Source organism: Chiroxiphia lanceolata, chromosome 15 (assembly GCF_009829145.1).
Source record: "Chiroxiphia lanceolata isolate bChiLan1 chromosome 15, bChiLan1.pri, whole genome shotgun sequence".
In the NCBI taxonomy this organism is placed as follows: Eukaryota; Metazoa; Chordata; class Aves; order Passeriformes; family Pipridae; genus Chiroxiphia; species Chiroxiphia lanceolata.
The window spans coordinates 2910273-2978183 of record NC_045651.1 but is presented as its reverse complement, the minus strand read 5'-3'; the positions used below and the strand labels follow the sequence as shown (position 1 = coordinate 2978183).

Below are 67911 nucleotides of genomic sequence, written 5' to 3'. Positions count from 1 at the left end.
TTTAGATAACATACAATTTATGCATTTTTAGACAGAAGATGGAAATTTAAGTTTTGGTGGAAGTGGTGTATTATGCCTCTATGGTTAGTTGACCAAAAGATATTAGGAGTGGGCTGATACATGTAATTTAATGAGGCTGAGTAAATTAGAATGTGGTCTACACTTTATCTTTTAATTTTGTGTATTAGATTTCAAAGTCAGCTCTTTCCTTTTGCAAGCTTTTCATGCTGTATATACTCTAATCATTAACTTTCTAATTTAACAGCGTGCAGTACAGTGTCAAATCGTTTTTATGTCCACAGTTTCCCTCTGTGATATGTTACCACTGTGAAAAATTCTGTCAGATTTGATAGGAATAATCTCCCATGTGTGAATCCCACTGAGTAAAACTTTCCTTAATTAAATCATAACAGTCCAGCTGGCCTGCTCCATCTCAGCTTAACGGTGTCCTCTGTTACCCTTCCTGCATTTTTTTTCATTCTTGTATTTTCCTTAGTACAAAAGGCAGGTGTTACACACGAAGCTTTCTAAACATCTCCTTGCTCCCAGAAGTGTGCTGAATACATATGCTAATATTGGCCCATTTTTTGGTACTTGCCTCAGGATACTGCAAGGGAGGTTTTCTCACTTTGCACAGTTGCTTAATCTTCAAGTGCTCTAATTTTTTTTCTTTTATTACCTTCCCCCTCCCCTCTTTCTTTTTAAGTACCAGATCTGGCAAGATTCCAGTTTTCTTCAGCAGGTTTTGTTTTCTAAAATAACAACAGCTGTTCCTGGGGAAAGTGGCTTGCTTTAGTGATTTAATTTATTTAGTAATTCCCACGGGCATTCTTGTTCCTCACGTGGCTGAAATACTGTTGTCAATTATGCTGATATTATGGTGACTTCTGAACAGTCACAGGCCATGTGCCATTTGTCAAAAACATGCAGTCTGGTCCAAAAGAAACTTGTTCAAAAGTATTATGTCCTTGCTGGTGATAAAAACAAGGTGGTCACACAAATTTATTTTGCATTATGATGATCATTTCACAGGTGATACATCTAATACATATAATAAAAGGTGCAACTATAAGGCAGAGACAAAACTTCATGATTTTTACTCATACCTTTCACTGTCTTTGTACAGCTGGATAAATTTAAACCCAGAAATTTGGTATTAGGTAAGCTAATTTGTTTTAGTAACTACAGCACTTCCTCTTATGTTTTAGGTGCTTCCCTGTAAACTTAATATTTCTCTAACATAATTTGTAGCTGGAAGAAAGGTATTAGAAGGAAAATGATCAACTAGGTCAAGAAGATTGTTCTCTTTCATGGTATCTGTTTCACTCCAGAATATTCTCCCCCCCAAAAAAAAAATCTGCTATAATCAATTTTAGAATGTGCTTTTATATGGAGATTATGTTTGGACTTGCAGGGATCTATATGGAAATAAACCCCAGCAGTTCCTTAGCATTCAGTTTACATCTTCCTCTAAGTCATTTTGGGCACATGCTGAGTTTTGTGCCCCTGTGCCTCTGCTGCTTCTTGCTTCAGTGTTGGCACACTTTTGATTTTTTTGTAGACTTATATCTCACTTTCTCATCTCTTTCCCCCTAAGCTATACATTTTTAACTTTCTTGCCTCGCATTTAATTTCCTTCAAGCCTTTCATCAGCTGATAATATTTCTTTGGACTGGCTAAGTTTATGAACATGTTGCATTTGAGCTCTCCTGTGTGATGTGGCCATCCGGATATTATAGAAACAGAGAGGATACAAATCAGTCAGAATAACACACAGGCCTGGGAACTCTAGTTAATTAAAAACATAACAAAAGCTTCATAACTCTGTTTAGAAAATAGAAAGCTTACTGGGAAATCATTGCACCAAACAGAGCGCAGAGATACAGGAGTGTACTTGAACTTTTTGTCTTTTTAATTTAGAGTGGATAGCTTAAAGAAATACATGAATAAAACAGCAAGCAGTGATGTCAAAAAAAAATTGCCAAAATACACAAGTGACTTGCAGGGTATGTTGTCTTTGACCTTAGATGACACCAGGTAAAACCAAGGTAACAGCCCAGGTGAGATGCTGCTTTTCAGGATATTTCAGAAGTGCTTCACAAAATCAATATTTACAGATCTGGCATGTAAAATAGTTGGGCTGCCTAAACTAGAAATAATAACTGTATTAGTTTTATATTACACTGAAAAATGTTTTATTAATTTGTATTTCCTTTGAACTGGACAAACCAGTAATTATTAGCAGAAGTAGTTATGTTGTGGCAGAAGAATTTACCCAAAAATCCTTCTCTGGAGCTAATGCCATGTAGACCTTGGTAGGTACAAACCCCAGATACGACCGTTTTGTCAAACAGCTGAAATTCCAAGTAGTAACTAAGAACATTTGAAGTTTTTCTGTCTTTGGTGATATATTTCCCCCATTTCTGTGTTACCACATCTCAGAGTGCCTTTTAGCTCAATAAATGTGATTTCAAAAGCATTATGCAAGGCAGTGTCTCCCAAGGGATTCTGGTTTTACCTTGAATCCTCCCTGTGAACCACTCTGGATTTCCCAACCAGGGTTTCTGCCTGAGATATTCTCTTTTCTAGCTTCGTGTCCAAAGGCCTCCTACCTTCCTTGTCTGCTCTTTCACTCCTTCTGGAACATTTTATCTTCAAATACAGTTAATTTCTGTTATTAGATTCTATCAGGCCATTCTGGGACAGTGAAACATTCATTGTGTTGTACTCCTGACTTTTCAAATACAGAAGAATTCCCACAGCCTAGGTTTTGGAAGATGGATGTTTCCAGGGTGTAAATGCAGGATTTAAGAATCTCATGTTTACAGTCTGACTGAATACAGATCAAATATGTCCCTAATAAAAGCAAGAAATACATTTTCTCTTGCCAGGAAACATCATTTTTGTTTAAAATGAGACCATGTGCACTGTCTGGTGGGTAGGTGCCACAGGAATAATGGATAACACATTCCATTGATTTCTGTCTTCTTAAAGATCATAATTTCAGAATGTGCAGTGGCAGACAGGCAGGGAGCTGGGTACAGCCAGTGCTAAGGCCAACATCTGGCACTGCAGATGCATCTTCATTAACACTTCAGTTCATATCTGTGATACTGAACAGGCAGAGCAGAGCTGGCCCTACACATCTCAAAGGAGAAAGAAAAAAATAGCAGTACCAATAGCTAGAGAATCAGCTGCATTTATACCTACTTTTCAGAAGACAATTGCTGTTGAAAAGTGGTATTTCCAAAATAAAAAGAAACCACAACAACTTATTCAACTTGCTAGAGGTGTGTGCAGTCCCTGAGGGACAGCACAGACTTTAGTCTGGCATTTGAAAGAACCCTGTGGGGAAGGGACTCCCAGGAAGTAACATCTGATGCTCACATATGTCCTGGCCAGAAGGAAAGGGACTTGTGTGTGTTTCCAAAGGTATGAAATCTGAGCTTTGTGTCATCTTTGCTGTTTCAGTAAGTTCTGAGAAAAAATCTCTAGTTCTCTATCTCTGTTAAGCAGAGTAGAAGCTGAATTTTATTCATTCTATTGCTTAAAAACATATTTCCTGGGGAATCTGAACATTAATTAATAAATTGGATGGTTTTGAAAGCTAATAGTTATGTGGTGCTTGGGAATCAAATGTGAAGAGACTAAATACAGAAGACATATGTGACCTGGAGCATGTTAGGCACCAATGAATATATTTCATATATGCAAAATTAATGTTGTGATCATCCAGTCTGCTCTGTCTATGTTTGTATGCACTTCTCCCTGAAACAAGATCACTGACTTGTGACATGAAGTCACATAACATGTCCATTACTGTCACACACATGTCAGTTATGAACCATCCTTAGAAATACTCCACTTACTGACTTGAAGGTATCAACTGAGAGGTAGCACAGTATGTGTCTTGACCACGTTCTCCTGGTGTTATAAATTGTGCTTTATTCCCTGTTATCATTTCTTAAAATGTCTGGATCATAACAGGGATGTGTCACATGTCCTTGCTGGGCAAAAAAAGCCATCTAAGAGATTTCTGATTTCATCAGATTCCCGTCAAACCACCTGTAAGTTCCCAGTGGTGAGACTGGAATTCTTTCACTTATTGCTCTCACTGTTCCTGTGTGAACCAGCACTGGTTTTGAAGAGCACACATGGAGGCTGAGTCACAACAGTTACAAAGAAATGCTGGTTTTCTATTCAATGTTCCTCTGTAATCATGTTTTTTGTCAGCCTTCCCAGTGGTGCTCAAGAGATTGCCTACAGAAATTTTCAGTGTGTCCAGAGCCTCTGGTCTCTGGAGCTCTGTCCAGAGACAGGTCTCTGCATATGATTCTTTGTTCCTGCAGGAAAAACATTGGGATTTATTGTATTAAAACCTGCCTTGCTGAGCCATGCCAAGCATTTCACAGCTCTGTGATCTGCTCATTGGCTTTCTTGCTTATCACATCTCAATGTTTATAAGTTGATTCCTTGCTACATTTATATAATCTGAAAATTTTCCAGGAACAAATGCACGTTTACACTATCATTGTCTCTATATCATTGCAGAAGAAGATTACATGTATATAACAGATCAGTATTTATAGGATATTATGAATCTAATTGCAGTTATTGGATGCATCCACATTAATTGCAGTGAGACCATCAACTTGACAAATTCAGTTTGATTCAGTTTGTGCCATTCTGATTTTTCATGGTGCTCTTGTTTTGGGGTTCTTTTTTATCTGAATGTTAGAGGCTTAAAGCCAGAAGTCTAACAAAAGTCTGATTACATTATATCAGCAATACAGTCTCCATTATCATCCCTATTTGTAATCTTGTCAGAGAAAGATATCAAATCTGTTTGACATAATCTGCTTTCCATTAAGTTGCACTCTCCTCATTAGGCTTGTGATGAGTTTAAGCTGTTGCCTCACAGTGAGAGGAATGTCTAAACCAAGTAGCAAATAAGAATACAATAGGAATTTAGGGGTTGACTTGTTTGCTTCTGCTTCCTGATGGCTGGAAGCACTTCCTTCCCCTTGCTTGTGGTGTTTGCTACGTGTTTACCCTTGTGTCCAAGTCCAATAACTGTATTTTGGAAATCATAGAATCCCAGAATTGAGTTGGAAGGGACCTTAAATCTCATCTAGTTCCAACCCTGCTGCCCTGGGCAAGGACACCTTCCTCTAGATCAGGTTGCTCAAAACTCCATTCAATTGGCCTTGAACACTTCCAGGGATGGGGCATCCAGGTAATAATTAAACAGATAAATAACACAGCTCATATACCTTCACCTGCTGGTTGGCAGCCAGCACCACACACAACAGTAACTGGAGCATCCCCAGAAAACTGGAAGATTTGGCAGAGGCTCTGTTAGAGACCCATGTCCTTCAGGCAGTGAGGATAATGAGGGAGATATATCCCATATATATCTCCCCCATGCTGTGTGCACATGCCCTGGGTACATCATGCTGGATTTCACCTTGAGTAGCACCAGGCACCTCTGTTTAAGCACTGAGTGTTACTCAATGTACTCTGTGCTGTAGTTGTGCCCCTGTAGTACCTTTATGATCCAGGTGCTGGCAGCCCTAAGTAGGCACGTTGGAGGTGCCAGTCCATTGGCAACTGAATGCCACAGCTTCCACCAAGCAGTCCCTGCCCTTCTGATGACCTGGCAGCATCCACCAACATTCCACTTACAAGGAACCCTCTAGGAATTGGGGTAAGGACACGCCAGCTGAGCCTTCTGCCTTGCTTTCTGTGCAGCATCTCCTCTAGAAATCTGGTTCTGATGGTGCAATCCCACAGTCTGTGCAACAGAGGAACTCTCAGAACCCGCAGAAAGGCAGGAGCAGAGTAATGGCAAATTCGTTGCTGGATCTCTGAGTAGGGGTTATGGAGATCCATGACAAGAGCCAGGAGATCTCTAAGGCACTGGCAGGACAAGAGCAAGGTCTGGGTGGTCCTCAGCACTGACACAGCCACCTCCTGAATAATTAAAAATTGTAGATAAATATTCCATGGAGCAGGAAGGGAAGGAACCCACAGTATGGGGTGCTTTTGCTGTGAAATGGGCAACCTTTGCTAGCATGGCTATCTTATCACTTTCATCTGTATTTTTCCAAAGAATGATGATCATTTTGGGCCCAACCACCAAAATATAATTTTTAAATTGACATACTTCCACAACAGGTTTTAAAATAATTGATCACTCCCTTAAGCTTTCCACTCATTTGGATAGCAAAAGTAACAAGAAAAAAAGAAAGAAAAAGTAGATAAACTGAGTCCTAAGAATCTAAAAGTCCTAATAAATTCCTAAATTATTACCTCAACCAAAAAAAAAAAAAAGCCATTTCCAGTTTCTCTGAATATATACAAAAAAACCCCCAAACTTACACATGTATTTTCTGCTCTGATTACGGTAATGTAGGTCAATACAATGTTAATTTAAAAAGCTTCAGAGTAGTCTTAGGATTTTGTTTCTATAGGCCAAAAAACCAGTACCTGCAGCCCTCTGAATGTCCTCAGTGTCTTTTACTGTTTCATTAACTGACAGAAGAATCACATCCCAAGCTTGATATTAACTGTGTATAATCTCACACATTTTTATTTCAGAGACAAGTGCAAATGTCTGTCCAACAGGAAGGATTTCTTCTCATCTCCCCCTTCCCCCTAATTTGAGGTGAAACTTCAAATGATGCATGAAGAGCTTTTGTTAGAACAGTGCTTTGCCTTTTTAAAGAAATACATTTGACCATTCATATTAAGTCTATTTAATTAGAGTGTTCAAGTGGATTGGTAGCTATACCAGCCTGAGGATTTCTTTTGTTTGGTGCTTTTTTTGGGGGGGGTGGGAGGAGGGGGAAAGGTTTTCTGATTTCACCATTTGCTGTCAGCTCAGAACAGTTCATTCCCAGAGGAAGCTTCAGGATTTTGATTGTCAGAACTGTGTTATCACAGGGGAATCCATCTCTTCCTATTTCTCTTGAGGCCCCATTGCTTGTTATCTGCCTGGCATTTATAAGTGTCCTCTCTCTGCTGGACAACACTTCATTATACCTCTTAATTATCATCTTAGCACAGAACAAAGCTCTCTGTAAAGCTTTAGAAGCTTTACAAATATCCTGCAACACGTGCAGGGAGCTGCATTACGTGATGCATCTCCCATTCAGGGATTCTTTAGGTAGACTCTACTTGCTGGTGCTGACCTCTGTGATGGGGTCACAGCAGCTCATGTGTCCCTGATGAAAATTTGTGTCCAGCACCCTCCTAACTGCTCCCATGTGCTGCACACAGCATGTGCATCGGGGTATTGTTACAGTCAGATTTAAAATTACTGAGTTGACAACAGTTGGATGGCTTCTGTGGAAGAGCAGAAAGCAGTAGCCTGTTTCAGAACCTGGTGTCTTTTTCCTAAAATAATTGTCTGTTCTCAAAGACAGTGTAAGCCACAAGCTGTTGAACAGAGACTGCCAGTGTTAATGGATTTTTTGTGATTATGTTTTTGTACCTCAGGATTTCTTGCTTCTCCCCTCAGCTACAAACAAGATGACTTTTTTTGTTGTTTTGAAAGTTAATGACAAGTTCCCCATCCTTATCACATAACTGTTGCTCTAATCCAACTTTTATTGTTGGTACCAAGCCTCACTGCTTTTCTCCTTTGCCACATGTTAGAAAACATTGGACATTTTCTTGTGTGAGCTGTGTCTTCAGCCAGCTGGGTCTCACTGTGCCAAAGTTTATGAGCATTTTGAGCCATCAGTGAGGCAAGGAGGAGAGTGAGCAAATTAAAAATCTCAGCTCCTCAGAGGCAACACCAGTCAGCTTGTCTGAATGCTGTGGAAATTGCAATAGTATTACCAGCGTGGATTTTTTTTCTGTGGTTCACCTTTGGGCAACATTGCCTTGAAGACAATTTTTACTGTATCTTAGTGATGCTGGAAATCAGTTGTCTGTGCAGTTCAGCAGCTTTCCTGATTTTTCTTATGTTTTGCTCATAAGGCAAGTGCATAAATAGTTTATGTACAAGGCAAGAATCACTGCACAGGTTTATTCTGTTCTTAAAGCTTAAAGATTTTGCCAAATAGTTTCTCTGATGTCTTTTTATGTGCATTTAGTGGAAGTGTCAATAAACAAAGAGACTGCAGAGCTGGGAGTCTCTTGGTTTAACATTTTTATGTAAATAACATATTCCATCTACTGAACAACATTGTAATGAATATTTATTTATTCCTGTCACTGTATCCAATACCCCAGTTTTACTCTCAGAATGGTAGATTTTTGTGTATTGGGCACAAAGCTGTTTTTCCCCCTATGTTCAAAAGGATACACATTTGGGTTTGTGATTAAAAAGTTCACTTTAAGGGACGTGTTTATTCACCCAGGCAGCCTGTAGCAATTTTTAACCTCTGGGTTTGGGGTTTTTTTTTGAGCACTTCTTTCTTTAGATACCTTGATTAAAATATCAAGAAATAGAATGAGGCAGACGAAAGAAAAATATGAGGAAGCAAAGAGGTACTGATTTAGCTCTTAACTACCACCTGCTAATGAGTATAATGTATATATGGAGAGGAAGGCTAAGAACCACTCCAGTTCCATTCTGAAGTTCCTATCATCTGATATCCAGAGTGAGTTTGAACCCTTTTTAGGTCAAGTGTAACTCTGAAGTATTAAACATAGGATGGTTTTAGGAAAAAGAAAAAAAAAAAAAAGAGATTCAACGATATTTTTCTCCATTTTAGAGTTTTAAAAGAAAATACTGTATTTTGCATAGGCTCTGCACAAAGTCTGTCCTTTATATGCCAAGTGAACCAAATTCCTTCTGGAAGACAGACATGGGATCACAAACTTCTGGAGCCCATCTGGGCATTTAAAATCAAATTTCTTGGTAGAGTCAGGACACATCTACATCTGCAGAAGCAGAATTTTGTGGACTTACAGAACTCAACAGTCAAAGAGCTAAAACTCTTCAGCATCTCTCCAAACTCAGGGGATACAGAGCAGGACTATCAGTATTACACTTAGAGAAGTTTGTCCTTAATTTCCATTTAAGGTGTATTTTAAGTAGTTTCTCATCCTCTGGGCCTTCAGGGCTGGTCCTAACTCTGTACATGATGATTGGTGAGGCTGGGAAAGACACACATTTTCTGTACATGTAATTTCCTTCAACAGTGTAAATGTTATGCACCTGCCTAATTTGATTTATACAAATTCATTTTCCTCTAACACAACACAGGACACACTGCCCATTTACATTTTAAATATCTCTGCCTAGAGGACTGCCAGGGAACTGAAACTGTACAGTACAGTGCTAAAACAGAACTAAAACTGTACAGTAAAATGAAAAAATAATCTGATCTTTAACAGAAATTAAACAATACTGTGAAGTGCAGGCACAAAAACGTTTTGCAAAAAAAAATAAATTAAAAGAAAAAAAAAAAAGAGGAGACAATCTATTTTGCTTTTACCTTAAAGAAACTAAATGGGAGATTTATGGGAGTGCATTATATTTTTGCTTCTTGAAAGGTATTTCAAATTAATAAATCAGTCATTAAATCAGTATTATCATATTTGCTTTTTTTTTTTTTTTTTTTTTTTTTTTTTTTTTTGCTGTTGATATTGTAGTTGACTTTTAGGCAACACTGCCTTGAAGGAAATTTTTGATTGAACCCATGAATTTCACTTTGAGATGTGTGATGAGGAATATTATATATATGTATTCCTGACAACTGGCTCTTTAAAGAGGTGTCTGTATCCCCCCTCTCTGTCTTCTGCAAAGATTAAAACAGAAGGCAAGCATGCAGTAATGGATGTGGACACAATTCTTTAAGCATGTTTCAAATAGCATAAATATTTTCTGCATTAGAGCCAGTCTGGCTTGACAGGGAAGCAAGTTAGAAGATTAGTCAGCCCCTGGTGTCTCCCACAACAATCCCAGATTCCCAGGGTTTAAGCTGGCTGCTGTCCTCACTTGCCCTGCAGTCCCAGTGCTGGGGGAAACCAGCACACTGCTCAATAATTTCATTTCTGTTCAGCGGCAAAGGCAGAAAGCCAGGCAGGGACCCCAAGGGATAAAACGAGCCCCGGAGTTGCTCCATGACCTACATCCTCCCCCCCCCGCTCAATCCAGGGTGCTGGATCCCCCCTTAACACTCTCATCACTTCTCTACTGACCTCTTTTCTCCCCTTTCTCTCCAGCCTCCAGCTTTGAGTCCCAAACTGCCTCGATCTGAGCCGGTTTTTTCCCTGGATCTGAGCGTGGGCTCCTCCCCGCGGTGAATCGAGCAGCGCGCAGAACCCAGACATGTGGCCCAGGATGCTCACGGATGCAGGGATGGATAACAGATGAATGGATGGGTAGGTAGGTAAAAAAATGGATGGATGCACTGAGAAATAGATGGATAAATGAATAGGGACAGATGGATGGATAGATAGATAGATAGATAGATAGACAGATAGATAGATAGATAGATAGATAGATAGATAGATAGATAGATAGATAGATAGATGATAGATAGATAGATAGATAGATAATAAGGAGACCTGCCTCTCTCCGGGGGCTGTCCCTTCCCTAGCCGAGCCCGGGTGTTCCTGATCCATCCCCGCCTCTCCTTCCGTGACTTGCATATTCGCCGCTCGGTTTTTCCTTTGTGGCGGCTGCTCCCTGGTGCCAAAAAGTGGGAATTGCAGAAGGGATCCGACCCGGCCGCCTCTGCTGCTCCCAGGACGCAGCCAGGGCAGAGGCCGAGTTGCTGCTGGACAAAAAACTTCATTTAAGTGATCCCAAGGTGTATCCAAGTCTCATTTGCTCAAGCCCAACCAAAAAACTGATAATAGTTTTGTATGTGACAGAGTTCAGGGGCTACAGGCTGTTTTCTATTAGCCCTCCCCATCATTAATAGAATTCAGGATTTTCCATATAAAAATACTTAATTTTTTCCTCCCAGATTTAGGAACCAAGCAGTAGAAGTATCTTTACATCAGAGTTGTGCTGCATCTACCCAGGTATAAACTCTTTGTAAAGTAAATTAGCTGTCATGCATTTTCAGCAGTGCCTGCTAAATGTATTTGTTTCGTAACTATTTCCTTTATTATTTTTCACTAGGAACTGTGTGTCTGCATCTATCTTGAAATTGCTTTTAAATTTGTCACTGCAAGTGTGTCCACTCCTTCAGAAAATGTGATACTGATGTAAGCACATGCCTGTTGCCTAAACAGTGAATAAACTCCGGATTTCTCCCCACAGAATGGACGTTTTCTTTTCTGGAAGTCTCTTTTCTTTCAGAGTATCTATATGTTGTTGGTCAGAAGCGCTGAGCATGTCAAAACATCATCCAACAGAAAGATGGCTTTTCACAGCTCAGCTCTGTCAAGATACAAAAGTATTTAAAAATCAAATACAAGGCAAGACACAAGGGTATGTAGGATGCTGAGAGTCTAAACCTCACTGCCCTGTGACAATGAACAGGTAGTTCACTGGTCACCCTGTATTTCCAAGAACAGTTTAGTTGTGTCAGAGACAAAAGAGTCATCCTATGACTCCAAAGGGTGTCTGGGTTGCAGTTGCTGCTGGAATCATGTGAGAGAAAGTAACCTGCAGCTGAGGACAAAGGAAACTAAAAAGAGGGCCCAAAATCCCTTTTCTTTCCCAAGTATTTTCCCAAAACAGGACAACTCTGCTGTTGCAGTAAAGCATAGGCCAGATTTCTCTTATCCTGGGATCACACAGCCCATTTTGCTGGATTTGGTTTAGAAACAGTGCTGGACACTTATTTAACTGCTGGACTGATCACTGTGTCTTCAGAAGCACTAGACATGGAGTGGGGAGTGATGTTGGAGCATCTCTCTGTTCAGCTGTGATGAGTAAACACAACAATCCCCTAGATCTCTCTGTCTCCTTTGAAAACCTCTGTTCAGAACCTCTGTTTTCCCTCCAGGTAGTGACCATGCTGTGCATGAAATTGTGCTTGAATCCACTGACCTTCCCTTTAGGTAGCACTGGGCCAAGTGTTTCCAGAGCTGCTCTCAGTATGTTCATACCATCCAAGGGTTACAGGATTGGGAACTCAACTTGCAGATGGGCCAAGGCTGGTATTCGGAGACAGAAAATTAGGCAGTGATGCTTTCTCTGGGCACTTTATCCTGTTACACTGGCTGAGATAACGGGGTTCCCTTTGGTGTGCTGCTACCTTCTATAATTTAAAGGCATTCTGAGGAAGAAAGATGGAAAAGAGGAAATCTAGGTCTTAAGCCAGATAGTGAGAATGGGAGAACAGGAACAAACCTCAAGGATCATATCTACACTTCCTTCCTCCTGCCTAACTGGTTTGTTTCTTCCTTCTTTACATCCGTTTTGGCTTCTTTCTGATCCATGTGTCTGCTTTGACTTCAAACTCCATCTATGGCCCTTCCTGCTTCTCTTCAGAATTCCCATATCCCTTCTGCTCTGGCTGGTGGGACCCCACTTTCCCTTTACTAATGTCCATTGTTATTCTTTTCTTACAGGTGCTACATCAACTAAGTTGCCTTCAGGATGGTCCCTACATGTATTTCTTTGCCCTTGCCCTTGGTCAGCTTTGTCAATCAAACAGGTTCATGCTTGTCCTCCTTTGGTCCCTCTGGCATAACATCTTTCCCTCTTCCAACCATTGTTATCCCTCTTGCTCTCACCTTCCCTCCTTCACTGTCAAATCTGCTTCTCAGCTGAATCTCTATTTTCCTCCTCAGATGACCAGCTAGATTTTCAAAATTAGCCTGTCCAAGGCCAACCTCTCCCCATATCCTTTCCTTCCTGGCCTTCCATTTAAGGCAAAATGTGCTATTTCTCTGCCCAGAACAGCACACAGTCTACCTAGTTCTCACTTTCTTATTATAATGTTGGATTGTTTACCTTCAAACACTTCTAATCACTAACTTCAGGTGATAGTGTAGCCAGTTGTAGAAATATTTCTTCACAAGCCTGAAGATTCATGAAAAGCCTGCTGCACTTCTGTCCCTGAAGTCTCTTTTTCAAGGCTTTAGAAATGTCACTGAGAATATCATCTTTTTTTCTGTTTCTTCATGAAAAGCACATGGAAAACCAAGATTATTCACCCAGTGGACTTGAGTTGCCTGACAACCTTGTGCTGCTTGACTGTTCATCATGTGACTTTTCTTTTGGATCAGTCTCCTCTGAGTCAACTGAAACAGCCACCGCAGGAAACTGTGTAAGGAGTCATACAGAAAACGGACACAAGAAAACAATTTTAAAAAAAAATCTCAGCAGATGATGTTTTCCTCCCTCAAAACACATCAAGATATAAGATATCTAGAAATAAAAATATTATTTGTGGGCCATTTGATACATAAGCCCCCACAAAGTTCTAGGGATTTGTGAAGAAAATTTCTGCAGAGTGAGGCTGAGGATGGAAAAATTGGATCCCACTAAGAACAAAGTTCATGAAGATGAGAATAATTACTTGGCTTCAAAAGACATTCATAGCAGCAAAGTGTTAGAACTGAGAGGATTTATTTCCAAACAAGAAGTACTGTGGTTGTCATGGCTGGAGAGAAGAGAGAAAGAATTTGCTGCATTCAAAAGATGCAGGATGAAAAAAGTATGGGTAGAGAATGCCTTGGGTTGGAAGAAACCTTAAAGCCCATTTCACTTCAACCCCTTGCCAAGGGCAGAGACATCTTCCACTAGCCCAGGTTGCTCCAAGCCCTGTCCAACCTGGCCTTGGACACTTCCAGGGATGGGGCAGCCACAGCTTCTCAGAGAAACCTCTTCCAGTGACTCACTACCCTCACACGGAAAATTTTTCCCTGATATTTAATCTAAACCTGCTTTCTTTCAGTCTGGGATGTACCTTCTCTCCAGCACTATCTTTGGAGACTGGAGAGTGCAGAATGTCTCTGAGAAGATGTATGAACCCAGACTTTTGAACAGAGAATTTTCCTTTATTCTTCGAAGCTGGAATGTGTACAGGGAGATCCTAGAGCAGAAGGCCTCGTGAACTGATTTTATTAGAAAGGAAGTACCACTGCCTGGGAAGAAATGTGTTCTCCATTGTGTCTGAGGAGAAGTAGCACTTCTGCCTCACCCAAAACTCCCGAGTCCTGACTGTAAAGGAGTCACTGACTGTAAAGGAGTCACTGGACTGAGAGAAGGTCTGTCCACAGAATGATACCTGCACGATCATTTTGATATATTCTTTGTCAATCTGTCGCAGCTCAAGGCTCAGAGGAGGTCTGTGCTGATATTAATCCTGAATTAGTTCTTAACTGCAGAATGCTTTAGAAGACATCAAACAGTTGGAGATCTCCTTGTGAAGGAGAGAGTATTCAAAATTCAGCCTCCCACAAACAGCCTGTGCTTGAGAACGCCTTTATCGCCTGACTTCTGGAAAACGCAGTGCACAACACGTGAGCAATGGATCGCTACGTTTGCCCGTAGCTCGATCCCTTGCTAAGCACATTCGACAGAAGGCTTGGGGAAGGCGTCTTATGCTTGCCTGGATTATTAATCTCAAACCAAATGCCTCGCTAAGCACTGAGAAAGCTCGTTTGTTCGCCAAAGACTTCAGGTGGGAGAGGTACTTCATAATTTGTCCTTGCGACAGCCCGAAGCCGAGGGAGGAGCTCCGAGCTGGGGCTCGGGCAGACGCCCCGGTGCAGTTCCTGCGCTGGTCGCCCAGTGGCGATGTTGGCCAGCGCTGGGCGGGTGTCGCTGCTGCTGGGCGGGACCGGGGGGAGCCCGGTGAGCAGCAGTGAGACGCTGCTGGGAGCGCAGCCGAAAGGCCCCCGCTGCGCTGGAATACGGCCCGGTTTAAAGCCTTTCCAAAGGATTTAAACCGGGAATCGTCGCATCGAGACGCGCCTGGAAACGCTGCGAGCACAAGGCAAAGCAGGGATTGTGAAGGAGAGAGGCGGTCTCCCAGGTCCAGCCCTGAGGGGTTTGGGAGGATTTCACCGCAGGTCAGGGGGTGACTCAGACAGAACCGGTCGGTTGGTAAGCACCGAGTTAATACCGGGAGAAAGAAATGTTTACTTTTAACAGAGCGATGGGGAAAGCCTTAACCGAACTGAATGCAGGCAGAGAGAGGAGGCGGGTTTATCTCTCCGAAAATGAACCAAAACCAGGGCAGCTACCAGTGGTATTTACAATATAACCGTGGCTGGGAATGACTCTCGCGGTTTTCCTGACGTTTGCGTCCTGCTGAGATTTCCAGGCAGCAGTTTCGCGGGAGAGCTGGGAATTCGGGTGCTGCCTGATCATTATAGAGACGAAAGAAGTCCTGGGAGATGGCTGGGAAGGAGAGGACAGGAACGTTGGTCCCTCTTTGCATCAGGCATGGAAACTACAGCGACTCGGGGAAGCATCTGTGCTTTCGTTCTCCAGGCAACGCCTCCTCCCAAGCCATTCTATCCTCAGGGGCTCCAGGGATGGGGAAGAAACCTTTGTCAGGGGTTAAAGGCGTGGGGCCTCTCAGATTTCATCCGGCAGATTTTGGAAACTGAAATTGCTCAGGCTGGGGAAGTGCGGGCAGAGTTTTCTTTTAGGAACACTGTGCTCTGAAATACGGGGACACAGCAGGAACTGAGCAGAATATGTTGCTGTAGTGCTTTTCTAGCATTCAGTTGTAAATATCGGAGTAGAGAGAACTGGGTTTTTTGGCAATTTTAAGTTATCTTCTTAGGATAAAGATGTCATCATTAACCAGAGATGAGGAAGCCTGCAATACCACTATGTGTTCAAGGAGATAAGTGAATTCTCTGACACATTTATGCAAATTATATCCTTATTATGGTTATAGCTCCTCAGCCTGTCCTCAGTGTGCCTTCATCTGACAGTGTGCAAACTTCCTTTTTTTTTTTTTTAAATTCATTTTATTGTTGTGACCCAACAGAAAACACCAGTATTAGCTCTCCAGTGCTGCAAGGTAAGTGACCCTCTTTATTTCGCATTTCTCTAAAATCTGAAAGAATACAAACTTCAATGGAAGACCAGAGCTTCTTATATGCAAAGACACTCTCACAGCCAAGAGCTCCGTTAAGGATCACTGTTCTTCTTACTCCCTTCTACACCTGAAGCTGAAAGACACCATTTCCCTTCTTAAATGATAGGACCAAAAATTATGGGGTTACTGCAGTCAGGGTATGAAGCGTCTGTGGAAGCTCCTCTCGGCCTGTGCCTGTTCCCTGCTGTGCCGCGGTGCCAAAGATTAGGTTCAGTAGAAATAAATACACTTTCCTCTCTCGGAGGTGCCGAGAGCTAAACAAAGGGGCACAAAGCAAATGGATTCCAGGTGTCACAGTTATTTTTGCGTGGCACGAAAGAGGAGAGAAGCCACTTTCCCAGCTGTGGTTGATTTTACATCAAGCTTTTGTGTTGGTGATGATAATCGCAACTCGAGAGGTGGACATGGAAGGGAAGAGGAGAAGAAACAGCTGAGCTGCCCTTTGATGTAAGTTAGAGCCTCTCAGTCAAGGGGCTGTAAGAGGAAATCACAAAAAAATGACTGTATTCGTACAAGATCCTTTAGTATCTAAACTTCTGAGGAATCCTAAATCAACTCTTGTTACTTTCTCCTACTCATATAGTCACGAAGCTTTTATTTGAAAACAAATGAAGGTGTCGACGAACTTCTAGGACTGGACCTCGTAAGTATTATTTGAGAGCATCAGCCCTTTTAGCAAGCAAAAATAAGGGGAAAACATCTAGGAAGTTAAAGGAAAAGCGCTAAAACCCAGGAGGTTGTGATACTTTATAATAATACTTAAAAAGTGCAGTTCCTTTTATAGTAAAATCTGAATAAAAATTGCTCGAACCAAAAATAAGCAGTTCAAGCTGTATTCTGTTTTCTCCTCCATTTTTTTTTTTTTTAATTCTCTAAGAGGAGGGTTGGGCTGGGCTCGCGGGCACCTGGACGCATCCCCAGCACACTGTGTGTGCATTCGCCGCAGAAACAGCTGAGATGTCGTATGGGACAGCCATGAGTGCCTGACCCTCGTGGTTTTAACCGGTCTCCAGCACAGATCCTGCCTCAGAACCCCTCGGTGTCCCCTTCCACCTCTGTTTCCCACGATTGTTCCTCACAGGTCTGCTCTTGATCTCTCCCTCTTAGCGATTTTGGTTCTGCCTCTGACCATCTCATAATAAGCTTTGTATATTCCTAAATCCCCCATAAACCATCTCGTAATCTGTTTCTTCTCTCCTGTGAGACTCTTTCTGGTAATATATGAGAATCTTCAGAATTTTGTTTCTCCTTTATCGTGTACAAAGCTTCTTGTTGAACCTCCGGAGTTTGCACTTCAATAAATCCTTTATGGGCCCATTAATTAGTGTAATTAGATCCCTGATCTTTGCTATTGTCTCCGTTAGCTCCTCGTTAGCTTCTGTGTATCTAGGTGCTTAATTTATGAGCTCTTGTGTTTGTTTCCTTGCCTTTTGCATTAACTAGTTGTTGGCCTCAGACAGGTACAAGAGTGAAGGTTTTATGTCTAAGGTGGGACCTTTAAAATATTCCTAACCCTGTGTGGTAACATCAGAGGGGAAAGGACATTACCCCTTCAAAACATGAAAACATTTTGCAGCATTTCGATGCTTGTGTACACCTGGGGACATTTTTCAGGAACGTGTTATGTGGTGACACGCCTTATCATGGATGCAAGGATCAGCAGGCGGCAGGGGAGGAAACTCCTGTCTCAATTAAGGAGAAAAGCGCTTTTCACACAGAAAAGTGTTAAAGTGTCAAGTGTCCTTCCGGTGAGATGTGATATCCAATGAGAAAAAAACAACCTTAGGATGATGTGCCCTAGACCAGCATTATCTTCTAGTGTGACTCCCCTGTCAACTCTCTGGCACCAGCTCTCATCTTCAGCAGCTTCTCTGACCCGCCCCAGTTGCTAATTGTCCTGTGCCGGTTAACAAACGGAGAATGAAAACCTCACAATGATTGCCGAGGAAGTGAATCTTGCAGTGCCTACACAACGTAGAGCCAACCCAAAAGCTGTGTCTGAAGAGTTCGCCGTTGGCGAGCTGGGAATTGATACCCAGAGCAGCGACCCCGCTTCCAAGCGAGGAGAATATTTCCACCGCTCCTCTTGGCTTCACTTTGGCACGCAGAGCGCACGTTCAAGCAGCAAACCCCGAATCAGCGGCTCTGCCCCGAATGAGAGGAAATATTCCCCATTCCGACGCTGGGTGGGGGTGTTGGCCGCGGACCGGCGCGTCCCTCGGTCCGCCCCGGCTTTGCAGGCACAGGGAGACAAAAAAAACCGTGGGAGCTGCTCGGGAAGGAGTCGGAGTGCTCGGGAGCTTCCAGATTCCCTCACCCCATGATTGCTGGTAAACACCGCTCCGCTCCGGACGCTATTTAAAAATGCTGGGAGCCGCGGAGGACGGCGGGTGCCTTTTTCGGAGACTGATGGCGTGTGGGAGACGGAGCGGAGACAGCAAGAGGCAAGTGATCCTGTTTATTCTGTGCTTTTGCGTGTGTCAGAGCGGGGCTGAAACCCTCCGCTACTCTCTGCCGGAGGAAATGGAGAGGGACTCCTTTGTCGCCAATATTGCAAAGGACCTGGGGGTTCCTGTGAGCCAGCTCGCGGCTCGCAAGGCCCGCGTTGTGTCTGAGGGGAGCGAGCAGCTTTTCCGTCTCGATCAAAACACCGGAGTCCTGACGGCAAAGGAGTCGCTGGACCGAGAGGAGATCTGTCCGCAGAGAGATACCTGCACGCTCGTCTTTAAGATATTCTTTGAAAATCCGCTGCAGCTGATCCGAGGGGAGGTGGAGATTCGTGACGTAAACGACAACTCCCCCGTGTTCCCAGAGAAGGAGATGGTTTTAAAGATTCTAGAAACAGCATCTCCCGGGTCCCGTTTCCCCCTGGAAAGCGCCCAGGACAAGGACGTGGGCAGTAACGGCTTGCAGAACTACAGCCTCGGGTCCAATCCTCATTTCTCCCTCGCTATCGGAACAGGGAAAGACGGAGTAAAATATGTGGAGCTCGTCCTACAGCGCCAGCTCGACCGTGAAGAGCAGGGGGAGCTGAATTTACTTCTCACCGCCATCGACGGGGGCTCGCCACCCAGGTCGGGCACGGCTCTGGTCCGGATCGTGGTGCTGGATGCCAATGACAATATCCCGATCTTCGAAAGGGAGGTCTACGAGGTGCGCCTGGCTGAGAACAGCCCCTCGGAGCAACTGGTGGTCAGAGTTATGGCCACGGATCCCGACGAAGGGTCCAACGGGAAACTGCAGTACGCCTTCACCCAGACATCGGAGCGATCCCGGGAGCTGTTCCAGCTGAACCCGGCCACCGGGGAGATACGAATCGCGGGCAACCCGGATTTCGAGGAAGCGAAAACCCACAAGATGGTGGTAAAAGCCACTGACGGCGGGGGGCTGTCTGCGCATTGCAAAGTGCAGGTAGAAGTCCTGGACGTGAATGACAATGCCCCGGAGATAGCGCTGACCTCCCTCACCGCCTCCATTCCCGAGGACGCCCCGCCACGCACCGTGGTGGCTCTGTTCAGTGTGCGGGACCGGGATTCCGGGGACAACGGCAGGACAGAGTGTTCGATCGACGGGGACTTGCCATTCAGCCTCACCCCCACTTTTGATAATTATTACGAACTGAGAACAAACGCGGCGCTGGACAGGGAGAGCACGGCGCAGTATAACATCACCATCACAGCCACGGACTGGGGCAGGACGCGGCTGAGCTCTCGGGAGAGCATCTTCGTGCAGATATCGGATGTGAACGACAATCCCCCAGAGTTCACCCAGGAGATTTACACCATGTCTGTCACGGAGAACAACAGCCCCATGCTCCGGATCGGCAGCATGAACGCCACGGACGCCGACGCAGGAAAAAACGCCCGCATAAACTACTCGCTGGTGCGGCAGGAGGGCAAGGAGCAGCCCGAGGTGTCAGTCAACGCTGAAAACGGGGATGTTTATATCCTCCGCCCGCTGGACTATGAGAAGGTGCGTGCCTTTGAGGTGTCGGTGCTCGCCAGTGACAGCGGTTCGCCGCCGCTCAGCGCCCAGGCGCTGCTACGCGTCGTGGTGCAGGACCAGAACGATAACGCGCCCCTGGTGCTGCACCCGTCCCCCGACAGCAGCGCGGCGGGAGAGCTGGTGCCGCGCTGGGCGCCTTCGGGCTACCTGGTGGCCAAGGTGGTGGCGGTGGACGCGGACGCGGGGCAGAACGCGTGGCTGTCGTACGAGCTGGCCAAGGCGACGGAGCCGGGGCTGTTCCGCGTGGGGCTGCACAGCGGCGAGGTGCGCACGGCGCGGGCCGTGTCGGAGAGGGACGCGCCCCGGCAGAGACTCGTTGTGCTGGTGCGGGACCGCGGGCACCCGCAGCGCTCCGCCACCGCCACGCTCCCCGTCGCGCTGGTGGACGGCTTCTCCGAAGCGCATTTGCGGGTGAGCGAGGAGGCACCGGCCGCTGATCCCGACGAGCCGCTCACCCTCTACCTCATCGCCTCCCTGGCCTGCGTGTCGGTGCTGTTCCTCGCCACCGCGCTGGCCGCCGTGGTAGTGAAGGTGCGGCGGGCCAGGCGGAGCGAGACGGAGACCTTGCCCACGTTCCCGACGATAGCCACGGAGAGCAGTGCGGGCTCCCTGCCCCGCAGCTACCTGTACGATGTCTGCTTCGCCGCCGGGACCGTCAACAGCGAGTTTCGGTTCCTCAGACCCCTCTTCCCCTGCTTCCCCGCCGGGCTGCCTCCCGGCCCGGGCGAACAGCGGAGCTCAGTGTGCTCGCAAGATGTGGCCAACCTCGGGGAGGAAGGCGACTGGGCTGCACAGGTGAGGGACCTGCCCGCGGGGGGAGGATAGGGGGATGTGTCACATCCTGCCAGCAAGGAAGTTGCTGAGCTGCTAGTGAAGGGGTCCCTGTGGTGGAAAGAGAAGTTAAAGGGGGGGTCTCAGAGCCGCTGGCGGTGCCTCCCAGGAGGATCCAGCAGGGTTCAGCTGCTTCCCATATGCTGACTAACCTCGCCTCTCTGCATCATAGAAGCATAGGATAGTTTGGCTTGGAATGGACCTTTAAAGGCCATCGAGTCCAAACTCCCCTGCAAGGAGCAGGGACATCTTCAGCTAAATCAGATTACTCAGAGCCCCATCCAGCCTGACCTTGAATATTTCCAGGGATGAGGCATCTCTCACCTCTCCGGGTAACTGCACCCATATCTATGCTGAGTATTCGCGTTAAAGCAAGTCTTCAGTGTCACTGCAAAGGGGAGCAGCTGGACAATGAGAAGGTGAGAAGTAGAGGTAGAAATGTGTCTCCATTTTGGATCCTGTCCAAGCACTGTGGGGAGCCCATGGGGAGCAGGAATGTACCGCTTCCAGGGACATGTCCTCTCGGAGGCGGCATCAGTGATCCTGTGCAGTGTCAGATGAGGCTGAGGGCACAACCGTGCAAAGGGGTGTCACTTCACTGACAGTGTCCCCTGCACTGCTGTTAGGAGCTGGTGCTCGGCGCTGCCGAGTGCCATTCACCAGGGTGATGGTGGCAGTGCTGAACTCAAGCTGCTCGAGGCTGCGGAGGTGAGTACCTCTACCATTCAATTCCCTTGTATTTTTGTGACTTGCATGAACAGTATCGGCGAGGAAAATGTGGTTATCGGGACTTTACAATGCACCCTCGCAGTCTTTTCCTGACCCAGCCTGGTGCTCCCAGGCAGTACCAACACTCTGTGAACTCAGAGTGAGTCACATCTGAGCTCCAGTTAACTCCGTGTGTTCAAAGAATGTGAGGGACACAAGAGATGATCATTGGAACTTCTCACCTTCTCACTGAGTCCAAGTCACCTCTAATACCGTCTTAAGTCACCCCTTAACATTTTAGTGTTTCATAACCACTTGGACTCACTTTACTGCAGGTTTTCAGAGCTGCAGTAGCTTCAGGGCAGACAACAACCCTTCTTGATACATCAACATTGAACCACATTTACTGTTTGTGAGAAAGGGGTTTTTATTTGGGGCTCTTACCATCTTGAATTACTCCTTGAGAATCATAAAAGTTTTGCAGTATTGCCTTTGAGTTGTCCACAGTGGAGGTTTCTGACTTTAGATGTTGCCTGTTCAGGTCGGAGACCCACCAGCCTCCTCTTTGGCTCTGGGTAGAGAAGTGTCACACAGGTAGTGGTGTAAGACATGCCCTCCAAGCTTCTCGATGATACCTGCTTCCCTTCAATGCCCGAAAGACAACCAGTCTCTCTGTTTTTTGCAGGGCAGAGCCCCCCTCTCTGAAGACACAGGACCCGGAGCTGCAGAAGCAGCTTGCACTGCAAACGGGGGGCTGGGGTTAAATGTCACTTCTGATCAAAACCCCTGGCTCAGCCATCAGTAAATGAAGAGAGACAAGTACGTCTGTCCTCCCAGGGAAAAGACAACAAAGACACCAAACACCTCCCTGAAAGGTACCAGGGAGATGAAGGCTTCTCTGTGAGAGAGCAGAAACGCTCTCCTCTTGACCAGTATTTTATTTACATAGGTATTTTGTAATTGTGATGTCAACGGAGGAGGACTGTGTTGCATGCTAATTACACAATAATGTATGATTGTGAAAGTGCTACTGCTTCTACATGTTAAGGGAAATACTGAAAACTGCAGCAGATCTTCAACTTTTTCCTATGCCACCTTTTCTATGGGATTTTTTTGTGGGTTTTGTTTGTTTTTATGGAGAGAGCTCTGTAATAATGTCTTATTTTTTTCCCCTCTGTTCAATACTAGACCAAACAAATATTAAGCAAAACTGAGTGGTGCTTGCAAAGGAAATTCTTAATAACAGGCAGAAGCTGTTTACATTAGAAACCACTGGCATTGGCACACTTGGAAGGAGTTTACAGGCTCTCCTTACTGTAAAGAGTGGGCTTTGAGCAATGTGCTTTTTGTTTTGTTTTGTTGGGGAGGGTGTTGCTTGTTTGTTTGTTTTAATAAGGTAAAACTGAAATTAATATTTAAGGGTTTTTTAGTGTAAACTAGTAGACAATTAAAAGTACTGCTTGTGGTTTTAAAGTAAAACACTCTGAACTGTTTACAACTAACTTAGGGCACTGTAGAACATAGGCCTTCAAGAAGCTTTCTGTTTTCTTTTTCTTCGTTAATAGGTATTGATCTATAAAGTAATGTGACATTTCCTGTCGCTAACACATTTTTAAGAGTTAGATGCCTGCTGACAGAAAACAATAAAACCTATTTGAAACTCCCCCGGGTGAGTGTGCTGTCTCAAGATCTCTTGTCACAGTCATCGCTGAGGAAATAGCCACCTAAGGAGCAGGATTTCAGGAATAAATCCGTGCATTTGGAGTGGATTTTATACAGGGGAAATCAGAACCACCTGGAAATAGACCGTTCTCAGAAGCCGGAGCAAGGGGGAGGGGGATTTTCTGAGCCAAGTTGAGGTCCGAGAGATGTTGCTCTCAGACTGAGGGGGAACTGGATGAACAATCTCGGTCCATTCTGAGAATTTCTATGGGGAGCACCATGACGATTTCTGACGTGGTTAATGAACCAGCTCACTTGGTTTGTTGGACACCTGTAACAATATACAGCTTTTTTTAGCTAAACAGCCTGAAAGTAATTTATTCAAATCGTTAGAATGAGGCACGTTAGGGGGGGAAAAAGAGGGGAAAAGAAACCCCTACAAACCCCGGATTTAAATAAATCTCTTTTTCAAATAAAAGACAAACAGAGGTGTTGCTTATTCAAGCGATGGTCATATTTGAACGGGATTGAATGGACAGTTAAATCTGTATTGCTTGACCTCGGAAGAGAGAAATCGAGCCGTTAATCTCTACTTTCCAGGCTTTGTGCTGGGAAATCTTCGCGTCCTTCCTCAAATCGGCCGCCTGGTGCCGCTGCTGACCGCGGAGGCTCCGCGCATCTCCCAGTTTCCATCGCCGCCGCCCCCGGGATTCGGGCGGGCGGGGCTGCACCATCTCGGACTGCTCCGTCCGGGGGTCTGCAGGCTGTATCGGCAGATCCATCCAGCTCTCAGGAGGGGAGATCGGGTCGCAGGAAGGGAATGAAGCTGAGGAAGAGCGAGGAGCCGCTCCCGGGGCGAGCGGTGGCTCTGTTCCTTCTCCTCTGTGTCTCGGGGATGAGAGCAGAAATCGCTCGGTACTCTGTGCCCGAAGAGGTGGAGAGAGGCTCCTTTGTGGTGAATATCGCTAAGGATTTGGGACTGACCGCTGAGGAATTATCGGCTCGTCAGGCGCGACTCGTTCCTGATGGAGAAAAGCAGTATTTACAGCTGAACCAGCGCACCGGGGATTTGGTGGTGAGAGAGCAGATGGACCGGGAGGAGCTGTGCGGACAGAGTGAGCCTTGCCTGGTGCGTTTCGAGGTGCTGCTGGAGAACCCACTGCAGTCCTTCCGAGCTGAGGTAAGACTCACCGACATTAATGATCATGCTCCTGTGTTCTTAAATAAAGAGATAGTTTTAAAGATCCCGGAATCTGCAATGCCGGAGACTCGATTTTTGTTGGAAAGCGCTCAGGATCCAGATGTGGGGAACAATAGTCTTCAGCATTACAGTATCAGCTCCAACGAGTATTTCCATGTGTACACCCGGCGGCGAAATGACGGCAGGAGGTACGCCGAGCTGGTGTTGGATCGAGCCCTGGATCGGGAGCAGGAGGCAGAAGTTGCTTTCAGCATCACAGCTGTGGATGGTGGGACTCCACCGCGCTCTGGTTCAGCCTTAATCCGCGTGGTAGTCCTGGATATAAATGACAACATCCCAGTATTTACTAGGAGTCTGTATAAAGTCCCCATTAGGGAAAATAGCTCCCAGGATACCTTAGTGGTGGTGGTGTCTGCTAGCGATTTAGACTCAGGAACGAACGGGGAAATAGCCTATTCAATTGTTCAAAATTCAAAGGAAAATTTCGAGACGTTTAAAATAAATCCAGGGACAGGCCAGATTCGACTCAAAAAGCCTTTGGATTACGAAGAAACAAAGACCTATGAGATAGACGTTCAGGCAACAGATGGAGGGGGCCTGTCCGCGCACTGCAAGGTGGAGGTGCAGGTGGAGGACGTGAACGACAACGCCCCCGAGGTGATCATCACCTCCCTCACCAGCACCCTCTCGGAAGCCGCCCCGCCGAACACCGTGGTCGCTCTCTTCAACGTGCGGGACCGGGACTCGGGGGACAACGGCAGGACAACCTGCGAGCTGGCAGGTGAGCAACCTTTTGGCATCTCACTGCTGGGAGCCGACGCGTACGCGCTGGTGACATCGGAGGCGCTGGACCGGGAAGAAGTGGCAGAGTATAACGTGACGGTGCGAGCCCGTGACCAAGGCTCCCCCGCGCTTTCGACGTGCAAGACACTGCTCGTGCGACTCTTGGATGTGAACGACAACGCGCCCACCTTCATCCAGGACATTTACACCATGGTGATGAGTGAAAACGAGCCGGCGGGGACGAGCCTGGGCCGCCTGAGAGCCACAGACGCTGACGCAGGAGAAAACGCACATGTGAGATATGCAATAGAGGCACCTCCACTGGGCACCCCCGCCGCGGCATCGTTCGTGTCCGTGGATGCGGAGAGTGGAACCGTGAGGACATTGCGCCCACTGGACTATGAGAAGGTGCGTGCCTTCGAGCTGGTAGTGCGCGCCACTGACGGCGGTTCCCCGCCGCTCAGCGCCCAGGCGGTGCTGCGAATCGTGGTGCAGGACCAGAACGATAACGCGCCCGTGGTGCTCCACCCGTCCCCCGACAGCAGCGCGGCGGGAGAGCTGGTACCGCGCTGGGCACCCTCGGGCTACCTGGTGGCCAAGGTGGTGGCGGTGGACGCGGACGCGGGGCAGAACGCGTGGCTGTCGTACGAGCTGGCCAAGGCGACGGAGCCGGGGCTGTTCCGCGTGGGGCTGCACAGCGGCGAGGTGCGCACGGCGAGAGCTGTGACGGAGAGGGACGCGCCCCGGCAGAGACTCGTTGTGCTGGTGCGGGACCGCGGGCACCCACCGCGCTCTGCCACCACCACGCTCGCTGTCGCACTGGTGCACGACTTCTCCGACGCCTCCATGCAGCTCGACCACGATCCTGCGAGCAGGCAGCAGCTGCAGGTAGCTGAGGAGGACCTGCTCACCACCTACCTCATTGCCTCCCTGGGCTGCGTCTCGTCACTCTTCCTCCTGTCCGTCGTCGCCTTGGCGACAACCAAGCTGTGCAAGGCTCGCCTCCGGGCACACCTTTCACCTCCCTCTGCCAATTGCTACGCGGACGGAGATTTCGCCAGCGACGGCGTGGACGTGGGCGGGATGGGCACTCTGTCACCGGCTTACCGCTACGAGGTGTGCCTGACCACCGGCTCGGGGAGGAGCGAATTTCAGTTCTTGAGGCCCGTCCTGCTCAGCCCGCAAAGCAGCGCTGAGACGGGGCCAGACAAGGACGAAGATCCGCTCTGCAGCTCGCAGCCCGCCGGCGAGAGGGAAGCCTGTGCGGGCAGTACAGCCGCTTCTCCCTTTCAGCCGCCGGACTGGCCGGTCGGCGGGCGCGTCCATGCCTGAGCCGTACTGGGAGGAACCTCCCTTCCCCGTCCTCAGCCTGACACTCCCCAGTAGCTGTAGTGCCGTCCTCTGCTGTTCCAGGCGTGCTGGACCTGCGGAGGGGTCGTGCCAGGTTCTCCGTCCGGGGAAGGTGGCACAGTCCCTCCGGACAAAGTCTCTACCCCACGCTGCCCTGAGAAACGCCTTGTGCCGCTTTTACCGCTGCGTTCCTCGGAGGTCACAGACTCCCCTATCGTTAGACGACCGCGCCCTCCGGACCGCTGGATGCGGACAGCGAGGAGCAGGGACAGACGCGGAGCAGCTGCCGGCTCTGCTTGTGCGCTGGGACTCCCAGAAGGGCTCCCACTGCTGCTCCGGGGCATTTTTATCCCCGCTTCCATGGGCGCGCGTCCTGCCCCGGGCTCAGCCGCGGGCGAGCGGCGGCACCGCGCGTGTGCGCGCGTGTCCGTGGGCCGGGCCGAGCGGCAGCGCGGGCAGCGGGCGGCGGCGGGCGCAGTCCCAGCGCGCACCGCTGGGTGGTGGTCTCGGCTAAGGCGCCGCCGAGCCCGACCCAGCCCAGCTCAGCACAGCCAAGCCCAGCCCAGCTCACAACAGCCGAGCCGGGCGGAGCGGGCAGCGCCTGCGGCAGCGACCGCTGGCTCTGCCAGCCGAGCCTGGGACACCGCGCCCGCACTCCGGGCTGCGGAACCGACCGGAATAGAGAGGGAGAAAGAAGGGAACCCGACCGCTGCCGCTTTCGGCGGGGACTACGCGAGAGATCCGCGAGAAGGAGATCGGACACCGCCGCCGCCGCCGCCGCCGGAGGAGGGCCATGGCGATGGCAAGGCAAGTGCTTTGTGTGTGTGCTTTGCTGTCCGTGCCGCTCGCTCGCTCGCAGCCCATCCGCTACTCCGTGGCCGAGGAGGCGGACAGCGGCTCCCTGGTCGGCAACCTGGCGCAGGACGCGGCGCTGCCGCCGGCGCAGCTCTCGGCTCGCCGCGCCCGCCTGCTGCCCGAGGACGGCCGGCAGCACTTTCGCCTCGACCGCGACAGCGGCCGCCTCGTCGTGGCCGACAGGCTCGACCGGGAGCAGCTGTGCGCCCAGTCCCACACCTGCACGCTCGCCTTCGAGCTGCTGCTGGCCGACCCGCTGCAGTTCTTTCGGGTCGAGGTGGCCCTGCAAGACATCAATGACCATTCGCCCGTTTTCCCTGCTGAACGAGTCACTTTTAAGATCCCCGAAACGAGCGAGCCTGGTTCTCGTTTCCCTCTGGAGAGGGCTTGGGACCTTGATATTGGCAGCAACAGTATTCAGGCATACAACATCTCTCCCGAGAACCAGTACTTTAGTGTCTCCTATGGGAGCCTGATTAGGGGCAAGAAGTCTGTTGAACTTGTATTGGAAAATCCTCTAGACAGAGAGGAGCAGGCAGAGATGCATTTCAGTCTCATTGCTGTGGATGGGGGCTCTCCTCCCAGAAGTGGGACCACCCAAATTCACATTGTAATTCTGGATGCCAATGACAATGCTCCCGTCTTCACACAGGAGGTGTATGATGTGCAGGTTTTGGAAAATGCACCAAAAGGCTCTGTGGTTCTGACTGTGCTGGCAACTGATCGAGATGTTGGAGTTAATGGAGACATCTCCTATCAGTTCAGCGAAGTAGTCAGCCAAAGGGACTCAGCATTTGAGATTGATCCCATAACAGGTGAAATTAAACTCACAAAGCCACTGGACTTCGAGGCAGCAGAGACTCACGAACTCAGTGTGAGGGCCACAGATGGAGGGGGACTTTCAGCAATCTGCAGGGTGTTGGTGCAGGTGTTGGATGTGAATGACAACGCCCCGGAGCTGGAGGTCAGTTCCTTCAGCAGTCCCCTCCCCGAGAACTCAGCGCCCGGCACGGTCGTTGCCCTCTTCACTGTCCGGGACCGCGATGCCGGGGCCAACGGCAAGGTCTCGTGTGCCCTGGACGATCAGCTCGTCTTCTCCCTGCGCCCAGCCTACAAGAATTACTACGAGCTGGTGACCGTGAGTGCCCTGGACCGCGAGGAGACGGCTCAGTACATGCTGACGGTGACAGCGGCAGACGCGGGCTCCCCTCCTCTGACGAGCAGCCACACCTTCACCGTGGCCATCTCGGACGTCAATGACAACGCCCCTGTCTTCAGCCAGACCTCGTACACCATGTACGTGCGGGAGAACAATGTCCCCGGCGTGCTGGTCGGAGCCGTGAGCGCTGCAGATGCCGACGTGGGGCTCAACGCCAAGGTGAGCTATTCGCTGTCAGCGGGGCAAGCGGCGGAGCGGCCTCGGTGCTCGTGCCTGTCGGTGAACTCGGAGAACGGGCAGGTGTTTGTGCTGCGAGGCCTGGACTACGAGCAGCTGAGGCAGAGCGAGGTGGTGGTGAGCGCCTCTGACGCGGGCTCTCCTCCCCTGCGAGCCAACGTCACCGTCCGCCTGCTGGTGCTGGACGAGAACGACAACGCCCCGCTCGTGCTGTACCCGGCGCACGACAGCGGCCCGGCCTCCAGCGAGCTGGTGCCCGTGTCGGCTGAGGCGGGCTACCTCGTCTCCAAAGTGGTGGCCGTCGATGCCGACTCGGGACAGAACTCGTGGCTCTCCTACCACCTGCTCAGGGCCACCGACCCCGGGCTCTTTGCCGTGGCCGCCCAAAGCGGCGAGGTCAGGCTCAGGAGGCCGCTGACAGACAGAGACAGCGTCAAGCACAAGCTCGTCGTCCTGGTGCGAGACAACGGCCGCCCACCCCTCTCAGCCACCGCCGCTCTCAGCGCACTCCTGCTCAAGGACTTCTCCGACCTGCGCCAACCGCACAGCAGCCCGGCCACCGACGACCAGCCCGGCTCCCTCACCACCTACTTGATCCTCGCCTTGCTCTTCGTCTCCCTGCTCTTCCTCGGCTCCACGGCAGCCTTCGTGGCTCGCAGGCTGTGCAAGAGAAAGGAGCTGAAGGCTGGCCACGTGCTTTACGGGGCCGACAACTTGCCCAGCGGCCTGGCCGAGGCAGCTGCTGCAGGGACCCTGCCCCACCCCTACTGCTACGAGATCAGCCTCACCACGGGCTCGGCCAACAGCGACTTCAAGTTCCTCAAACCCTTCGTACCCAGCCTGACACCACAGCCCTGTGCCGTGGCCGGGGGCCCCAGTGAGGAACAGGTTTTCCCTTGTGTCCCTGTTCCCACAGAGGACGTGACACCGGACGATGCTGGGTCTGTCTCTGCAGAACAGTTCAACCGTCTTTCCTTTAACTAGCATGGGGTTGGCACAGGTAGAGGCTTCATGCCTTGTGGTAGGAAGGGATGAAGACTGTAGCCTGTGGGAATGGTTCCTTCAAGGTAAATCTGTATTTGTAATTGGCTCCAGCAATTCTCCAGGAATTGTGTCTTGTGGTAGGAGGGGATGCAGGCTGCAGCCTGTGGCAATGGTTCCTCCAACGTAAATCTGTACACCCAATTGGCATAACCAATTTCCAAAAACTGTAAGTGAGGGAATGCTTATGTTATACTAAAAACCAAGAAGCAAACAGAGTAAAGGGTACCAAAGCTCTTTCACTCTGACAGTAGTAGGTTTCAGACCTCATTCAGCCATTTCTGACAGGCTTTAAGAATGGGGTTACCACTCCCAGCTAAGCTCTTGTCTCTCTTGCTGTCAGATAAGACCGTGGACTCTTCTGTAACAGAATGGCACAGTTGGGCACACAAATCTCATCCTTGCTGAAGTGCATCAAGACCTTTTCCCCGCTCAGAAAAGTTGTGAATGCAGTGTCACACTGTCTTGTCAGCACAGGGCTCTTTCTTTCCTCAGTTATGAATGTCTCTGTCTGAGATACCAGCCTGTGGGAATGGTTCCTCCAGAGCAAATCTGTATTTGCAACTGGCATAACCAAATTCCGGGAAATTATAAGTCAGAGAATGCTTGTGTTCCACTAAAACCCAAGAAAGAAACAGAATGAAGGGGGCCAGAGCTCTTTCACTCAGACATTCATGTGTTTCAAGTCTGTTAAGGCCATTTCTGCGAGGCTTTAAGAATGGGGTTAGCAGTCCCAGCTAAGCTCTTTTCTCTCCTGCTGTCAGACAAGACTGGGGACCTTTAATTCTGTTCTATAGCAGTATGGAACAGAAAATGAGACAGACAAACCTCATCCTCTCTGAAACTCACAATGATCTTTGCCCAGCTCAGGAAAATAAGGAAGTTGTCGTTGCTGTGTCAAGTTGCATGTGAGCACCAAGCTCTTCCTTTCAAGGGTTCTGGATGTTTCTGTCTGACATATATGGGCTCTGTGGGCTTTGATTTCTTTTCACTATGCCAGTCAACACAGCCCCTGTGTGTTTCCTAATCTTCACTGGTGTTGCCCGGTGAATCAGGGAATTCCTGCCATTCAGCCATTGCAAAGCAGGCAATTCCAGCTCAAAAGGTAAGGAGGGTATTTTGATCCTTTGAGTACAGAGGTCTCACTCATCTTTTATGTGTCAGAGAAGAGCAGCAAAACGCCCAATAAGATCTATATTTTGGCCGATAAGAGGGGATTGGGTGTTCTATCTCCTTGCAGTACAGCAGCAGAAATGGCGTTGGGGTAGACTGTAACTGTACAGAGGTGTTAAAACCTGTTCCTGTTTTTGGGTGCATTGCATGAATACTCCATGTGTCCTTCAAAGAGCATTTTCTGAATTAAGATGAGTTTGTGAAAAGGACTTTGATTTTGGTCTTCTCATTGATGTTCCTGAATTCAGCAAAATTGAACTTGGAAGCTGTCCCAGTATAACTTTCTGGGGTTTTGTTAGAGGATTTGTGTTCTCCTTTAGGCCCTTTCTCCTTGTACTCCCTGAACTGAGTTGGAGCACTTTTTTACCTGCTCCTTTTAAGAAGGACTGCCACTCTATCTATAGTAACTGATACCTTTAATAATGTGTGTGATGCACGGAATATTCAGAAAGCCTCCCACTGTCTGTGTTGTGCTGAAGTTTTAAATTGTAACGTTCTAAACTAGGATACAGCTGAGTGTAACAACTAAAATAATGTGTAAGAGTGAAATAAAGAAAGTACCTTAATTCCTTGTGTGGAAGAATCTTGTGTAGAATCATTCATTCGGGAAAGCTCTGTCAAGGTTTTATCAAGAGTCTGGGAGATTTTTTTCTCGTTTTGTCCATTTCTTGAGGTAATGTTGGGTGGGTCCATGTGTATCTAGAGCATGGCGATGCTGATGGTAGAGTGTTCAATGCCGTGCCCGTGCTGTTACCGCTGTGCTGCCACTGCGGAGGCTCCGGGCAGGTTTGTCTGTTCGGGGAAGGCAGCTCAGTCTTTTCGGGCTCAGCCTCTGCCTCACGCTGAGGTGGGAAACGCCTTGTGCGGCTTTTACAGGTGCGTTTCTCGAAGGGCGCGGACTCTCCTGCCAGGAGCAGAGACTCACGGTTTCCTGAGGACTGTGGGCAGCGGGGAGCGCGGAGAAACGGGGCAGGTTCCGGCGCTGTCCGTGCGCTCGGAGTCAAGTGGCATTCCCACAGGGCTCACCCCGATCCTCCTGGGCATTTTTATCCCCGAGTTGATGTCCGCGCGTCCTGCCCCGGGCTCAGCCGCGGGCGAGCGGCGGCACCGCGCGTGTGCGCGCGCGTCCGTGGGCCGGGCCGAGCGGCAGCGCGGGCAGCGGGCGGCGGCGGGCGCAGTCCCAGCGCGCACCGCTGGGTGGTGGTCTCGGCTAAGGCGCCGCCGAGCCCGACCCAGCCCAGCTCAGCACAGCCAAGCCCAGCCCAGCTCACAACAGCCGAGCCGGGCGGAGCGGGCAGCGCCTGCGGCAGCGACCGCTGGCTCTGCCAGCCGAGCCTGGGACACCGCGCCCGCACTCCGGGCTGCGGAACCGACCCACTGACAGGGAAGGAAGGCACCCGATTGACCGCTGCCGCTTTCGGCGGGGACTACGCGAGAGATCCGCGAGAAGGAGATCGGACACCGCCGCCGCCGCCGCCGGCGGAGGAGGGCCATGGCGATGGCAAGGCAAGTGCTTTGTGTGTGTGCTTTGCTGTCCGTGCCGCTCGCTCGCTCGCAGCCCATCCGCTACTCCGTGGCCGAGGAGGCGGACAGCGGCTCCCTGGTCGGCAACCTGGCGCAGGACGCGGCGCTGCCGCCGGCGCAGCTCTCGGCTCGCCGCGCCCGCCTGCTGCCCGAGGACGGCCGGCAGCACTTTCGCCTCGACCGCGACAGCGGCCGCCTCGTCGTGGCCGACAGGCTCGACCGGGAGCAGCTGTGCGCCCAGTCCCACACCTGCACGCTCGCCTTCGAGCTGCTGCTGGCCGACCCGCTGCAGTTCTTTCGGGTCGAGGTGACCCTGCACGACATCAATGACCATTCACCTGTTTTCCCTACTGAACGAGTCACTTTTAAGATTCCCGAAAAGACTGATCCAGGCTCTCGTTTCCCCCTGGAGCTTGCTCGGGATCTTGATATTGGCAGCAACAGCATCCAGGCATACAGCATTGCTCCCGAGAATGGGTACTTTAGTGTCTCCTTTGACAGCCAGAGTGAGGACGGCAAATACGTTGAACTTGTTTTGGAAAAGCCGCTGGACAGAGAGGAGCAGGCAGAGATGCATTTCAGTCTCATTGCCGTGGATGGGGGTTCTCCTGCCAGGAGTGGGACCACCCAAATTCACATTATAATTCTAGATGTAAATGACAACTCCCCAGTCTTCACACAGAAGATGTACGTTGGGCAGGTTTTGGAAAATGCACCAAAGGGCTCTGTCGTTCTGACTGTGTTGGCAACTGATCAGGATGAAGGAACAAATGGAGATATCTCCTATCAGTTCAGCCAAGCGGTCAGCCAGAGTGAATCAGCATTTGAGATTGATCACATAACGGGTGAAATCAAACTCAGAAAGCCTTTGGACTTTGAGGCAGCAGAGCATCATGAACTCAGTGTGAGGGCCACAGATGGTGGGGGCCTCTCAGCAATCTGCAAGGTGTTGGTGCAGGTGTTGGATGTGAATGACAATGCCCCGGAGCTGGAGGTCAGCTCCTTCAGCAGTCCCCTCCCCGAGAACTCAGCGCCCGGTACGGTCGTTGCCCTCTTCACTGTCCGGGACCGCGATGCCGGGGCCAACGGCAAGGTCTCGTGTGCCCTGGACGATCAGCTCGTCTTCTCCCTGCGCCCAGCCTACAAGAATTACTACGAGCTGGTGACCGTGAGTGCCCTGGACCGCGAGGAGACGGCTCAGTACATGCTGACGGTGACAGCGGCAGACGCGGGCTCCCCTCCTCTGACGAGCAGCCACACCTTCACCGTGGCCATCTCGGACGTCAATGACAACGCCCCTGTCTTCAGCCAGACCTCGTACACCATGTACGTGCGGGAGAACAATGTCCCCGGCGTGCTGGTCGGAGCCGTGAGCGCTGCAGATGCCGACGTGGGGCTCAACGCCAAGGTGAGCTATTCGCTGTCAGCGGGGCAAGCGGCGGAGCGGCCTCGGTGCTCGTGCCTGTCGGTGAACTCGGAGAACGGGCAGGTGTTTGTGCTGCGAGGCCTGGACTACGAGCAGCTGAGGCAGAGCGAGGTGGTGGTGAGCGCCTCTGACGCGGGCTCTCCTCCCCTGCGAGCCAACGTCACCGTCCGCCTGCTGGTGCTGGACGAGAACGACAACGCCCCGCTCGTGCTGTACCCGGCGCACGACAGCGGCCCGGCCTCCAGCGAGCTGGTGCCCGTGTCGGCTGAGGCGGGCTACCTCGTCTCCAAAGTGGTGGCCGTCGATGCCGACTCGGGGCAGAACTCGTGGCTCTCCTACCACCTGCTCAGGGCCACCGACCCCGGGCTCTTTGCCGTGGCCGCCCAAAGCGGCGAGGTCAGGCTCAGGAGGCCGCTGACAGACAGAGACAGCGTCAAGCACAAGCTCGTCGTCCTGGTGCGAGACAACGGCCGCCCACCCCTCTCAGCCACCGCCGCTCTCAGCGCACTCCTGCTCAAGGACTTCTCCGACCTGCGCCAACCGCACAGCAGCCCGGCCACCGACGACCAGCCCGGCTCCCTCACCACCTACTTGATCCTCGCCTTGCTCTTCGTCTCCCTGCTCTTCCTCGGCTCCACGGCAGCCTTCGTGGCTCGCGGGCTGTGCAAGAGAAAGGAGCTGAAGGCTGGCCACGTGCTTTACGGGGCCGACAACTTGCCCAGCGGCCTGGCCGAGGCAGCTGCTGCAGGGACCCTGCCCCACCCCTACTGCTACGAGATCAGCCTCACCACGGGCTCGGCCAACAGCGACTTCAAGTTCCTCAAGCCCTTCGTGCCCAGCCTGACACCACAGCCCTGTGCCATGGCCGGGGGCCCCAGTGAGGAACAGGTTTTCCCTTGTGTCCCTGTCCCCACAGAGGACGTGACACCGCACGATGCTGGGACTGTCTCTGCAGAACAGTTCAACCGTCTGTCCTTTAACTAGCACAGGGTCAGCACAGCCAGAGGCTTCATGTGTCCTGGTAGGATGGGATGCAGGCTGCACCCTGTGGGAATGGTTCCTCCAGAGTAAATCTGTATTTGCAATTGGCATAACTACATTCCAGAAAATTGGAAGTCAGAATATGATTGCCTTCCCCTAAAAACAAACAAGGAAACAAGAAAAATGGAACATAAACTCTTTCATTTAGACAGTAGTAGATTTCAGAACTTTTTCAACCATTTCTGAGAGGCTTTCAGAATGGGATTAGCAGTCCTAGAGAAGATCTTGTCTCTCTTGCTGTCAGACAGGGCAGTGGACATTTAATTCTTTTCTGTAAGAGTGTGGCACAGAAAATGAGACAGACAAATCTAATCCTTTCTGAAATTCATGACGACCTTTTCCCAGCTCAGGAAAGTAAGAAAACTGTGAGTGCCATGTGAGCATCAAGCTTTTTGTTTGCTGGATTTTGGATGTCTCTGTCTGACATCTGTGGGCTCTGTGCACTTCCCTTTCTTGTCACTAAGTCAGTCAACACAGCCACTGTGTGTTTCTTAATCTTCACTGTTGTTGCCCGCTGAATCAGGGAATTCCTGCCATTCAGCCATTGCAAAGCAGGCAATTCCAGCTCAGCAGGCAAGGAGGGTATTTTGATCCTTTGAGTACAGCAGGTTCATCTTCTTTGTGTCAGAGAAGAGCAACAACATGCACAATAAGATCTATATTTTGGCCGGTAAGAGGGGATTGGGTGTTCTATCTGCTTGCGGTACAGCAGCACAAACGGTGTTGAGGTAGACTGTATCTGTACAGAGATATGAAAACCTGTTCATTGTCTTTGGGTGCATTGCATGAAAACTCGTCGTGTCCCTCCAAGAGCATTTTCTGAATCAAGATGAGCTTGTGAAAAGGACTTTGAGTTTGGTCTTCTCATTGTTCTTCCTGAATTCAGCGGAATTGAACTGGGAAGCTGTCCCAGCATAACTTTCTGGGTTTGTGTTAGAGCCTTTGCATTCTCCTTTTTGGCCCTTTTTCTTTGTACTCCCTGAACTGAGTTTGAACACTTTTTTGCCTGTTCCTTTTAAGAGGGATTGTCACACCATCTGTAGTCATTGATACCTTTAATAATGTGTGTGATGCACGGAATATTCAGAAAGCCTCACACTGTCTGTGTTGTGCTGAAGTTTTAAATTGTAACATTCTAAACTGGGATATCCCTGAGTGTAAAAACTGACATAATGTGTAAAAGTGAAATAAAGAGAGTACCTTAATTCCTGGCACGGAGAGAGAAGTCTTTGTAGAGAAGTTCTTTCTGGGAAAGCTCTGCCAAGTTTTTTCAAAAGTCTAGGAGTTTTTTTCTCAGTGTGTCCTTCCAGTGACGTAATGTTTGGGGGGTACATGTCTTGAGTTTGGAGATACAGGCAATAGAGTGTTCAGTGCCGTGCCCATGCCCTGACACCACAGCCCTGTGCCGTGGCCGGGGGCCCCAGTGAGGAACAGGTTTTCCCTTGTGTCCCTGTCCCCACAGAGGACGTGACACCGCACGATGCTGGGACTGTCTCTGCAGAGCAGTTCAACCGTCTGTCCTTTAACTAGCACGGGGTCAGCATAGGCAGAGGCTTCATGCCTCGTGGTAGAAAGGGATTCAGGCTGCAGCCTGTGGGAATGGTTCCTGCAGAGGAAATCTGTATTTTCAATTGGGTTAACCACATTCTGGAAAATTTTAAGTCAGAATATGATTGCATTCCCCTGGAAACCAACAAGCAAACGGAATAAAGGGAACATAATCTCTTTCACTCAATTATTCATATATTTCAGGTCTGTTAAGGCCATTCCTGAGAGGCTTTAAGTATCCTGTTAGCTCTCTCAGCTAAGCTCTTGTCTCTCTTGCTGTCAGACAAGAAAGTGGACCTTTAATTCTGTTCTGTAACAGTATGGCACAGAAAATGAGACAGACAAACCTCATCCTTGTTGAAATGCACAAAGGCCTTTCCCCAGCTCAGAAGAGTAAGGAAATTGTGAGTGCTGTGTCACAACCCCATGTGAGCACCAAGCTCTTTCTTTCCTGCGTTCTGAATGTCTCTGTCTGAATCTGTGGGCTCTGTGCACTTCTCTTTTTTCACACTGTGTCAGTCAATACAACCACTGTGTTTTTCCTAATGTTCACTGGTGTTGCCCAGTGAATGAGGTAATTCCTGTCACTCAGCCTTTGCAAAGCAGGTAATTCCAGCTCAGCAGGCAAGGAGGGTATTTTGACCCTTTGAGTACAGAGGATTCATGTTCTTTATGTCAGAGAAGAGCAGCAAAATGCACAGTAAGATCTATACTTTGGCCAATAAGAGGGGATTGGGTGTTCTGTCTCCTTGCAATACAGCAGCACAGTGTTGGGGTAGATTACAACTGTACCAACTTGTGAAAACCTGTTTATTGTCTTTGGGTGCATTGCATGAAAAATCCAAATGTCCTACAAAGAGCATTTTCTGAAGGTACAATCAAGATGAGCTTGTGAAAAGGACTTTGAGTTTGATCTCCGCATTGCTGTTCCTGGATTCAGCAGAATTGAACTGGGAAGCTCTCCCAGCATGGCTTTCTGGGTTTGTGTTAGGGCATTTGCATTCTCCTTTTTGCCCCTTTTCCTTGTATTCCCTGAACTGGGCTTGAGCATTTTTTGCCTGTTCCTTTTAAGAAGGACTGTCACCCCATGTATAGTAACTGATACCTTTACTAACGTATGTGATGCACAGAATATTCAGAAAGCCTCACACTGTCTGTGTTGTGCTGAAGTTCTAAATTGTAACATTCTAAACTGGGATACCCCTGAGTGTAAATATTGAAATAATACGTAAGAGTGAAATAAAGAGAATACCCTAATTCCTTGTGTGGAAGAATCTTTTGTAGAATCGTTCATTTGGGAAAGGTCTGTCAAGGTTTTCTGAAATTGTGGGAGTTCTTTTCTCGTTTTGTCCATTTCTTGAGATGATGTTGGGTGAGAGCATATGTATCTAGAGCTTGGAGATGCAGCCGATAGAGGGTTCAGTGCCGAGCCCGTGCTGTTACCGCTGCGCTGCCACTACGGAGGCTTCGGGCCGGTTTGTCTGTTTGGGGAAGGCAGCTCAGTCTTTCAGGCCTCAGCCTCTGCCTCACACTGCGGTGGGAAACGCCTTGTGCTGCTTTTCCCGCTGCGTTTCTCGAAGGGCGCGGACTCTTCGGCCAGGAGCAGAGACTCATGGTTTCCGGAGGACTGTGGGCACCGGGTAGGGCGGACAGAAGCGGGACAGATTGTGGCGCTGTCCGTGCGCTCGGAGTCAAGTGACTTTCCTTCATTGCTCATCCCGATCATCCCGGGGTACATCAATCTCCAGTTAGATGTGCGCAGGTCCTGCCCCGGGCGCAGCCGCGGGCGAGCGGCGGCACCGCGCGTGTGCGCGCGTGTCCGTGGGCCGGGCCGAGCGGCAGCGCGGGCAGCGGGCGGCGGCGGGCGCAGTCCCAGCGCGCACCGCTGGGTGGTGGTCTCGGCTAAGGCGCCGCCGAGCCCGACCCAGCCCAGCTCAGCACAGCCAAGCCCAGCCCAGCTCACAACAGCCGAGCCGGGCGGAGCGGGCAGCGCCTGCGGCAGCGACCGCTGGCTCTGCCAGCCGATCCTGGGACACCGCGCCCGCACTCCGGGCTGCGGAACCGACCGGAATAGAGAGGGAGAAAGAAGGGAACCCGACCGCTGCCGCTTTCTGCGGGGACTACGCGAGAGATCCGCGAGAAGGAGATCGGACACCGCCGCCGCCGCCGCCGCCGGAGGAGGGCCATGGCGATGGCAAGGCAAGTGCTTTGTGTGTGTGCTTTGCTGTCCGTGCCGCTCGCTCGCTCGCAGCCCATCCGCTACTCCGTGGCCGAGGAGGCGGACAGCGGCTCCCTGGTCGGCAACCTGGCGCAGGACGCGGCGCTGCCGCCGGCGCAGCTCTCGGCTCGCCGCGCCCGCCTGCTGCCCGAGGACGGCCGGCAGCACTTTCGCCTCGACCGCGACAGCGGCCGCCTCGTCGTGGCCGACAGGCTCGACCGGGAGCAGCTGTGCGCCCAGTCCCACACCTGCACGCTCGCCTTCGAGCTGCTGCTGGCCGACCCGCTGCAGTTCTTTCGGGTCGAGGTGGCCCTGCAAGACATCAATGACCATTCGCCCGTTTTCCCTGCTGAACGAGTCACTTTGAAGATCCTGGAAACGAGCGACCCAGGGTCTCGTTTCCCTCTGGAGGTTGCTCGGGACCTTGATATTGGCAGCAACAGCGTTCAGGCATACAGCATCTCTCCCGAGAACGAGTATTTTAGCGTCTCCTATGGGAGTCGGATTAGGGGCAAGAAATATGTTGAACTTGTATTGGAAAATCCTCTAGACAGAGAGGAGCAGGCAGAGATGGATTTCAGTCTCATTGCTGTGGATGGGGGCTCTCCACCCAGGAGTGGGACCACACAAATTCATATTACAGTTCTAGATGTCAATGACAATGCTCCCGTCTTCACACAGGAGGTGTATGACGTGCAGGTTTTTGAAAATGCACCAAAGGGCTCCGTGGTTTTCACTGTGTTGGCAGCAGATCGGGATTCAGGAATTAATGGAGACATCTCCTATCAGTTCAGCGAAGCAGTCAGCCAGAGTGAATCAGCATTTGAGATTGATCCCATAACGGGTGAAATCAAACTCACAAAGCCTCTGGACTTTGAGACAGCAGAGACTCACGAACTCAGTGTGAGGGCCACAGATGGTGGGGGCCTCTCAGCAATCTGCAAGGTGTTGGTGCAGGTGTTGGATGTGAATGACAATGCCCCGGAGCTGGAGGTCAGCTCCTTCAGCAGTCCCCTCCCCGAGAACTCAGCGCCCGGCACGGTCGTTGCCCTCTTCACTGTCCGGGACCGCGATGCCGGGGCCAACGGCAAGGTCTCGTGTGCCCTGGACGATCAGCTCGTCTTCTCCCTGCGCCCAGCCTACAAGAATTACTACGAGCTGGTGACCGTGAGTGCCCTGGACCGCGAGGAGACGGCTCAGTACATGCTGACGGTGACAGCGGCAGACGCGGGCTCCCCTCCTCTGACGAGCAGCCACACCTTCACCGTGGCCATCTCGGACGTCAATGACAACGCCCCCGTCTTCAGCCAGACCTCGTACACCATGTACGTGCGGGAGAACAATGTCCCCGGCGTGCTGGTCGGAGCCGTGAGCGCTGCAGATGCCGACGTGGGGCTCAACGCCAAGGTGAGCTATTCGCTGTCAGCGGGGCAAGCGGCGGAGCGGCCTCGGTGCTCGTGCCTGTCGGTGAACTCGGAGAACGGGCAGGTGTTTGTGCTGCGAGGCCTGGACTACGAGCAGCTGAGGCAGAGCGAGGTGGTGGTGAGCGCCTCTGACGCGGGCTCTCCTCCCCTGCGAGCCAACGTCACCGTCCGCCTGCTGGTGCTGGACGAGAACGACAACGCCCCGCTCGTGCTGTACCCGGCGCACGACAGCGGCCCGGCCTCCAGCGAGCTGGTGCCCGTGTCGGCTGAGGCGGGCTACCTCGTCTCCAAAGTGGTGGCCGTCGATGCCGACTCGGGGCAGAACTCGTGGCTCTCCTACCACCTGCTCAGGGCCACCGACCCCGGGCTCTTTGCCGTGGCCGCCCAAAGCGGCGAGGTCAGGCTCAGGAGGCCGCTGACAGACAGAGACAGCGTCAAGCACAAGCTCGTCGTCCTGGTGCGAGACAACGGCCGCCCACCCCTCTCAGCCACCGCCGCTCTCAGCGCACTCCTGCTCAAGGACTTCTCCGACCTGCGCCAACCGCACAGCAGCCCGGCCACCGACGACCAGCCCGGCTCCCTCACCACCTACTTGATCCTCGCCTTGCTCTTCGTCTCCCTGCTCTTCCTCGGCTCCACGGCAGCCTTCGTGGCTCGCGGGCTGTGCAAGAGAAAGGAGCTGAAGGCTGGCCACGTGCTTTACGGGGCCAACAACTTGCCCAGCGGCCTGGCCGAGGCAGCTGCTGCAGGGACCCTGCCCCACCCCTACTGCTACGAGATCAGCCTCACCACGGGCTCGGCCAACAGCGACTTCAAGTTCCTCAAGCCCTTCGTGCCCAGCCTGACACCACAGCCCTGTGCCATGGCCGGGGGCCCCAGTGAGGAACAGGTTTTCCCTTGTGTCCCTGTCCCCACAGAGGACGTGACACCGGACGATGCTGGGACTGCCTCTGCAGAACAGTTCAACCGTCTGTCCTTTAACTAGCACGGGGTCAGCACTTCCAGAGGCTTCATGCCTTGTGGTAGGAAGGGATGCAGACTGCAGCCTGTGGCAATGGTTCCTCCAAAATAAATCTGCAATTGGCATAACCAGTTACTAGAAATTTTTAGCCAGGGGATGCTTGTGTTCCAGTAAAAACCAAAAAAGGAACAGAATAAGTGGTCCCAAAGCTCATTAACTCAGCAGTAGGTTTCAAACCCGATTCAACCATTTCTGACAGGCTTTAAGAATGGGGTTAGCAGTCTCAGAGGAAATCTTGCCCTTCTTGCTTTCACACAAGACAGTTGACCGTTTATTCCCTTCTGTAACAGAATGGCACAGTTGGGCAGAGAAATCTCATCCTGGCTGAAATGCACAAAGATCTTTTCCCAGCTTGGATAATTAAGATGTTGTGAATAATGTCATAGTGTTGTGTAAGCACAGCACGTTCTTTCCTGGGTTCTGGATGTGTCTGGATGAGATGTGTGGGCCCTGTGTCCTTTGCTCTCTTGTCATTATGTCTGTCTGTGCATCACTAGTGCTGCCTGATGAACTAGGGATTTGCTCCCATTCTGCCATTGCTATGCAGGCCATCCCAACCCAGCAGTCAAAGAGGGTATTTTGACCCTTTCAGTACATCGGTCTCATCTTCTCTATTGCAGAGTAGAGCAGCAAAATGCACAATAAAGTCTTCCTTTGCCCTATAGGAGGGGTTGGGTGTTCTGTCTCCTTGCAATAGAGCAGCACAAAGAGTGTTGTCACAGACTGTAACTGTACAGAGTTGTGAAAACATATTTGTTGTGTTTGAGGTGCATTGCAGGAAAACTCCACATGTGCTTCAAAGAACATTTTCTGAAGGCAGAATCAAAAGGAACTGGTGGTAAGGACATTGAGTTTGTCTCCTCAGTGTTGTTCCTGAAGCCGGAGGCTTCTTAATGGAGTGGAAAGCTAACTAGCACGGGGTTGGCAGAGGCAGAGGTTTCATGGCTTGTGGTAGAAAGGGATGCAGGCTGCAGCCTGTGGCAATGGTTTCTGCAGAGTAACTCTGTATTTTCACTTGGCATAACCAATTTCCAGAAACTCTAGGTCAGGGAATGCTTGTGTTCCAACCAAGAAGCAAAGAGGATAAAGGGACCAAAGCTCTTTCACTCAGAGAGTAGTAAGGTTTCAGTCCTGATTCAGCCATTTCTGACAGACTTTAGGAATGGGATTAGCAGTCCCAGAGATCTTGTCTCTCTTGCTGTCATGCAAAACACTAGACCTTTTATTCTGTTGTGTAAGGGAATGGCACAGTTGGGCAGGGAAATCTCATCCTTGCTGGAATGCACAAAGACCTTTTCCCCACTCAGAAAAATTAGGATGTTGTGAGTATTGTCATAGTGTTGTGTAAGCAGAGCACTCTTTCTTTCCTGGGTTCTGGATGTGTCTGGATGAGATGTGTGGGCCCTGTGTCCTTTGGTTTCTTGTCACTATGTCTGTTTATGCATCACTAGTAATCATCATGACCGGGCTTTGGGAACGAAGATTTGGGAGGGGCTCTACCCACGTTTGTTGCAAGTGTGCTGGTGGCTGAAAAGGCCAATATGAGATAGACATGTCCAGTTGCAAAAGGCACAGCAGAAAGACTCCTTAGGAGATACGTTCTGCAAGGCACGATTCTTTCTGTGTTGTCTTTTCTCGTCAAGGGTGATCCTGCTGCGTTCTCAAAAGCATCAGCAGTGTTATAGATGGAGTGTCTCCAGACCTCCTGATTGGAGGCCAGAGTAGACCTGTTATGGTGATCAATATGGCCAAGGCTGAGATGTTGTTTCAGAGAGTCCTTGTGTCTTTTCTTCGGGGCTCCTGTCATGCAGCAGCCCGTGGCAAGTTCACCATAGAGCAAGATCTTAGGGAGGGGGTGGTTGGTCCTTCATCCTGGAGACGTGCCCTGCCCAGCACAGCTGTGTTCTCAGCAACATGGCCTCAATGCTTGTGACTGCTGCTTGTTCTAGAACAGATGGATTGGTCCCATAATCTGACCAGTGGATGTTTAGGATTGTACGGAGGCAGCGTTGATGGAAGCGTTCGAGGAGTCGCAGGTGGTGGTGGTAGATGACCCATGATTCAGATCCATATAAGAGAGTAGACAGCACAATGGCTCTGTAAACACTGATCTTGGTACTTTTCTTCAAGTGTTTTTTTCACCAAACTCTTATGAAGTTTTCCAAAAGCACTGTATGCCTTTGCTAACCTGTTGTCCATCTCCCCGTCAATCTCACCATCCGAGGAGATGAGGCTGCCTGGGTAATTAAACTGCTGGACTGATTTGAGCTCTGATTCACCAATGGTGATGTGGGGATGATGGAAGACTTCCTGAGGTGCCACTTGATAGAGAACTTCTGTTTTCTTTAACCTGAGTTCCAGCCCAAAGAGCTCAGCAGCATCTGCAAAGCAGGATGTTAAATGCTGCAGAGCTGCTTCTGTGTGGGCAACAAGGGCGGCGTCATCAGCAGAGAGCAGCTCCCAGACAAGATGGTTTCAGGTCTTGGTGTGGGCCTTCAGTCACCTCAGGTGGAAAAGGCTTCCATCAGTACGGTATCGAATGTAGATACCCTCCTGATCATCGAGGTCTGCCGTGGCCATTTGGAGCATCACTAGTGCTGCCTGATGAATTAGGGATTTACTCCCATTCTGCCATTGCTATGCAGGCCACTCCAATCCAGCAGGCAAGGAGGGTATTTTGACCCTTTCACTACATCAGTCTCATGTTCTATGTTGCAGAGTAGAGCAGCAAAATGCACAATAAGGTCTTCCTTTGTCCTATAGGAGGGGTTGGGTGTTCTATCTCCTTGCAACACAGCAGCACAAACAGTGTTGTCACAGACTGTAACTGTACAGAGTTGTGAAAACATATTTGTTGTGTTTGAGGTGCATTGCATGAAAACTCCAGATGTGCTTCAAAGAACATTTTCTGAAGGCAGAATCAAAATGAACTGGTGGAAAAGACATTGAATTTTTTCCCCTCAGTCTTGTTTCTGAATCCGGAGGCTTCTTAATGAAGTGGAAAACTATCCCCTCATAACTTTCCTGTTTTGTATGAGTACATTTGCATTCTCTCTTGACCTTTTCCCTTCTACTCTCTGAACTATGTTTGAGCATTTACTTGCCTATTCATTTTAAAAAGGACTGTCACACCATCTCTAGTAACTCATTTTTTGAATGATGTCTGTGAGGAATGGAATATCCAGAAAGCCTCACACTGTGTTGTGCTGAAGTTATAAACTGTACCATTGTAAACTGGGATAACCCTGAGTGTAAAAACTGACATAATGTGTAAGAGTGAAATAAAGAGGGTACCTTAATTCCTTGTGGGGAGAGAGTTCTTTCAGGGAAAGCTCTGTCAAGTTTTTTCAAAAGTCTAGGATTTTTTGCCTCAATATGTCCTTTCAGTGAGGTACAAGCCTTGAGTTTGGAGATGCAGGCGATAGAGCGTTCGGTTCAGTTACCGCTGCGCTGCCACTGCAGAGGCTCCGGGCGAGTTTGTCTATTCGGGGAAGGCGGCTCAGTCTTTCCGGGCTCAGCCTCTGCCTCACGCTGCGGTGGGAAACGCCTTGTGCGCCTTTTACTGCCGCGTTTCTCGGAAGGGTTGACACGCGTGTCGGGTGCTGAGGTCTCGTGGTTTCCCGCGGGCCGTGGGCAGCGGGGAACAGGGACAGACGAGGGGGACGTTCCGTTGCTCCCCGTCTTATCGTACTGAAGCAGCGGCCCCTCATGGCTCATCCGGCCCCTTGCCGGCACTTCCATCCCCGCTTCCATGTCCGCGCGTCCTGCCCCGGGCTCAGCCGCGGGCGAGCGGCGGCACCGCGCGTGTGCGCGCGTGTCCGTGGGCCGGGCCGAGCGGCAGCGCGGGCAGCGGGCGGCGGCGGGCGCAGTCCCAGCGCGCACCGCTGGGTGGTGGTCTCGGCTAAGGCGCCGCCGAGCCCGACCCAGCCCAGCTCAGCACAGCCAAGCCCAGCCCAGCTCACAACAGCCGAGCCGGGCGGAGCGGGCAGCGCCTGCGGCAGCGACCGCTGGCTCTGCCAGCCGAGCCTGGGACACCGCGCCCGCACTCCGGGCTGCGGAACCGACCCCCTGACAGGGAAGGAAGGCACCCGATTGACCGCTGCCGCTTTCAACGGGGACTACGCGAGAGATCCGCGAGAAGGAGATCGGACACCGCCGCCGCCGCCGCCGGCGGAGGAGGGCCATGGCGATGGCAAGGCAAGTGCTTTGTGTGTGTGCTTTGCTGTCCGTGCCGCTCGCTCGCTCGCAGCCCATCCGCTACTCCGTGGCCGAGGAGGCGGACAGCGGCTCCCTGGTCGGCAACCTGGCGCAGGACGCGGCGCTGCCGCCGGCGCAGCTCTCGGCTCGCCGCGCCCGCCTGCTGCCCGAGGACGGCCGGCAGCACTTTCGCCTCGACCGCGACAGCGGCCGCCTCGTCGTGGCCGACAGGCTCGACCGGGAGCAGCTGTGCGCCCAGTCCCACACCTGCACGCTCGCCTTCGAGCTGCTGCTGGCCGACCCGCTGCAGTTCTTTCGGGTCGAGGTGACCCTGCAAGACATCAATGACCATTCGCCCGTTTTCCCTGCTGAACGAGTCATTTTAAAGATCCTGGAAACGAGCGACCCAGGCTCTCGTTTCCCTCTGCAGGGGGCTCGGGACTTTGATATTGGCAGCAACAGTATCCAGGCATACAGCATCGCTCCCGAGAACGAGTACTTTAGCGTCTCCTATGAGAGTCGGTTTGCAGGCAAGAAATCTATCGAACTGGTCTTGGAAAAGCCTCTAGACAGAGAGGAGCAGGCAGAGATGGATTTCCGTCTCATTGCTGTGGATGGAGGATCTCCACCCAGGACTGGGTCCACCCAAGTCCATATTGTCGTCCTAGATGTCAATGACAATCCTCCAATCTTCACACAGGAGGAGTACATAGGGAAGGTTTTAGAAAACGCATCAACGGGTTCTGTGGTTCTGAGCGTGTTGGCAACAGATCGGGATGAAGGAATTAATGGGGACATCTCCTACCAGTTCAGCGAAGAAGTGGGTCAGAGTGACTCAGCATTTGAGATCGATCCCATAACAGGTGAAATCAAACTCACAAAGCCTCTGGACTTTGAGGCAGCACAGACTCACGAACTCAGTGTGAGTGCCGCTGATGGGAGTGGACTCTCAGCAATCTGCAAGGTGTTGGTGCAGGTGTTGGATGTGAATGACAACGCCCCGGAGCTGGAGGTCAGTTCCTTCAGCAGTCCCCTCCCCGAGAACTCAGCGCCCGGCACGGTCGTTGCCCTCTTCACTGTCCGGGACCGCGATGCCGGGGCCAACGGCAAGGTCTCGTGTGCCCTGGACGATCAGCTCGTCTTCTCCCTGCGCCCAGCCTACAAGAATTACTACGAGCTGGTGACCGTGAGTGCCCTGGACCGCGAGGAGACGGCTCAGTACATGCTGACGGTGACAGCGGCAGACGCGGGCTCCCCTCCTCTGACGAGCAGCCACACCTTCACCGTGGCCATCTCGGACGTCAACGACAACGCCCCTGTCTTCAGCCAGACCTCGTACACCATGTACGTGCGGGAGAACAATGTCCCCGGCGTGCTGGTCGGAGCCGTGAGCGCTGCAGATGCCGACGTGGGGCTCAACGCCAAGGTGAGCTATTCGCTGTCAGCGGGGCAAGCGGCGGAGCGGCCTTGGTGCTCGTGCCTGTCGGTGAACTCGGAGAACGGGCAGGTGTTTGTGCTGCGAGGCCTGGACTACGAGCAGCTGAGGCAGAGCGAGGTGGTGGTGAGCGCCTCTGACGCGGGCTCTCCTCCCCTGCGAGCCAACGTCACCGTCCGCCTGCTGGTGCTGGACGAGAACGACAACGCCCCGCTCGTGCTGTACCCGGCGCACGACAGCGGCCCGGCCTCCAGCGAGCTGGTGCCCGTGTCGGCTGAGGCGGGCTACCTCGTCTCCAAAGTGGTGGCCGTCGATGCCGACTCGGGGCAGAACTCGTGGCTCTCCTACCACCTGCTCAGGGCCACCGACCCCGGGCTCTTTGCCGTGGCTGCCCAAAGCGGCGAGGTCAGGCTCAGGAGGCCGCTGACAGACAGAGACAGCGTCAAGCACAAGCTCGTCGTCCTGGTGCGAGACAACGGCCGCCCACCCCTCTCAGCCACCGCCGCTCTCAGCGCACTCCTGCTCAAGGACTTCTCCGACCTGCGCCAACCGCACAGCAGCCCGGCCACCGACGACCAGCCCGGCTCCCTCACCACCTACTTGATCCTCGCCTTGCTCTTCGTCTCCCTGCTCTTCCTCGGCTCCACGGCAGCCTTCGTGGCTCGCGGGCTGTGCAAGAGAAAGGAGCTGAAGGCTGGCCACGTGCTTTACGGGGCCGACAACTTGCCCAGCGGCCTGGCCGAGGCAGCTGCTGCAGGGACCCTGCCCCACCCCTACTGCTACGAGATCAGCCTCACCACGGGCTCGGCCAACAGTGAGTTCAAGTTCCTCAAGCCCTTCGTGCCCAGCCTGACACCACAGCCCTGTGCCGTGGCCGGGGGCCCCAGTGAGGAACAGGTTTTCCCTTGTGTCCCTGTCCCCGCAGAGGACGTGACACCGGACGATGCTGGGACTGTCTCTGCAGAACAGTTCAACCGTCTGTCCTTTAACTAGCACGGGGTTTGCACAGGTAGAGGCTTCATGTGTCATGGTAGGAAAGGATTCAGGCCGGAACCTGTGGGAACGATTCCTGCAGAGGAAATCTGTATTTGCAATTGCCATAACAAAATTCTGGAAAATTTTATGTCAGGGAATGCTTGTGTTCCACTAAAAACCAACAAGGAAACTGAATGAAAGGTACCAGAGCTCTTTCACTCAAACATTCATATGTTTCAAGTCTGTTAAGGCCATTCCTGAGAGGTTTTAAGAATGCTGTTAGCTCCCCCAGCTAAGCTCTTGTCTCTCTTGCTGTCAGACAAGACAATGGACCCTTAATTCTGTTCTGTAACAGTATGGCACAGAAAATGGGACAGACAAACCTCATCCTTGCTGAAATTCACAGTGACCTTTTCCCGGCTTAGGAAAGAAATTAAATAGTGATTGCTGTGTCACAATGCCATGTGAGCACCAAGGTCTTTCTTTCCTGCCTTCCAGATGTCTTTGTCTGCAATATATGGGCTCTGTAGGCTTTGATTTCTTGTCACTATGCCAGTCAACACAGCCACTGTTTGTTTCCTAATCTTCACTGGTGCTGCCCGGTGAATCAGGGAATTCCTGCCATTCAGCCATTGCAAAGCAGGCAGTTCCAGCTCAGCAGGCAAGGAGGGTATTTTGACCCTTTGAGTACAGCAGTCTTATCTTCTTTGTGTCACAGAGCAGCAAAATGCACAATAGGATCTATACTTTGGCCCATAAGAGGGGATTGGGTGTTCTATCTACTTGCAATACATCGGCACAAACGGGTAGACTGTAACTGTACAGAGATGTGAAAACCTGTTCATTGTCTTTGGGTGCATTGCATGAATAGTCCACCTGTCCCTCAAAGAGCATTTTCTGAATTAAGATGAGCTTGTGAAAGGGACTTTGAGTTTGATCTTGTTCCTGAATTCAGCAGAACTGAACTGGGAAGCTCTCCCGGCATAACTTTCTGGGTTTGTGTTTGAGCATTTGCATTCTCCTTTAGACCCTTTTTCCTTGTACTTTCTGAACTGAGCTTGAGCATTTTTTTTGCCTGTTCCTTTTAAGAAGGACTGTCACCCCATCTATAGTAACTGATACCTTTAATAATGTATGTGATGCACGGAATATCCAGAAAGCCTCATCTGTCTGTGTTGTGCTGAAGTTTTAAACTGCAACATTCTGAACTGGGATACTCCTGAGTGTAAAAATTGTAATAATGTGTAATTGTGCAATAAAGAGAGTACCTTAATTCCTTGTATGGAAGAATCTTCTGTAGAATCATTCATTCAGGAAAGGTCTCTCAAGGTTTTTCAGATGTGTGGGAGGTTTTTTCTCGTTTTGTCCATTTATTGAGGTGATGTTGGGTGGGTCCCTATGTGTCTAGAGCGTGGTGATGCTGATGATAGAGGGTTGAATGTCGTGCCCGTGCAGTTACAGGTTTTCCCTTCTGTTCCTGTCCCCACAGAGGACGTGACACCAAACGATGCTGGGTCTGTCTCTGCAGAACAGTTCAACAGACTTTCCCTTAACTAGCACGGGGTTTGCACAGGCAGAGGTTTCAAGCCTTGTGATAGGAAGGGATGAAGGCTGCAGCCTGTGGCAATGGTTCCTGCAGAGGAAATCTGTATTCACAATTGCCCTAACCAAATTCTGGGAAACTGTAAGTTAGTGAATGCTTGTGTTCCACTAAAAAACAAGAAGCAAACAGAATAAATGGAACCAAAGGTCTTTCACTCAGACAGTAGCAGGTTTCAGACCTCCTTCAGCCATTTCTGACAGGCTTTAAGAATGGGGTTAGCTCTCCCAGCTAAGCTCTTGTCTCTCTTGCTGTCAGATAAGACTGTAGACTCTTCTGTAACAGAATGGCACAGTTGGGCACACAAATCTCATCCTTGCTGAAGTGCATCAAGACCTTTTCACAGCTCAGGAAAGTTGTGAATGCAGTGTCACAATGTTGTGTGAGCACAGGGCTCTTTCTTTTCTGAGTTCTGATTGTCCCTCTCTGAGTTACCAGCCTGTTGGAATGGTTCCTGCAGAGGAAATCTGTATTTGCAATTGGCATAACCACATTCTGGGAAACTGTAAATCAGGGAATGCTTTTGTTCCACTAAAACCCAAGAAGAAAACAGAATGAAGGGACCAGAGCTCTTTCACTCAAACATTCATATATTTCAGGTCTATTAAGGCCATTTCTGAGAGCCTTTAAGAATGGCTCTCCCATCTAAGCTCTTGTCTCTCTTGCTGTCAGGCAAGACAGTGGACCTTTAATTCTGTTCTGTAACAGGATGGCACAGAAAATGAGACAGACAAACCTCATCCTCTCTGAAATTCACCATGACCTTTGCCCAGCTCAGGAAAGTAATTAAATTGTGAGTGCTGTGTCACAATGTCATGTGAGCACCAAGGTCTTTCCTTCCTGAGTTCCAGATGTCTCTGTCTGATATATATGGGCTCTGTAGACTTTGATTTCTTGTCACTATGTCAGTCAATACAGCCACTGTGTGTTTCCTAATCTTCACTGGTGTTGCCCTCTGAATCAGGGAATTCCTGCCATTCAGCCATTGCAAAGCAGGCAATTCCAGCTCAGCGGGCAAGGAGGGTATCTTGACCCTTTGAGTACAGAGCTCTCATGTTCTTTGTGTCAGAGAAGAGCAGCAAAATACACAATAAGATCTATATTTTTGACCATAAGAGGGGATTGGGTGTTCTGTCTCCTGGCAGTACAGCAGCACAAACGGTGTTGGGATAGACTACAACTGCACCGAGTTGTGAAAACCTGTTCATTGTGTTTGGGTGCATTGCATGAAAACTCCAAATGTCCCTCAAAGAGCATTTTCTGAAGGTACAATCAAGATGAGCCTGTGAAAAGGACTTTGATCTCCTCGTTGTTCTTGGATTCGGTGGAATTGAACTGGGAAGCTGTCCCAGCATAACTTCCTGGGTTTTGTTAGATCATTTGCGTTCTCCTTTTGGCCCCTTTTTCTTTGTACTCCCTAAACTGAGTTAGAGCATTTTTTTGCCTATTCCTTTTAAAAAGGACTGTCACCCTATCTATAGTAACTGATACCTTTATTAATGTGTGTGATGCACGGAATATCCAGGAAGCCTCACCCTGTCTGTGTTGTGCTGAAGTTTTAAATTGCAACATTCTAAACTGGGATACCCTTGAGTGTAAAAACTGTAATAATGTGTAAGAGTGAAATAAATTAATTCCTTGTGTGGAAGAATCTTTTTTGGAATCATTCATTCAGAAAAGTTCTGTCAAGGTTTTTCAAAAGTCTGGGAGGTTTTTTCTCGTTTTGTCCATTTATTGAGATGATGATGGGTGGGTCAATGTGTGTCTAGAGCGAGGCGATGCTGCCGATAGTGTGTTGAACGCCGTGCCCGTGCTGTTACCGCTGCGCTGCCACTGCGGAGGCTCCGGGTCGGTTTTTCTGTTCGGGGAAGGCGGCTCAATCCCTCCGAGCTCAGCCTCTGCCTTATGCTGCGGTGGGAAACGCCTTGAGCGACTTTTACAGGTCCGTTTCTCGAAAGGCGCGGACTCTCCTGCCAGGAGCAGAGACTCACGGTTTCCCGAGGACTGTGGGCAGCGGGGAGGGCGGACAGAAGCGGGACAGATTGTGGCGCTGTCCGTGCGCTCGGAGTCAAGTGGCATTCCCACAGGGCTCACCCCGATCCTCCTGGGCATTTTTATCCCCGCTTCCATGGGCGCGCGTCCTGCCCCGGGCTCAGCCGCGGGCGAGCGGCGGCACCGCGCGTGTGCGCGCGTGTCCGTGGGCCGGGCCGAGCGGCAGCGCGGGCAGCGGGCGGCGGCGGGCGCAGTCCCAGCGCGCACCGCTGGGTGGTGGTCTCGGCTAAGGCGCCGCCGAGCCCGACCCAGCCCAGCTCAGCACAGCCAAGCCCAGCCCAGCTCACAACAGCCGAGCCGGGCGGAGCGGGCAGCGCCTCGGCAGCGACCGCTGGCTCTGCCAGCCGATCCTGGGACACCGCGCCCGCACTCCGGGCTGCGGAACCGACCCCCTGACAGGGAAGGAAGGCACCCGATTGACCGCTGCCGCTTTCAACGGGGACTACGCGAGAGATCCGCGAGAAGGAGATCGGACACCGCCGCCACCACCGCCGCCGGCGGAGGAGGGCCATGGCGATGGCAAGGCAAGTGCTTTGTGTGTGTGCTTTGCTGTCCGTGCCGCTCGCTCGCTCGCAGCCCATCCGCTACTCCGTGGCCGAGGAGGCGGACAGCGGCTCCCTGGTCGGCAACCTGGCGCAGGACGCGGCGCTGCCGCCGGCGCAGCTCTCGGCTCGCCGCGCCCGCCTGCTGCCCGAGGACGGCCGGCAGCACTTTCGCCTCGACCGCGACAGCGGCCGCCTCGTCGTGGCCGACAGGCTCGACCGGGAGCAGCTGTGCGCCCAGTCCCACACCTGCACGCTCGCCTTCGAGCTGCTGCTGGCCGACCCGCTGCAGTTCTTTCGGGTCGAGGTGACCCTGCACGACATCAATGACCATTCGCCCGTTTTTCCCGAGGATAGAGTTGCTTTTAAGATTCCCGAAACGAGTGACCCCGGCTCTCGTTTCCCACTGGACGCTGCTCGAGACCTCGATATTGGCAGCAACAGCATTCAGGCATACAGCATCTCTCCCGAGAACCAGTACTTTAGTGTCTTTTCTGGCACTCGGAGTGACGATGACAAATATGTTGAACTTGTTTTGGAAAAGCCTCTAGACAGAGAGGAGCAGGCAGAGATGGATTTCAGTCTCATTGCTGTGGATGGGGGCTCTCCACCCAGGAGTGGGACCACACAAATTCACATTATAATTCTGGATGCGAATGACAACTCCCCAGTCTTCACACAGGAGGTGTACCGTGCGCGGGTTTTAGAAAACATGCCAGAGGGCTCTGTTGTTCTGACTGTGCTGGCAACCGATCAGGATGAAGGAATTAATGGAGACATCTCCTATCAATTCAGGCAAGCAGTGGACCAGAAAGACCCAGCATTTGAGATTGATCCCATAACGGGTGAAATTAAACTCACAAAGCCTCTGGACTTTGAGGCAGCAGAGCATCATGAACTCCGTGTGAGGGCCACAGATGGGGGGGGCCTTTCAGCAATCTGCAAGGTGTTGGTGGAGGTGTTGGATGTGAATGACAATGCCCCGGAGCTGGAGGTCAGTTCCTTCAGCAGTCCCCTCCCCGAGAACTCAGAGCCCGGCACGGTCGTTGCCCTCTTCACTGTCCGGGACCGCGATGCCGGGGCCAACGGCAAGGTCTCGTGTGCCCTGGACGATCAGCTCGTCTTCTCCCTGCGCCCAGCCTATAAGAATTACTACGAGCTGGTGACCGTGAGTGCCCTGGACCGCGAGGAGACGGCTCAGTACATGCTGACGGTGACAGCGGCAGACGCGGGCTCCCCTCCTCTGACGAGCAGCCACACCTTCACCGTGGCCATCTCGGACGTCAACGACAACGCCCCTGTCTTCAACCAGACCTCGTACACCATGTACGTGCGGGAGAACAATGTCCCCGGCGTGCTGGTCGGAGCCGTGAGCGCTGCAGATGCCGACGTGGGGCTCAACGCCAAGGTGAGCTATTCGCTGTCAGCGGGGCAAGCGGCGGAGCGGCCTTGGTGCTCGTGCCTGTCGGTGAACTCGGAGAACGGGCAGGTGTTTGTGCTGCGAGGCCTGGACTACGAGCAGCTGAGGCAGAGCGAGGTGGTGGTGAGCGCCTCTGACGCGGGCTCTCCTCCCCTGCGAGCCAACGTCACCGTCCGCCTGCTGGTGCTGGACGAGAACGACAACGCCCCGCTCGTGCTGTACCCGGCGCACGACAGCGGCCCGGCCTCCAGCGAGCTGGTGCCCGTGTCGGCTGAGGCGGGCTACCTCGTCTCCAAAGTGGTGGCCGTCGATGCCGACTCGGGGCAGAACTCGTGGCTCTCCTACCACCTGCTCAGGGCCACCGACCCCGGGCTCTTTGCCGTGGCCGCCCAAAGCGGCGAGGTCAGGCTCAGGAGGCCGCTGACAGACAGAGACAGCGTCAAGCACAAGCTCGTTGTCCTGGTGCGAGACAACGGCCGCCCACCCCTCTCAGCCACCGCCGCTCTCAGCGCACTCCTGCTCAAGGACTTCTCCGACCTGCGCCAACCGCACAGCAGCCCGGCCACCGACGACCAGCCCGGCTCCCTCACCACCTACTTGATCCTCGCCTTGGTCTTCGTCTCCCTGCTCTTCCTCGGCTCCACGGCGGCCTTCGTGGCTCGCGGGCTGTGCAAGAGAAAGGAGCTGAAGGCTGGCCACGTGCTTTACGGGGCCGACAACTTGCCCAGCGGCCTGGCCGAGGCAGCTGCTGCAGGGACCCTGCCCCACCCCTACTGCTACGAGATCAGCCTCACCACGGGCTCGGCCAACAGCGACTTCAAGTTCCTCAAGCCCTTCGTGCCCAGCCTGACACCACAGCCCTGTGCCATGGCCGGGGGCCCCAGTGAGGAACAGGTTTTCCCTTGTGTCCCTGTCCCCACAGAGGACGTGACACCGGACGATGCTGGGACTGTCTCTGCAGAACAGTTCAACCGTCTTTCCTTTAACTAGCACGGGGTTGGCACAGGCAGATGCTTCATGCCTCGTGGTAGGAAGGGATGAAGACTGTAGCCTGGGGGAATGGTTCCTTCAAGGTAAATCTGTATTTGTAATTGGCTCCAGCAATTCTCCAGGAATTGTGTCTTGTGGTAGGAGGGGATGCAGGCTGCAGCCTGTGGCAATGGTTCCTCCAACGTAAATCTGTACACCCAATTGGCATAACCAATTTCCAAAAACTGTAAGTGAGGGAATGCTTATGTTATACTAAAAACCAAGAAGCAAACAGAGTAAAGGGTACCAAAGCTCTTTCATTCTGACAGTAGTAGGTTTCAGACCTCATTCAGCCATTTCTGACAGGCTTTAAGAATGGGGTTACCACTCCCAGCTAAGCTCTTGTCTCTCTTGCTGTCAGATAAGACCGTGGACTCTTCTGTAACAGAATGGCACAGTTGGGCACACGAATCTCATCCTTCCTGAAAAGCATCAAGACCTTTTCCCAGCTCAGGAAAGTTGTGAATACAGTGTCACACTGTCTTGTCAGCACAGGGCTCTTTCTTTCCTCAATTATGAATGTCTCTGTCTGAGATACCAGCCTGTGGGAATGGTTCCTCCAGAGCAAATCTGTATTTGCAACTGGCATAACCAAATTCCGGGAAATTATAAGTCAGAGAATGCTTGTGTTCCACTAAAACCCAAGAAGGAAACAGAATGAAGGGGGCCAGAGCTCTTTCACTCAGACATTCATGTGTTTCAAGTCTGTTAAGGCCATTTCTGCGAGGCTTTAAGAATGGGGTTAGCAGTCCCAGCTAAACTCTTTTCTCTCCTGCTGTCAGACAAGACTGGGGACCTTTAATTCTGTTCTATAGCAGTATGGAACAGAAAATGAGACAGACAAACCTCATCCTCTCTGAAACTCACAATGATCTTTGCCCAGCTCAGGAAAATAAGGAAGTTGTCGTTGCTGTGTCAAGTTGCATGTGAGCACCAAGCTCTTCCTTTCAAGGGTTCTGGATGTTTCTGTCTGACATATATGGGCTCTGTGGGCTTTGATTTCTTGTCACTATGCCAGTCAACACAGCCCCTGTGTGTTTCCTAATCTTCACTGGTGTTGCTCGGTGAATCAGGGAATTCCTGCCATTCAGCTATTGCAAAGCAGGCAATTCCAGCTCAAAAGGTAAGGAGGGTATTTTGATCCTTTGAGTACAGAGGTCTCACTCATCTTTTATGTGTCAGAGAAGAGCAGCAAAACGCCCAATAAGATCTATATTTTGGCCGATAAGAGGGGATTGGGTGTTCTATCTCCTTGCAGTACAGCAGCAGAAATGGCGTTGGGGTAGACTGTAACTGTACAGAGGCGTTAAAACCTGTTCACTGTTTTTGGGTGCATTGCATGAATACTCCATGTGTCCTTCAAAGAGCATTTTCTGAATTGTGATGAGTTTGTGAAAAGGACTTTGATTTTGGTCTTCTCATTGATGTTCCTGAATTCAGCAAAATTGAACTTGGAAGCTGTCCCACCATAACTTTCTGGGGTTTTGTTAGAGGATTTGTGTTCTCCTTTAGGTCCTTTCTCCTTGTACTCCCTGAACTGAGTTGGAGCACTTTTTTACCTGCTCCTTTTAAGAAGGACTGCCACTCTATCTATAGTAACTGATACCTTTAATAATGTGTGTGATGCACGGAATATTCAGAAAGCCTCCCACTGTCTGTGTTGTGCTGAAGTTTTAAATTGTAACGTTCTAAACTAGGATACAGTTGAGTGTAACAACTGAAATAATGTGTAGGAGTGAAATAAAGAAAGTACCTTAATTCCTTGTGTGGAAGAATCTTGTGTAGAATCATTCATTCGGGAAAGCTCTGTCAAGGTTTTATCAAGAGTCTGGGAGATTTTTTTTCTCGTTTTGTCCATTTCTTGAGGTAATGTTGGGTGGGTCCATGTGTATCTAGAGCATGGTGATGCTGATGGTAGAGTGTTCAGTGCCGTGCCCGTGCTGTTACCGCTGTGCTGCCACTGCGGAGGCTCCGGGCTGGTTTGTCTGTTCGGGGAAGGCAGCTCAGTCTTTTCGGGCTCAGCCTCTGCCTCACGCTGAGGTGGGAAACGCCTTGTGCGGCTTTTACAGGTGCGTTTCTCGAAGGGCGCGGACTCTCCTGCCAGGAGCAGAGACTCACGGTTTCCTGAGGACTGTGGGCAGCGGGGAGCGCGGAGAAACGGGGCAGGTTCCGGCGCTGTCCTTGCGCTGGGAGTCAAGTGGCATTCCCACAGGGCTCACCCCGATCCTCCTGGGCATTTTTATCCCCGAGTTGATGTCCGCGCGTCCTGCCCCGGGCTCAGCCGCGGGCGAGCGGCGGCACCGCGCGTGTGCGCGCGTGTCCGTGGGCCGGGCCGAGCGGCAGCGCGGGCAGCGGGCGGCGGCGGGCGCAGTCCCAGCGCGCACCGCTGGGTGGTGGTCTCGGCTAAGGCGCCGCCGAGCCCGACCCAGCCCAGCTCAGCACAGCCAAGCCCAGCCCAGCTCACAACAGCCGAGCCGGGCGGAGCGGGCAGCGCCTGCGGCAGCGACCGCTGGCTCTGCCAGCCGAGCCTGGGACACCGCGCCCGCACTCCGGGCTGCGGAACCGACCGGAATAGAGAGGGAGAAGAAGGGAACCGACCCGACCGCTGCCGCTTTCGCGGGGACTACGCGAGAGATCCGCGAGAAGGAGATCGGACACCGCCGCCGCCGCCGGCGGAGGAGGGCCATGGCGATGGCAAGGCAAGTGCTTTGTGTGTGTGCTTTGCTGTCCGTGCCGCTCGCTCGCTCGCAGCCCATCCGCTACTCCGTGGCCGAGGAGGCGGACAGCGGCTCCCTGGTCGGCAACCTGGCGCAGGACGCGGCGCTGCCGCCGGCGCAGCTCTCGGCTCGCCGCGCCCGCCTGCTGCCCGAGGACGGCCGGCAGCACTTTCGCCTCGACCGCGACAGCGGCCGCCTCGTCGTGGCCGACAGGCTCGACCGGGAGCAGCTGTGCGCCCAGTCCCACACCTGCACGCTCGCCTTCGAGCTGCTGCTGGCCGACCCGCTGCAGTTCTTTCGGGTCGAGGTGGCCCTGCAAGACATCAATGACCATTCGCCCGTTTTCCCTGCTGAACGAGTCACTTTTGAAATCCCCGAAAAGAGCGACCCGGGCTCACGATTCCCTCTGGAGGTTGCTCGGGACCTTGATATTGGCAGCAACAGCATTCAGACATACAACATCTCTCCCGAGAATGACTACTTTAGTGTCTCCTTCGCAAGTCGGAGTAATGGTTACAAGTATGTTGAACTTGTATTGGAAAAACCGCTAGATAGAGAGGAGCAGGTAGAGATGCATTTCAGTCTCATTGCTGTGGATGGAGGCTCTCCTCCCAGAAGTGGGAGCACCCAAGTCCATATTGTCGTTTTAGATGTCAATGACAACGCTCCCGTCTTCACACAGGATAGTTACACAGTGCAGGTTTTGGAAAACGCACCAGAGGGCTCTGTGGTCCTGAATGTGTGGGCAACAGATCAGGATGCGGGAGTTTATGGAGAAATCTCCTACCACTTCAGCGAAGCAGTCAGCCAGAGTGACTCAGCATTTGAGATTGACTCCACAAGTGGTGAAATTAAACTCACAAAGCCTCTGGACTTTGAGGTAGCAGAGACTCACGAACTCAGTGTGAGGGCCAAAGATGGAGGAGGACTTTCAGCAATCTGCAAGGTGTTGGTGCAGGTGTTGGATGTGAATGACAATGCCCCGGAGCTGGAGGTCAGTTCCTTCAGCAGTCCCCTCCCCGAGAACTCAGCGCCCGGCACGGTCGTTGCCCTCTTCACTGTCCGGGACCGCGATGCCGGGGCCAACGGCAAGGTCTCGTGTGCCCTGGACGATCAGCTCGTCTTCTCCCTGCGCCCAGCCTATAAGAATTACTACGAGCTGGTGACCGTGAGTGCCCTGGACCGCGAGGAGACGGCTCAGTACATGCTGACGGTGACAGCGGCAGACGCGGGCTCCCCTCCTCTGACGAGCAGCCACACCTTCACCGTGGCCATCTCGGACGTCAACGACAACGCCCCCGTCTTCAGCCAGACCTCGTACACCATGTACGTGCGGGAGAACAATGTCCCCGGCGTGCTGGTTGGAGCCGTGAGCGCTGCAGATGCCGACGTGGGGCTCAACGCCAAGGTGAGCTATTCGCTGTCAGCGGGGCAAGCGGCGGAGCGGCCTTGGTGCTCGTGCCTGTCGGTGAACTCGGAGAACGGGCAGGTGTTTGTGCTGCGAGGCCTGGACTACGAGCAGCTGAGGCAGAGCGAGGTGGTGGTGAGCGCCTCTGACGCGGGCTCTCCTCCCCTGCGAGCCAACGTCACCGTCCGCCTGCTGGTGCTGGACGAGAACGACAACGCCCCGCTCGTGCTGTACCCGGCGCACGACAGCGGCCCGGCCTCCAGCGAGCTGGTGCCCGTGTCGGCTGAGGCGGGCTACCTCGTCTCCAAAGTGGTGGCCGTCGATGCCGACTCGGGGCAGAACTCGTGGCTCTCCTACCACCTGCTCAGGGCCACCGACCCCGGGCTCTTTGCCGTGGCCGCCCAAAGCGGCGAGGTCAGGCTCAGGAGGCCGCTGACAGACAGAGACAGCGTCAAGCACAAGCTCGTCGTCCTGGTGCGAGACAACGGCCGCCCGCCCCTCTCAGCCACCGCCGCTCTCAGCGCACTCCTGCTCAAGGACTTCTCCGACCTGCGCCAACCGCACAGCAGCCCGGCCACCGACGACCAGCCCGGCTCCCTCACCACCTACTTGATCCTCGCCTTGGTCTTCGTCTCCCTGCTCTTCCTCGGCTCCACGGCAGCCTTCGTGGCTCGCGGGCTGTGCAAGAGAAAGGAGCTGAAGGCTGGCCACGTGCTTTACGGGGCCGACAACTTGCCCAGCGGCCTGGCCGAGGCAGCTGCTGCAGGGACCCTGCCCCACCCCTACTGCTACGAGATCAGCCTCACCACGGGCTCGGCCAACAGTGAGTTCAAGTTCCTCAAGCCCTTCGTGCCCAGCCTGACACCACAGCCCTGTGCCATGGCCGGGGGCCCCAGTGAGGAACAGGTTTTCCCTTGTGTCCCTGTCCCCACAGAGGACGTGACACCGGACGATGCTGGGACTGTCTCTGCAGAACAGTTCAACCGTCTGTCCTTTAACTAGCACGGGGTCAGCACAGGCAGAGGCTTCATGCCTCGTGGTAGGAAGGGATGTAGGCTGCAGCCTGTGGGAATGGTTCCTCCAAAATAAATCTACCATTGGCATAACCAACTTCAGAAACTCTAGGTCAGGGAATGCTTGTGTTCCAACCAAGAAGCAAACAGGAGAAAGGGACCAAAGCTCTTTCACTCAGATAGTAGTAAGTTTTCAGTCCTGATTCAACCATTTCTGACAGGCTATAGAAATGGGATTAGCAGTCCCAGAGAAGATCTTGTCTCTCTTGCTGTCACACAAGACACTACTCCACTTATTCTCTTGTATAAGGGAATGGCACAGTTGGGCAGGGAAATCTCATCCTTGCTGGAATGCAAAAAGACCTTTTCCCTGATCAGAAAAATTAGGATGTTGTGAGTATTGTCTTAGTGCTAGCACTCTTTCTTTCCTGGGTTCCAGATGTGTCTGTCTGATATATATGGGCTCTGTGGGCTTTAATTTCTTGTCACTAAGTCAGTCAATACAGCCACTGTGTGTTTCTTAATCCTCACTGGTGTTGCCCGGCAGATCAGGGAATTCTTGTCACTCAACCATTGCAAAGCAGGCAATTCCAGCTCAGCGGGCAAGGAGGGTATCTTGACCCTTTGAGTACAGCAGTCTCATCTTTTTTGTGTCAGAGAAGAGCAGTAAAATGCACAATAGGACCTATACTTTGGCCGATAAGAGGGGATTGGGTGTTCTGTCTGCTTGCAATACATCGGCACAAACGGGTAGACTGTAACTGTACAGAGATGTGAAAACCTGTTCATTGTTTTTGGGTGCGTTGTATGAATACTCCACGTGTCCCTCGAAGAGCATTTCCTGAATTAAGATGAGCTTGTGAAAGGGACTTTGAGTTTGGTCTTGTTCCTGAATTCAGCAGAATTGAACTGGGAAGGTCTCCCAGCATAATTTTCTGGGTTTGTGTTTGAGCATTTGCGTTCTCCTTTAGACCCTTTTTCCTTGTACTTCCTGAACTGAGTTAGAGCATTTTTTTGCCTCCTCCTTTTAAGAAGGACTGTCACCCCATCTATAGTAACTGATACCTTTAATAATGTATGTGATGCACGGAATATCCAGAAAGCCTCACGCTGTCTGTGTTGTGCTGAAGTTTTAAACTGCAACATTCTGAACTGGGATACTCCTGAGTGTAAAAACTGTAATAATGTGTAATTGTGCAATAAAGAGAGTACCTTAATTCCTTGTATGGAAGAATCTTCTGTAGAATCATTCATTCGGGAAAGGTCTCTCAAGGTTTTTCAAAAGTCTGGGAGGTTTTTTTCTCGTTTTGTCCATTTATTGAGGTGATGTTGGGTGGGTCCTTACGAGTCTAGAGCGTGGTGATGCTGATGATAGAGGGTTGAATGTCGTGCCTGTGCAGTTACAGGTTTTCCCTTGTGTTCCTGTCCCCACAGAGGACGTGACACCAAACGATGCTGGGTCTGTCTCTGCAGAACAGTTCAACAGACTTTCCTTTAACTAGCACGGGATTTGCACAGGCAGAGGTTTCAAGCCTCGTGATAGGAAGGGATGCAGGCTGCAGCCTGTGGGAATGGTTTCTGCAGAGTAAATCTGTATTCACAATTGCCCTAACCAAATTCTGGGAAGCTGTAAGTTAGTGAATGCTTGTGTTCCACTAAAAACCAAAAAGCAAACAGAATAAATGGAACCAAAGCTCTTTCACTCAGACAGTAGCAGGTTTCAGACCTCATTCAGCCATTTCTGACAGGCTTTAAGAATGGGGTTAGCTCTCCCAGCTAAGCTCTTGTCTCTCTTGCTGTCAGATAAGACCGTAGACTCTTCTGTAACAGAATGGCACAGCTGGGCACACAAATCTCATCCTTGCTGAAGTGCATCAAGACCTTTTCACAGCTCAGGAAAGTTTTGAATGCAGTATCACAATGTCGTGTCAACACAGGACTCTTTCTTTCTTGAGTTCTGATTGTCCCTCTCTGAGTTACCAGCCTGTTGGAACGGTTCCTGCAGAGGAAATCTGTATTTGCAATTGGCATAACCACATTCCGGGAAATTGTAAATCAGGGAATGCTTTTGTTCCACTAAAAACCAAGAAGCAAACAGAATGAAGGGACCAGAGCTCTTTCACTCAAACATTCATATGTTTCAGGTCTATTAAGGCCATTCCTGAGAGCCTTTAAGAATGGACTTGGCTCTCCCAGCTAAGCTCTTGTCTCTCTTGCTGTCAGGCAAGACAGTGGACCTTTAATTCTGTTCTGTAATCGTATGGCACAGAAAATGAGACAGACAAACCTCATCCTCTCTGAAATTCACCATGACCATTGCCCAGCTCAGGAAAGTAATTAAATTGTGAGTGCTGTGTCACAATGCCATGTGAGCACCAAGCTCTTCCTTTCATGGGTTCCAGATGTCTCTGTCTGATATATATGGGCTCTGTGGGCTTTGATTTCTTGTCACTGTGTCAGTCAACACAGCCACTGTGTGTTTCCTAATGTTCACTGGTGTTGCCCGTTGAATCAGGGAATTCCTGTCACTCAGCCATTGCAAAGCAGGCAATTCCAGCTCAGCAGGCAAGGAGGGTATTTTGATCCTTTGAGTACAGAGCTCTCATGTTCTTTGTGTCAGAGAAGAGCAGCAAAATACACAATAAGATCTATATTTTTGACCATAAGAGGGGATTGGGTGTTCTGTCTCCTGGCAGTACAGCAGCACAAACGGTGTTGGGATAGACTACAACTGCACCGAGTTGTGAAAACCTGTTCATTGTCTTTGGGTGCATTGCATGAAAACTCCAAATGTCCCTCAAAGAGCATTTTCTGAAGGTACAACCAAGATGAGCTTGTGAAAAGAACTTTGAGTTTGATCTCCACATTGCTGTTCCTGGATTCAGCAGAAGTGAACTGGGAAGCTGTCCCAGCATAACTTTCTGGGTTTGTGTTAGAGCATTTGCATTCTCCTTTAGGACCTTTTTTCTTTGTACTCCCTGAACTGAGTTTGAACATTCTTTTGCCTATTCCTTTTAAAAAGGACTCTCACCCTATCTATAGTAATTGATACCTTTACTAATGTGTGCGATGCACGGAATATTCAGAAAGCCTCACGCTGTCCGTGTTGTGCTGAAGTTAAATTCTAACATTCTAAACTGGGATAGCCCTAAGTGTAAAAACTGTAATAACGTGTAAGAGTGAAATAGAGTACCTTAATTCCTGGTGTGGAAGAATCTTTGTAGAATCATTCATTCGGAAAAGGTCTGTCAAGGTTTTTCAAAAGTCTGGGAGGTTTTTTTCTCGTTTTGTCCATTTATTGAGGTAATGTTGGACGAGTGCAGATGTATACAGTGCTTGGAGATGTTACCGATAGTGTGTTCAATGCAGTGCCCGTGCAGTTAGTGCTGAGCTGCCACTGCGGAGGCTCCGGGCCAGTTGGTCTCTTCTGGGAAGGCGGCTCAGTCTTTCCGGGCTCAGGTTCTGCCTCACGCTGCGGCCGGAAACGCCTTGTGCTGCTTTTACCGCTGCGTTTCTCGAAAGGCGGGGACTCCCCTGCCAGGAGCAGAGACTCACGGTTTCCCGAGGACTGTGGGCAGCGGGGCGGGCGGAGAAACGGGACAGGTTCCGGCGCTGTCCGTGCGCTCGGAGTCAAGTGGCTTTCTCACATGACTCACCCCGATCCTCCCGGGGCACATCAATCTCCGGTTAGATGAGCGCGCGTCCTGCCCCGGGCTCAGCCGCGGGCGAGCGGCGGCACCGCGCGTGTGCGCGCGTGTCCGTGGGCCGGGCCGAGCGGCAGCGCGGGCAGCGGGCGGCGGCGGGCGCAGTCCCAGCGCGCACCGCTGGGTGGTGGTCTCGGCTAAGGCGCCGCCGAGCCCGACCCAGCCCAGCTCAGCACAGCCAAGCCCAGCCCAGCTCACAACAGCCGAGCCGGGCGGAGCGGGCAGCGCCTGCGGCAGCGACCGCTGGCTCTGCCAGCCGAGCCTGGGACACCGCGCCCGCACTCCGGGCTGCGGAACCGACCGGAATACAGAGGGAGAAAGAAGCCATCCGACCGCTGCCGCTTTCGGCGAGGACTACGGGAGAGATTCGCGAGAAGGAGACTGGACCCCGCCGCCGCCGCCGGCGGAGGAGGGCCATGGCGATGGCAAGGCAAGTGCTTTGTGTGTGTGCTTTGCTGTCCGTGCCGCTCGCTCGCTCGCAGCCCATCCGCTACTCCGTGGCCGAGGAGGCGGACAGCGGCTCCCTGGTCGGCAACCTGGCGCAGGACGCGGCGCTGCCGCCGGCGCAGCTCTCGGCTCGCCGCGCCCGCCTGCTGCCCGAGGACGGCCGGCAGCACTTTCGCCTCGACCGCGACAGCGGCCGCCTCGTCGTGGCCGACAGGCTCGACCGGGAGCAGCTGTGCGCCCAGTCCCACACCTGCACGCTCGCCTTCGAGCTGCTGCTGGCCGACCCGCTGCAGTTCTTTCGGGTCGAGGTGGCCCTGCAAGACATCAATGACCATTCGCCCGTTTTCCCCGAGGAAAGAGTCACTTTTAAGATACCTGAAACGAGTGACCCTGGCTCTCGTTTCCCTCTGGAGGTTGCTCAGGACCTTGATATTGGCAGCAACAGCGTTCAGGCATACAGCATCTCTCCCGAGAACGAGTATTTTAGTGTCTCCTATGGGAACCTGATTAGGGGCAAGAAGTCTGTTGAACTTGTTTTGGAAAAGCCGCTAGACAGAGAAGAGCAGGCAGAGATGGATTTCAGTCTCATTGCCGTGGATGGGGGCTCTCCACCCAGGACTGGGACCACACAAATTCACATTACAGTTCTGGATGTCAATGACAACGCTCCTGTCTTCACACAGGAGGTGTATGATGTGCAGGTTTTGGAAAATGCACCAAAAGGCTCTGTGGTTCTGACTGTGCTAGCAACTGATAGGGATGCAGGAGTTAATGGAGAAATCTCCTACCAGTTCAGACAAGTAGTCAGCCCGAGGGACTCAGTCTTTGAGATTGATCCCATAACGGGTGAAATTAAACTCACAAAGCCTCTGGACTTTGAAGTAGCAGAGATTCACGAACTCAGTGTGAGGGCCACAGATGGAGGGGGCCTTTCAGCAATCTGCAGGGTGTTGGTGGAGGTGTTGGATGTGAATGACAATGCCCCGGAGCTGGAGGTCAGTTCCTTCAGCAGTCCCCTCCCCGAGAACTCAGCGCCCGGCACGGTCGTTGCCCTCTTCACTGTCAGGGACCGCGATGCCGGGGCCAACGGCAAGGTCTCGTGTGCCCTAAACGATCAGCTGGTCTTCTCCCTGCGCCCAGCCTATAAGAATTACTACGAGCTGGTGACCGTGAGTGCCCTGGACCGCGAGGAGACGGCTCAGTACATGCTGACGGTGACAGCGGCAGACGCGGGCTCCCCTCCTCTGACGAGCAGCCACACCTTCACCGTGGCCATCTCGGACGTCAATGACAACGCCCCCGTCTTCAGCCAGACCTCGTACACCATGTACGTGCGGGAGAACAATGTCCCCGGCGTGCTGGTCGGAGCCGTGAGCGCTGCAGATGCCGACTTGGGGCTCAACGCCAAGGTGAGCTATTCGCTGTCAGCGGGGCAAGCGGCGGAGCGGCCTTGGTGCTCGTGCCTGTCGGTGAACTCGGAGAACGGGCAGGTGTTTGTGCTGCGAGCCCTGGACTACGAGCAGCTGAGGCAGAGCGAGGTGGTGGTGAGCGCCTCTGACGCGGGCTCTCCTCCCCTGCGAGCCAACGTCACCGTCCGCCTGCTGGTGCTGGACGAGAACGACAACGCCCCGCTCGTGCTGTACCCGGCGCACGACAGCGGCCCGGCCTCCAGCGAGCTGGTGCCCGTGTCGGCTGAGGCGGGCTACCTCGTCTCCAAAGTGGTGGCCGTCGATGCCGACTCGGGGCAGAACTCGTGGCTCTCCTACCACCTGCTCAGGGCCACCGACCCCGGGCTCTTTGCCGTGGCCGCCCAAAGCGGCGAGGTCAGGCTCAGGAGGCCGCTGACAGACAGAGACAGCGTCAAGCACAAGCTCGTCGTCCTGGTGCGAGACAACGGCCGCCCACCCCTCTCAGCCACCGCCGCTCTCAGCGCACTCCTGCTCAAGGACTTCTCCGACCTGCGCCAACCGCACAGCAGCCCGGCCACCGACGACCAGCCCGGCTCCCTCACCACCTACTTGATCCTCGCCTTGGTCTTCGTCTCCCTGCTCTTCCTCGGCTCCACGGCAGCCTTCGTGGCTCGCAGGCTGTGCAAGAGAAAGGAGCTGAAGACTGGCCACGTGCTTTACGGGGCCGACAACTTGCCGAGCGGCCTGGCCGAGGCAGCTGCTGCAGGGACCCTGCCCCACCCCTACTGCTACGAGATCAGCCTCACCACGGGCTCGGCCAACAGCGACTTCAAGTTCCTCAAGCCCTTCGTGCCCAGCCTGACACCACAGCCCTGTACCATGGCCGGGGGCCCCAGTGAGGAACAGGTTTTCCCTTGTGTCCCTGTCCCCACAGAGGACGTGACACCGGACGATGCTGGGACTGTCTCTGCAGAACAGTTCAACCGTCTGTCCTTTAACTAGCACGGGGTCAGCACAGGCAGAGGCTTCATGCCTCGTGGTAGGAAGGGATGTAGGCTGCAGCCTTTGGGAATGGTTCCTCCAAAATAAATCTACCATTGGCATAACCAACTTCAGAAACTCTAGGTCAGGGAATGTTTGTGTTCCAACCAAGAAGCAAACAGGAGAAAGGGACCAAAGCTCTTTCACTCAGATAGTAGTAAGTTTTCAGTCCTGATTCAACCATTTCTGACAGGCTATAGAAATGGGATTAGCAGTCCCAGAGAAGATCTTGTCTCTCTTGCTGTCACACAAGACACTACTCCACTTATTCTCTTGTATAAGGGAATGGCACAGTTGGGCAGGGAAATCTCATCCTTGCTGGAATGCAAAAAGACCTTTTCCCTGATCAGAAAAATTAGGATGTTGTGAGTATTGTCTTAGTGCTAGCACTCTTTCTTTCCTGGGTTCCAGATGTGTCTGTCTGATATATATGGGCTCTGTGGGCTTTAATTTCTTGTCACTAAGTCAGTCAATACAGCCACTGTGTGTTTCTTAATCCTCACTGGTGTTGCCCGGCAGATCAGGGAATTCTTGTCACTCAACCATTGCAAAGCAGGCAATTCCAGCTCAGCAGGCAAGGAGGGTATCTTGACCCTTTGAGTACAGCAGTCTCATCTTCTTTGTGTCAGAGAAGAGCAGTAAAATGCACAATAGGATCTATACTTTGGCCGATAAGAGGGGATTGGGTGTTCTGTCTGCTTGCAATACATCAGCACAAACGGGTAGACTGTAACTGTACAGAGCTGTGAAAACCTGTTCATTGGTTTTGGGTGCATTGCATGAATACTCCACGTGTCCCTCGAAGAGCATTTCCTGAATTAAGATGAGCTTGTGAAAGGGACTTTGAGTTTGGTCTTGTTCCTGAATTCAGCAGAATTGAACTGGGAAGCTCTCCCAGCATAATTTTCTGGGTCTGTGTTTGAGCATTTGCGTTCTCCTTTAGACCCTTTTTCCTTGTACTTCCTGAAATGAGTTTGAGCATTTTTTTGCCTCCTCCTTTTAAGAAGGACTGTCACCCCATCTATAGTAACTGATACCTTTAATAATGTATGTGATGCACGGAATATCCAGAAAGCCTCATCTGTCTGTGTTGTGCCGAAGTTTTAAACTGCAACATTCTGAACTGGGATACTCCTGAGTGTAAAAACTGTAATAATGTATAAGAGTGAAATAAAGAGAGTACCTTAATTCCTTGTGTGGAAGAATCTTCTGTAGAATCATTCATTCGGGAAAGCTCTGTCAAGGTTTTTCAAAAGTCTGGGAGGTTTTTTCTCGTTTTGTCCATTTATTGAGGTTATGTTGGGTGGGTCCCTACGAGTCTAGAGCGTGGTGATGCTGATGGTAGAGGGTTGAATGTCGTGCCCGTGCAGTTACAGGTTTTCCCTTGTGTCCCTGTCCCCACAGAGGACGTGACACCAAACGATGCTGGGTCTGTCTCTGCAGAACAGTTCAACAGACTTTCCTTTAACTAGCACGGGGTTTGCACAGGCAGAGGTTTCAAGCCTCGTGATAGGAAGGGATGCAGGCTGCAGCCTGTGGCAATGGTTTCTGCAGAGTAAATCTGTATTCACAATTGCCCTAACCAAATTCTGGGAAGCTGTAAGTTAGTGAATGCTTGTGTTCCACTAAAAACCAAGAAGCAAACAGAATAAATGGAACCAAAGCTCTTTCACTCAGACAGTAGCAGGTTTCAGACCTCATTCAACCATTTCTGACAGGCTTTAAGAATGGG

At 51.5% G+C, this 67911-nt stretch overlaps 9 protein-coding genes across 10 annotated transcripts; all 9 read left to right on the top strand.

The window, feature by feature from the left end:
* Window positions 1–18142: 18142 nt before the first annotated feature.
* On the top strand, window positions 18143–23186 carry LOC116794529 (protocadherin beta-16-like). Its single transcript, XM_032703260.1, has 2 exons — window positions 18143–20783; window positions 22213–23186. Exons 1-2 carry the CDS (start codon window positions 18348–18350, stop codon window positions 22330–22332), a joined length of 2556 nt encoding a protein of 851 aa, XP_032559151.1. The 5' UTR covers window positions 18143–18347; the 3' UTR covers window positions 22333–23186.
* An 823-nt stretch (window positions 23187–24009) lies between these two features.
* On the top strand, window positions 24010–27057 carry LOC116794265 (protocadherin beta-16-like). The gene has a single exon (XM_032702811.1). It carries the CDS (start codon window positions 24010–24012, stop codon window positions 26503–26505), a length of 2496 nt encoding a protein of 831 aa, XP_032558702.1. The 3' UTR covers window positions 26506–27057.
* A 134-nt stretch (window positions 27058–27191) lies between these two features.
* On the top strand, window positions 27192–44004 carry LOC116794270 (protocadherin beta-15-like). 2 transcript variants are annotated; one of them, XR_004359742.1, is made up of 3 exons: window positions 27192–29764; window positions 36510–37302; window positions 43991–44004. XR_004359742.1 is itself a non-coding variant. In XM_032702816.1 (2 exons), exon 1 carries the CDS (start codon window positions 27317–27319, stop codon window positions 29756–29758), a length of 2442 nt encoding a protein of 813 aa, XP_032558707.1. In that variant the 5' UTR covers window positions 27192–27316; the 3' UTR covers window positions 29759–29803; window positions 42150–42306. The 2 variants fall into 2 exon arrangements, 1 of the variants encoding a protein (XP_032558707.1); XM_032702816.1 differs by lacking the exons at window positions 36510–37302; window positions 43991–44004 and adding an exon at window positions 42150–42306 and having other exon boundaries at window positions 27192–29803.
* LOC116794268 (protocadherin beta-15-like) lies at window positions 32133–35105 on the top strand. Its single transcript, XM_032702814.1, has one exon. It carries the CDS (start codon window positions 32481–32483, stop codon window positions 34920–34922), a length of 2442 nt encoding a protein of 813 aa, XP_032558705.1. The 5' UTR covers window positions 32133–32480; the 3' UTR covers window positions 34923–35105.
* Window positions 38345–41330, top strand: LOC116794271 (protocadherin beta-15-like). Its single transcript, XM_032702817.1, has one exon. It carries the CDS (start codon window positions 38713–38715, stop codon window positions 41152–41154), a length of 2442 nt encoding a protein of 813 aa, XP_032558708.1. The 5' UTR covers window positions 38345–38712; the 3' UTR covers window positions 41155–41330.
* A 1335-nt stretch (window positions 44005–45339) lies between the features above and the next one.
* On the top strand, window positions 45340–47815 carry LOC116794273 (protocadherin beta-15-like). The gene has a single exon (XM_032702818.1). The coding sequence runs from the start codon at window positions 45374–45376 to the stop codon at window positions 47813–47815; it is 2442 nt and encodes an 813-aa protein (XP_032558709.1). The 5' UTR covers window positions 45340–45373.
* A 4067-nt stretch (window positions 47816–51882) lies between these two features.
* LOC116794266 (protocadherin beta-15-like) lies at window positions 51883–54442 on the top strand. Its single transcript, XM_032702812.1, has one exon. The coding sequence runs from the start codon at window positions 51960–51962 to the stop codon at window positions 54399–54401; it is 2442 nt and encodes an 813-aa protein (XP_032558703.1). The 5' UTR covers window positions 51883–51959; the 3' UTR covers window positions 54402–54442.
* Window positions 54443–57119: 2677 nt separating this feature from the next.
* Window positions 57120–62398, top strand: LOC116794274 (protocadherin beta-15-like). Its single transcript, XM_032702819.1, has 2 exons — window positions 57120–59654; window positions 61589–62398. The coding sequence occupies exon 1, from the start codon at window positions 57126–57128 to the stop codon at window positions 59565–59567; it is 2442 nt and encodes an 813-aa protein (XP_032558710.1). The 5' UTR covers window positions 57120–57125; the 3' UTR covers window positions 59568–59654; window positions 61589–62398.
* Window positions 62399–63692: 1294 nt separating this feature from the next.
* LOC116794275 (protocadherin beta-15-like) lies at window positions 63693–66221 on the top strand. Its single transcript, XM_032702820.1, has one exon. The coding sequence runs from the start codon at window positions 63699–63701 to the stop codon at window positions 66138–66140; it is 2442 nt and encodes an 813-aa protein (XP_032558711.1). The 5' UTR covers window positions 63693–63698; the 3' UTR covers window positions 66141–66221.
* Window positions 66222–67911: the final 1690 nt, after the last annotated feature.

Excerpts from the sequence above, each read along its gene's own strand:
- LOC116794529 (XM_032703260.1), top strand. The coding sequence starts at position 18,348 with ATGCTGGGAGCCGCGGAGGACGGCGGGTGCCTTTTTCGGAGACTGATG. Across the intron at positions 20,784-22,212 it reads AAGGCGACTGGGCTGCACAG|GGCAGAGCCCCCCTCTCTGA; the intron begins GTGAGGGACCTG and ends TGTTTTTTGCAG.
- LOC116794265 (XM_032702811.1), top strand. The coding sequence starts at position 24,010 with ATGAAGCTGAGGAAGAGCGAGGAGCCGCTCCCGGGGCGAGCGGTGGCT.
- LOC116794270 (XM_032702816.1), top strand. The coding sequence starts at position 27,317 with ATGGCGATGGCAAGGCAAGTGCTTTGTGTGTGTGCTTTGCTGTCCGTG.
- LOC116794268 (XM_032702814.1), top strand. The coding sequence starts at position 32,481 with ATGGCGATGGCAAGGCAAGTGCTTTGTGTGTGTGCTTTGCTGTCCGTG.
- LOC116794271 (XM_032702817.1), top strand. The coding sequence starts at position 38,713 with ATGGCGATGGCAAGGCAAGTGCTTTGTGTGTGTGCTTTGCTGTCCGTG.
- LOC116794273 (XM_032702818.1), top strand. The coding sequence starts at position 45,374 with ATGGCGATGGCAAGGCAAGTGCTTTGTGTGTGTGCTTTGCTGTCCGTG.
- LOC116794266 (XM_032702812.1), top strand. The coding sequence starts at position 51,960 with ATGGCGATGGCAAGGCAAGTGCTTTGTGTGTGTGCTTTGCTGTCCGTG.
- LOC116794274 (XM_032702819.1), top strand. The coding sequence starts at position 57,126 with ATGGCGATGGCAAGGCAAGTGCTTTGTGTGTGTGCTTTGCTGTCCGTG.
- LOC116794275 (XM_032702820.1), top strand. The coding sequence starts at position 63,699 with ATGGCGATGGCAAGGCAAGTGCTTTGTGTGTGTGCTTTGCTGTCCGTG.